The sequence below is a fragment of the Ranitomeya imitator genome, chromosome 2, assembly GCF_032444005.1.
Source record: "Ranitomeya imitator isolate aRanImi1 chromosome 2, aRanImi1.pri, whole genome shotgun sequence".
Classification (NCBI taxonomy): Eukaryota; Metazoa; Chordata; class Amphibia; order Anura; family Dendrobatidae; genus Ranitomeya; species Ranitomeya imitator.
The window spans coordinates 278,144,008-278,216,096 of NC_091283.1; the positions used below are offsets into that span (position 1 = coordinate 278,144,008).

General features: G+C 44.7%; 1 protein-coding gene across 1 annotated transcript; it reads left to right on the top strand.

Moving 5' to 3' along the window:
• Positions 1 to 9,489: 9,489 nt before the first annotated feature.
• On the top strand, positions 9,490 to 59,590 carry LOC138666915 (zinc finger protein 665-like). Its single transcript, XM_069755100.1, has 7 exons — positions 9,490 to 9,692; positions 18,115 to 18,249; positions 18,379 to 18,555; positions 18,631 to 18,754; positions 18,838 to 18,935; positions 19,131 to 19,221; positions 57,659 to 59,590. The coding sequence occupies exons 2-7, from the start codon at positions 18,172 to 18,174 to the stop codon at positions 59,536 to 59,538; spliced, it is 2,448 nt and encodes an 815-aa protein (XP_069611201.1). The 5' UTR covers positions 9,490 to 9,692; positions 18,115 to 18,171; the 3' UTR covers positions 59,539 to 59,590.
• The last annotated feature ends 12,499 nt before the right edge of the window (positions 59,591 to 72,089 follow it).

Here is a 72,089-nt window from a genome sequence, read left to right on the forward strand (position 1 = left end):
CCCTTCTGAGGTTCCAGAGTTCTTGTCTGATTACCGGGATGTATTTGATGAGCCCAAGTCCGATGCCCTACCTCCGCATAGGGATTGTGATTGTGCTATCAATTTGATTCCTGGTGGTAAATTCCCAAAAGGTTGACTGTTTAATTTATCCGTGCCTGAGCACACCGCTATGCGCAGTTATGTGAAGGAATCCCTGGAGAAGGGGCATATTCGCCCGTCATCGTCGCCATTAGGAGCAGGGTTCTTTTTTGTAGCCAAAAAGGATGGTTCGCTGAGACCTTGTATAGATTATCGCCTTCTTAATAAGATCACTGTTAAATTTCAGTACCCCTTGCCTTTGTTATCTGATTTGTTTGCTCGGATTAAGGGGGCTAGTTGGTTCACCAAGATTGATCTTCGTGGTGCGTATAATCTGGTGCGAATCAGGCGAGGCGATGAATGGAAAACTGCATTTAATACGCCCGAGGGTCATTTTGAGTATCTAGTGATGCCATTCGGACTTGCCAATGCTCCATCAGTGTTTCAGTCCTTTATGCATGACATCTTCCGAGAGTACCTGGATAAATTCCTGATTGTGTACTTGGATGACATTTTGATCTTCTCGGATGATTGGGAGTCTCATGTGAAACAGGTCAGAACGGTTTTTCAGGTCCTGCGTGCTAATTCTTTGTTTGTGAAGGGATCAAAGTGTCTCTTTGGTGTGCAGAAGGTTTCATTTTTGGGGTTCATCTTTTCCCCTTCTACTATCGAGATGGATCCTGTTAAGGTCCAAGCCATCCATGATTGGACTCAGCCGACATCTCTGAAAAGTCTGCAAAAGTTCCTGGGCTTTGCTAATTTTTATTGTCGCTTCATCTGCAATTTTTCTAGTATTGCCAAACCGTTGACGGATTTGACCAAGAAGGGTGCTGATTTGGTCAATTGGTCTTCTGCTGCTGTGGAAGCTTTTCAAGAGTTGAAGCGTCGTTTTTCTTCTGTCCCTGTGTTGTGTCAACCAGATGTTTCTCTTCCGTTCCAGGTCGAGGTTGATGCTTCTGAGATTGGAGCAGGGGCTGTTTTGTCGCAGAGAGGTTCTGATTGTTCAGTGATGAAACCATGCGCTTTTTTTTCCAGGAAGTTTTCGCCTGCTGAGCGGAATTATGATGTCGGCAACCGAGAGTTGCTGGCCATGAAGTGGGCATTCGAGGAGTGGCGTCATTGGCTTGAAGGAGCTAAGCATCGCGTGCTGGTATTGACTGATCATAAGAACTTTACTTATCTCGAGTCTGCTAAGCGTTTGAATCCTAGACAGGCTCGTTGGTCGCTGTTTTTCGCCCGTTTTGACTTTGTGATTTCGTACCTTCCGGGCTCTAAAAATGTGAAGGCGGATGCTCTGTCTAGGAGTTTTGTGCCCGACTCTCCGGGTTTATCTGAGCCGGCGGGTATCCTCAAGGAAGGAGTAATTGTGTCTGCCATCTCCCCTGATTTGCGGCGGGTGCTGGAAAAATTTCAGGCTAATAAACCTGATCGTTGTCCAGCGGAGAAACTGTTTGTCCCGGATAGGTGGACAAATAAAGTGATCTCTGAGGTTCATTGTTCGGTGTTGGCTGGTCATCCTGGAATCTTTGGTACCAGAGAGTTAGTGGCTAGATCCTTTTGGTGGCCATCTCTGTCGCGGGATGTGCGTACTTTTGTGCAGTCCTGTGGGATTTGTGCTCAGGCTAAGCCCTGCTGTTCTCGTGCCAGTGGGTTGCTTTTGCCCTTGCCGGTCCCGAAGAGACCTTGGACACATATCTCTATGGATTTTATTTCAGATCTTCCCGTCTCTCAAAAGATGTCAGTCATTTGGGTGGTCTGTGATCGCTTTTCTAAGATGGTCCATCTGGTACCCTTGTCCAAGTTGCCTTCCTCCTCTGATTTGGTGCCATTGTTCTTCCAGCATGTGGTTCATGGCATTCCAGAGAATATCGTTTCTGACAGAGGTTCCCAGTTTGTTTCGAGGTTTTGGCGAGCCTTTTGTGGTAGGATGGGCATTGACTTGTCTTTTTCCTCGGCTTTTCATCCTCAGACTAATGGCCAGACCGAACGAACCAATCAGACCTTGGAAACCTATCTGAGATGCTTTGTTTCTGCCGATCAGGATGACTGGGTGTCCTTTTTGCCTTTGGCTGAGTTCGCCCTTAATAATCGGGCCAGCTTGGCTACCTTGGTTTCGCCATTTTTCTGCAATTCTGGGTTCCATCCTCGTTTCTCTTCAGGACAGGTTGAGTCTTCGGACTGTCCTGGTGTGGATACTGTGGTGGACAGGTTGCAGCAGATTTGGACTCATGTAGTGGACAATTTGACCTTGTCCCAGGAGAAGGCTCAACGTTTCGCTAATCGCAGACGCCGTGTGGGTCCCCGACTTCGTGTTGGGGATCTGGTTTGGTTATCTTCTCGTCATATTCCTATGAAGGTTTCCTCTCCGAAGTTTAAACCTCGTTTCATTGGTCCTTATAGGATTTCTGAGGTTATTAATCCTGTGTCTTTTCGTCTGACCCTCCCAGATTCTTTTTTCATACATATCGTCTTCCATAGGTCATTGTTGCGGAGATACGTGGCACCTATGGTTCCATCTGTTGACCCTCCTGCCCCGGTTTTGGTGGAGGGGGAATTGGAGTATATTGTGGAGAAGATTTTGGATTCTCGTGTTTCAAGACGGAAACTCCAGTATCTGGTTAAATGGAAGGGTTATGCTCAGGAGGATAATTCCTGGGTTTTTGCCTCTGATGTCCATGCTCCCGATCTTGTTCGTGCCTTTCATGTGGCTCATCCTGGTCGGCCTGGGGGCTCTGGTGAGGGTTCGGTGACCCCTCCTCATGGGGGGGGGGTACTGTTGTGAATTCTGTGGCAGAGCTCCCTCCTGTGGTCACAAGTGGTACTTCGGCTGATTCTCTCTGGGAGCTTCCGTTTGTGGAGGAAACTGGTACTGCTGCTTCTGAGTTTCCTCCCTCAGGTGATCTGGTGAGGTCATTAGGTGCTTCTCTACTTAACCCCACCTAATGCTTTGATTCATGCTTCCTGTCAATGTTCCAGTGTTGGACTTGTGTTTCTCTGGATCATTCCTGTGGCCTGCTGCTCTGCATAGCTAAGTGCTTCTTTGCTATTTGTTGCTATTTTTTCTGTCCAGCTTGTCTATTTGTTTTGCTGGAAGCTCTGGGACGCAAAGGTTGTACCTCCGTGCCGTTAGTTCGATATTTGCAGATGATACAAAACTATGTAAAGCAGTTAATACAAGAGAAGATAGTATTCTGCTACAGATGGATCTGGATAAGTTGGAAACTTGGGCTGAAAGGTGGCAGATGAGGTTTAACAATGATAAATGTAAGGTTATACACATGGGAAGAAGGAATCAATGTCACCATTACACACTGAATGGGAAACCACTGGGTAAATCTGACAGGGAGAAGGACTTGGGGATCCTAGTTAATGATAAACTTACCTGGAGCAGCCAGTGCCAGGCAGCAGCTGCCAAGGCAAACAGGATCATGGGGTGCATTAAAAGAGGTCTGGATACACATGATGAGAGCATTATACTGCCTCTGTACAAATCCCTAGTTAGACCGCACATGGAGTACTGTGTCCAGTTTTGGGCACCGGTGCTCAGGAAGGATATAATGGAACTAGAGAGAGTACAAAGGAGGGCAACAAAATTAATAAAGGTGATGGGAGAACTACAATACCCAGATAGATTAGCGAAATTAGGATTATTTAGTCTAGAAAAAAGACGACTGAGGGGCGATCTAATAACCATGTATAAGTATATAAGGGGACAATACAAATATCTCGCTGAGGATCTGTTTATACCAAGGAAGGTGACGGGCACAAGGGGGCATTCTTTGCGTCTGGAGGAGAGAAGGTTTTTCCACCAACATAGAAGAGGATTCTTTACTGTTAGGGCAGTGAGAATCTGGAATATACCCACAAGGTATAAACCGCTTACACTGCCTATTTAGGATGTTCTTAAACATTTCCCATTTATTATCTGTATTCTCATTTCTGAGGATATTGTCCCAGTCTACCAGATTAAGGGCATCTCTAAGCTGTTCAAACTTTGCCTTCCTAAAGTTCAATGTTTTTGTGACTCCCTGACAAGTCCCCCTAGTGAAAGACAGGTGAAACTGCACAATATTGTGGTCGCTATTTCCTAAATGCCCAACCACCTGCAGATTTGTTATTCTGTCAGGTCTATTACATAGTATTAGGTCTAAAAGTGCTGCTCCTCTGGTTGGATTCTGCACCAATTGTGAAAGATAATTTTTCTTGGTTATTAGCAGAAACCTGTTGCCTTTATGGGTTTCACAGGTTTCTGTTTCCCAGTTAATATCCGGGTAGTTAAAGTCCCCCATAACCAGGACCTCATTATGGGTTGCAGCTTCATCTATCTGCTTTAGAAGTAGACTTTCCATGCTTTCTGTTATATTTGGGGGTTTGTAACAGACCCCAATGAGAATTTTGTTACCATTTTTCCCTCCATGAATTTCGACCCATATGGACTCGACATCCTCATTCCCTTCGCTAATATCCTCCCTTAAAGTGGATTTTAGACAAGACTTTACATAGAGACAAACCCCTCCTCCTCTCCGATTTTTACGATCCTTTCTAAACAGACTGTAACCCTGTAAGTTAACTGCCCAGTCATAGCTTTCATCTAACCATGTCTCGGTTATTCCCACTATGTCAAAGTTACCTGTAGATATTTCTGCTTCTAGTTCTTCCATCTTGTTTGTCAGGCTTCTGGCGTTTGCGAGCATGCAGTTTAGAGGATTTTGTTTTGTTCCAATCTCCTCACTGTGGATTGTTTTAGAAATGTTCTTACCTCCCTTCTGAGTATGTTTTCCTGGGTCGTCTTTGTTCGAGTCTAATGTTTTTCTTCCCGTCCCTTCTTCTAGTTTAACGCCCTCCTGATGAGTGTAGCGAGTCTTCTGGCGAATGTGTGTTTCCCAGGTTTGTTGAGGTGTAGTCCGTCTCTGGCGAGGAGTCCATCATACCAGTAATTCACACCGTGGTCCAGGAATCCAAATCCTTGTTGTCTGCACCATCGTCTTAGCCAGTTGTTTGCATCAAGGATCCTGTTCCATCTCCTGGTGCCATGCCCGTCTACTGGAAGGATAGAAGAAAAAACTACCTGTGCATCCAGTTCCTTTACTTTCTTCCCCAACTCTTCAAAGTCCTTGCAGGTGGTGATGGCGAACTCAGTCGAGGGGTTCAAGAGAGGCCTGGATGTCTTCCTGGAGCAGAACAATATTGTATCATACAATTAGGTTCTGTAGAAGGACGTAGATCTGGGAATTTATTATGATGGAATATAGGCTGAACTGGATGGACAAATTTTTTCGGCTTTACTAACTATGTTACTATGTTACTATGTTTTTGCCCCTTTGCGTGGTTTTCTTTAGGGTTTTGTGTAGACCGCAAAGTTATCTTTCCTATCCTCGTTCTGTCTAGAATATCGGGCCTCACTTTGCTGAATCTATTTCATCCCTACGTTTGTCTTTTCATCTTACTCACAGTCATTACATGTGGGGGGCTGCCTTTTCCTTTGGGGTATTTCTCTGAGGCAAGGTAGGCTTATTTTTCTATCTTCAGGCTAGTTAGTTTCTCAGGCTGTGCCGAGTTGCATAGGGAGCGTTAGGCGCAATCCACGGCTGCCTCTAGTTGTGTTTGGAGAGGATCAGGGATTGCGGTCTGCAGAGTTCCCACGTCCCAGAGCTCGTTCTGTTATTTTGGGTTATTGTCAGATCACTGTGTGTGCTCTGACCTCCATGTCCATTGTGATACTGAATTGCCTTTCATAACAGAGGACCACGTACAAGCACTCCACCCATTCCGTCCTGACTCTACACTTACTCCTCCCCCCACCATGAGCCATGGCGGGGAAGACGCAGCTCAAACTGCAAGCCATACCACAATATCTTCTTCATGCACAGAAGTCTGCGAAGAAGACCTCTGGGACAAGTCCTGTGCGAAGATTTGCCTGGTGAACGTATATCCCAACGGTCACCCAGAGAAAGCCGTGAAGGTGTATGTCCTTCTGGATGATCAGAGCAACCGATCACTTGCAAGGTCAGAACTCTTTGATATGTTTAACTTAAAGGGAAATGCTTACCCTTACACCTTAGGTACCTGCAGTGGTAAACTAGTAACATAGTAACATAGTTAGTAAGGCCGAAAAAAGACATTTGTCCATCCAGTTCAGCCTATATTCCATCATAATAAATCCCCAGATCTACGTCCTTCTACAGAACCTAATTGTATGATACAATATTGTTCTGCTCCAGGAAGACATCCAGGCCTCTCTTGAACCCCTCGACTGAGTTCGCCATCACCACCTCCTCAGGCAAGCAATTCCAGATTCTCACTGCCCTAACAGTAAAGAATCCTCTTCTATGTTGGTGGAAAAACCTTCTCTCCTCCAGACGCAAAGAATGCCCCCTTGTGCCCGTCACCTTCCTTGGTATAAACAGATCCTGTGGTGGTGGTGGTGTTACAGAGGTTTCTGGGAGAAGGGCCAGTGGTCTTACAGCGACATCTCTCGAGAACACCGTCGAGATATCGTTACCTACACTGGTCGAGTGCAACCAGATTCCATCCAATCGAGAAGAGATCCCAACGCCAGAGGCTGCTCTTCATCATCAACATCTCAAGAGGATAGCAAACAAGATACCAGCCCTCAACAACAATGCAGATATCCTGATTCTGCTGGGCAGAGACATTCTCCGGCTGCACAAGGTACGTCAGCAAATTAACGGACCACACGATGCACCATTTGCCCAACGCTTAGATCTAGGCTGGGTAATCGTAGGCAATGTTTGCATACACAAGATGAAGAGACCTAACAACATCTCCTCTTACAAAACACACATCTTGTCAAATGGTCGCAGCACCCATTTCCAACCATGCCCACACCACTACTGGGTGAAAGAGAAAGTGAGCAACACCAAGTGACAACAGGAATCCTTCAACAACATGAACACGCACCAGCCCTGGGATGAAAACCTCGGGTCATCGGTGTTCGACTCTACAAGCAATGACAACAAGTTGGCACCCACAAGGGAAGATAAAGAATTCATAAAGGTTATGGATAAAGAATTTGCTCAAGATGACTCCAACAGTTGGGTAGCTCCTTTACCCTTTCGTTTCCCAAGAGTGAGGTTGCTGAACAACCTGCAGCAAGCAACTGCAAGGTTCTCATCCTTAAAGCGTACCCTAAAGAGGAAACCAGAGATGGAGAAGCATTTCATTGACTTTATGCAGAACATCTTTGACAGGGATCATGCTGAACCTGCGCCACCACTGAGGGAGGGAGAAGAATGTTGGTATCTTCCATCCTTTGGTGTCTATCACCCTCGCAAGCCCAATCAGATCAGAGTGGTGTTTGACTCCAGTGCTCAGTTTGAAGGCCTCTCTCTCAATAACCTGCTCCTAACTGGGCCCAACCTGAACAACAGCCTCCTTGGAGTATTGATCCGTTTCAGACAAGAACCCGTCGCCATAATGGCCGACATTCAGCAGATGTTTCATTGCTTCATCGTGAAAGAAGACAACAGAAACTATCTTAGGTTCCTATGGCACAAAGACAACAATGTCAACAATCAGGTCATAGACTACCGGATGAAGGTCCATGTCTTCGGCAACAGTCCCTCACCTGCTGTGGCGATCTATGGTCTGAGACGGACAGCCCAGGAAGGTGAGAGAGAGTACGGATCCGATGCTCGGCAATTTGTAGAGAAGAACTTCTACGTGGACGATGGACTCAAGTCCTTGGCCACAAGTGAAGATGCTATTGACCTACTCTCCAGGACACAGGAAATGCTATCCACATCAAACCTCAGACTCCACAAGATTATCTCTAACAGTCAAGAGGTAATGAACGCGTTTCCATCTGAGGACCATGCCACAAACCTAAAGGACCTCGACTTGGGTTCTGATGTTCCTCCAACACAGCGCAGCCTTGGTCTACTGTGGGATATCAAACGGGACACCTTCACCTTCCAAGTGTCACCCTATGACAAACCCTTTACCAAACGAGGAGTCCTATCTGTCATAAATAGCATCTATGATCCTCTCGGGTTTGTAGCACCCATCACTATTCAAGGCAAGATACTGTTAAGACAGCTTACGGCCGAGAACACGGATTGGGACACCCCGCTGCCAACTCAGAAACAGCAAAGGTGGGAAGCATGGAAGAAGTCTCTGGAGTTCTTACAGCAACTCCAAGTCCCACGTTGTTATTCTCCAAGATCACCTTTGACTGCAATCAGAGGAGAAGTCCATATTTTCTCTGATGCATCTACAGAAGCCATAGCCGCAGTAGCTTATCTGATGACCTTAGGAGCCAATAAGGTACATTGTGGTTTCATCCTGGGTAAGACCAAATTAACTCCAAACCCTCCACACTCTTCACACATGGGTGGATCTTAGGAACGCATGATTGGTGTCGCACGAAGGATCCTTGACTCCATGTTGCTGGACCATAAACTTCCCCTTACTCATGAAGTTCTGGTCACTTTCCTCGCAGAAGTGTCAGCCATAATAAATGCTAGACCTTTGGTTCCAGTATCATCCGACCCCGATGCTCCAACGATCCTTACTCCAGCTACACTTCTTACACAGAAGACTGGAGCTGCTACAGTTCCGCCTGGGAATTTCGATAACAAGGACATTTACAAACGTCAGTGGAGGCAAGTACAACATCTGGCTAACGTGTTTTGGCATCGTTGTAAGACTGAATATTTGCACTTGCTTCAAAACCGTCACAAATGGCAGACGCCCAGTCCCAATCTTCAAGAAGGAGACCTTGTTCTCTTAAAGGACAAAGAGGCTCATCCTAATGAATGGCCAATGGGACTTATCGCCAAGGTCCTACCCAGTGAGGACGGAAAGACTCGTAAGGTAGAAGTTAAGGTGACAAAAGGGGGCTCTACCCGAACCTTCTTCCGCCCGGTCACTGAACTCGTGCTGCTTCTACGAAAGGAGGACATCACATGAACTGAACATGCTCCTGGACGTTGCTCACGGCGGGGAGCATTCCTCCTCGTCCCCCAGTTTTATTGAATATTGACATTTTCCATTGGATTGAACTGTTAACATTCCCATTGGATTCTGGGTTGGTGGAAGAGTTGGCATGTTTGCGGCTTCCCCAATCTGAAGATGGGTTTAATATATTTGGACTTATCTTTCGGTGTGATCTACGGGTCGACAACAACGAGTTTGGACTTTAAAATCTTTGATGTTTATTATTGCATGCATGTTTTCTTTCCTCTTGTTTTTTCAGGTTCGAACGACTTCGAAGAATTACGGACATCGTGAAATCCAAGGATTTCAGACGGGGAGTGTCATGTCTCACGACTTGGGAAATCATTTAATATTTGCATAGCTTGTGTTCGATCCTTCTTTCTAGGCAGAAGTTTGCCTTTCTCTGTATTTTGTCCCAACTCCCTCACTGTAGTCTGTGATGTATGTTTGTTCTCGCCCTTATTCTCCATTTTGTCATCATTCCTCCATCTGTATGCATCCTACTACATGTCCTCTGTTGAATATTCCTTTTTACCTGCTACTTTCATCATAATACAAGAATTTCAGTTAAACCAGCCCTCTTTTCCTGGAGTCTTCTTACATGAGATCGTGGCTGAGTTAAGCTGTCTGATTAATCGGTATGAACGTGAGTACAGGTGAATACGGAAGCGCCTAAAAAGAAGGGTCTATCCAGACACCACTACGTTCTACATAGCCATGAGTCAGAATACACACATATACAGTACTTCCCCTCATTCAGCACCATGACAACCAGCAGAGTCCTGCATACACTGAGGCCCCTGATCATGTGACCCCTGACTCCTCCCCTCCTGTGACCTCATCACAGGTCCTGTGCGGCTCTGCGGGTGGAGGTAGGTGCTGGAGGCTCCATTATTCTCTGTGGAGTGCGGCTCTGCGGGTGGAGGTCGGTGCTGGAGGCTCCATTATTCTCTATGTGGAGTGCGGCTCTGCGGGTGGAGGTCGGTGCTGGAGGCTCCATTGTTCTCTATGTGGAGTTTGGCTCTGCGGGTGGAGGTCGGTGCTGGAGGCTCCATTATTCTCTATGTGGAGGTCGGTACTGGAGGCTCCATTGTTCTCTATGTGGAGTTTGGCTCTGCGGGTGGAGGTCGGTGCTGGAGGCTCCATTATTCTCTATGTGGAGTGCGGCTCTGCGGGTGGAGGTCGGTGCTGGAGGCTCCATTGTTCTCTATGTGGAGTTTGGCTCTGCGGGTGGAGGTCGGTGCTGGAGGCCCCATTATTCTCTATGTGGAGTGCGGCTCTGCGGGTGGAGGTCGGTGCTGGAGGCTCCATTATTCTCTATGTGGAGGTCGGTGCTGGAGGCTCCATTGTTCTCTATGTGGAGTTTGGCTCTGCGGGTGGAGGTCGGTGCTGGAGGCTCCATTATTCTCTATGTGGAGGTCGGTGCTGGAGGCTCCATTATTCTCTATGTGGAGTTTGGCTCTGCGGGTGGAGGTCGGTGCTGGAGGCTCCATTATTCCCTATGTGGAGTGCGGCTCTGCGGTTGGAGGTCGGTGCTGGAGGCTCCATTATTCTCTATGTGGAGTGCGGCTCTGCGGGTGGAGGTCGGTCCTGGAGGCTCCATTATTCTCTGTGAGGAGTGCGGCTTTGCGGGTGGAGGTCAGTGCTGGAGGCTCCATTATTCTCTATGTGGAGTGCGGCTCTGCGGTGGAGGTAGGTGCTGGAGGCTCCATTATTCTCTATGTGGAGTGCGGCTCTGCGGTGGAGGTAGGTGCTGGAGGCTCCATTATTCTCTATGTGGAGTGCGGCTCTGCGGGTGGAGGTCGGTGCTGGAGGCTCCATTATTCTCTATGTGGAGTGCGGCTCTGCGGGTGAAGGTCGGTGCTGGAGGCTCCATTATTCTCTATGTGGAGTGCGGCTCTGCGGGTGGAGGTAGGTGCTGGAGGCTCCATTATTCTCTATGTGGAGTGCGGCTCTGCGGGTGGAGGTCAGTGCTGGAGGCTCCATTATTCTCTATGTGGAGTGCGGCTCTGCGGATGGAGGTCGGTGCTGGAGGCTCCATTATTCTCTATGTGGAGTGCGGCTCTGCGGGTGGAGGTCAGTGCTGGAGGCTCCATTATTCTCTATGAGGAGTACTGCTCTGCGGGTGGAGGTCGGTGCTGGAGGCTCCATTATTCTCTATGTGGAGTGCGGCTCTGCGGTGGAGGTAGGTGCTGGAGGCTCCATTATTCTCTATGTGGAGTGCGGCTCTGCGGTGGAGGTAGGTGCTGGAGGCTTCATTATTCTCTGTGGACTGTGGCTCTGCGGGTGGAGGTGGGTGCTGGAGGCTCCATAATTCTCTGTGTGGAGTGCGGCCCTGCGGGTGGAGGTCGGTGCTGGAGGCTCCATTATTCTCTATGTGGAGTGCGGCTCTGCGGGTGGGCGGGTGGAGGTCTGTGCTGGAGGCTCCATTGTTCTCTATGTGGAGTGCGGTTCTGCGGGTGGAGGTCGGTGCTGGAGGCTCCATTATTCTCTATGTGGAGTGCGGCTCTGTGGGTGGAGGTCGGTGCTGGAGGCTCCATTATTCCCTATGTGGAGTGCGGCTCTGCGGTTGGAGGTCGGTGCTGGAGGCTCCATTATTCTCTATGTGGACTGCGGCTCTGCGGGTGGAGGTCAGTGCTGGAGGCTCCATTATTCTCTATGTGGAGTGCGGCTCTGCGGGTGGAGGTTGGTGGTGGAGGCTCCATTTTTCTCTATGTGGAGTGCGGCTCTGCTGGTGGAGGTCGGTGCTGGAGGCCCCATTATTCTCTATGTGGAGTGCGGCTCTGCTGGTGGAGGTCGGTGCTGGAGGCTCCATTATTCTCTATGTGGAGTGCAGCTCTGCGGGTGGAGGTCGGTGCTGGAGGCTCCATTATTCTCTATGTGGAGTGCGGCTCTGCTCGTGGAGGTCGGTGCTGGAGGCTCCATTATTCTCTATGTAGAGTGCGGCTCTGCGGGTGGAAGTATGTGGTTATTCTCCATTACTGGGTGTGGGGGACATTAACCTTTTCAGCAGACTCTTTTGGGGTCTCTGTGTGGTGTGAACAGTGATGTAGCAGCTGTGGACAGAATGCGGCTTCGCTGGTACCCAAGTCCACATTAGATCCATTCAGACAACTGCAGGATGAGAGGACAGAAGCCCAAACAAGTTCTCACAGAATGCCATTATATTTCTCCTTGTTTAATAACCTGCCAAGGTACATCCGACATCTGGGAGCTGATATCAGGCTGGCAAGTTCCCTGGATATTGGCCCCTTCCCAGCCTAAAAATATCAGCTTTCAGCCATCCCAGAAGTGGTGCATTACATTAGATGCGCCAATTCGGCCACTTTGCCTGGCTCTTCTCTATTGCATTAGTGCGTTGGCAATCGGAGTAATTCTTTGGGGGAATTTGTCAGCTGGCATCAATCCTAGGGGTTAGTGTGGGAGATACATCTGTCAGACACCCCCATTACTAATCCAGTAAGCTGAAAGACAAAAACACTCAGAAAAATATTTCCTTTTTTAAATAACAACTCCCCTACCCCCTAGTTCACCAAATTATTGAAATAATTAAAAAAAAAAATCCATGCTGGTTTTCAGGAGTCCACGAAATCCAACCTTGTCCAAAAATGGCAAGCTGAAAAACCTGAAAAGAGAGAGTTAAATGAATTTAGACAAGAGACAATCTTTCGTTCACCATCATAGTACAACGTATGGAGCCTTGTTCTGAGATCAAAGCATCATAGGTCACTATGGTTCTCACAGTACAGCCATTCCCCCACACACTATAATGTTCCAACAATACCGCCATCCCCCATACACTGTATATGTGTGATGCTAGTCACTCCTCATGGACAACCCGCAAGGCTGGTTAATCAAAAGTTCCAAGGTCAGGAGAGTACGTCATAGGTGATAATAGAAAATCATCAGTTAAATGTCCAGGGATCAAAATACCAGTAAGGCTACGTTCAGACTAGCGTTGTGCGCCGCTGTGTCGGCGACGCAACGCACAATGCACGCAAAAACGCGGCAAAACGCACGCAAAAACGCTGCGTTTTGCGACGCGTGCGTCGTTTTTTGCTGAAAATCGGACGCAAGAAAAATGCAACTTGTTGCGTTTTTCTTGGTCCGACGCTTGCGGCAAAAAAGACGCATGCGTCGCAAAACGCAACAAACAAAAACGCATGCGTCCCCCATGTTAAACATAGGGGCGCATGACTAGCACAACGCTAGTCTGAACGTAGCCGAAGATAGTGGGTCACACAGCACGGTCCTAGGTCAGGCAGCAGTAGAACAAAGCACAGTGAAACAAGGCAAACATACACCAGTGAACAAAATACCAGGTAATTGTCTGAACCACCATCAGTACATGAATACATGAACGGACCCACCATCAGTACTTGACTACACCACGAGAACCATCAGCATTAAATTGATACATCACCAGAACCTCTATCAGTACTTGACTACGTCACCAGAACCACCACAAGTATATGAATACATGACCAGAACCAAGAGTACTTGAATATAAGAACGAAGCTTGGTACAATAATTGTAATATCAATTCAGTCCCATAAACCAATGTATTGCATGAATTTACCCTACAACTTCCATTATGTCCTTAACCCCTTAGTGACAGAGCCAATTTGGTACTTAATGACCATGCCAATTTTTGCAATTCTGACCACTGTCACCTTATGAGGTTATAACTCTGGAACGCTTCAACTGATCCCGCTGATTCTAAGATTGTTTTTTCGTGACATATTGTACTTTATGTTAGTGGTAACATTTCTTCGATATTAGTTGCGATTATTTATGAAAAAAACGGAAATATGGCGAAAATTTTTAAAATTTTGCAATTTTCAAACTTTGTATTTTTATGCCCTTAAATCAGAGAGATATGCCATGAAAAATAGTTAATAAATAACATTTCCCACATGTCTACTTTACATCAGCACAATTTTGGAAACAAAATTTTTTTTTGTTAGGGAGTTATAAGGGTTAAAAGTTGACCAGCAATTTCTCATTTTTTACAACACCATTTTTTTTTAGGGACCACATCACATTTGAAGTCATTTTGAGGGGTCTATATGATAGAAAATAATGAAGTGTGACACCATTCTAAAAACTACACCCCTCAAGGTTCTCAAAACCATATTCAAGAAGTTTATTAACCCTTTACGTGCTTCACAGGAACTGAAACAATGTGGAAGGAAAAAATGAACATTTCACTTTTTTTTGCAAACATCTTATTTCAGAACCATTTTTTTTATTTTCACAAGTGTAAAAACAGAAATGTAACCATAAATTTTGTTATGCAATTTCTCTTGAATACGCCAATACCCCATATGTGGGGGTAAACCACTTTTTGGGCGCACCGCAGAACTTAGAAGTGAAGGAGCGCCATTTGACTTTATCAATGCAGAATTGGCTGGAATTGAGATCAGACGCCATGTCACGTTTAGAGAGCCCCTGATGTGCCTAAACAGTGGAAACTCACCACAAGTGACACCATTTTGGAAACTAGACCCCTTAAGGAACTTATCTAGATGTGTGGTGAGCACTTTGAACCCCCAAGTGCTTCACAGAAGTTTATAACGTAGAGCCGTGAAAATAAAAAATCGCTTTTGTTTACACAAAAATGATCTTTTTGCCCACAAATTTTTATTTTCACAAGGGTAACAGGAGAAATTGGACCACTAAAGTTGTTGTCCAATTTATCCTGAGTACGCTGATGCCCCATATGTGGGGGTAAACCACTGTTTGGGCGCACGGCAGAGCTCGGAAGGGAAGGAGCGCCGTTTTTGAATGCAGACTTAGATAGAATGGTCTGTGGGCGTTATGTTGCGTTTGCAGAGCCCCTGATGTACCTAAACAGTAGTAACCTCCCACAAGTGACCCCGTTTTGGAAACTAGATCCCCCAAGGAACTTATATAGATGTGTGGTGAGAACTTTGAATGCCCAAGTGCTTCACAGAAGTTTATAATGCAGAGTCATAAAAAAATATATATATATATTTTTCCACAAAAAAGATTTTGTAGCCCCCAAGTTTTTATTTTCACAAGGGTAACAAGAGAAATTGGACCCCAGAAGTTGTTGTCCAATTTATCCCGAGTACGCTGATGCCCCATATGTGGGGGTAATCCACTGTTTGGGTGCACGGCAGAGCTCAGAAGGGAGGGAGCACCATTTGACTTTTTGAGCGCAAAATTGGCTGTCGTGTTTGGAGACCCCCTGATGTACCTAAACAGTGGAAACCCCCCAATTCTAGCTCCAACCCTAACCCCAACACACCCCTAACCCTAATCCCAACCTGATCCATAATCCTAATCACTAACCCTAACCATAATCACAACCCTTACCCCAAAACAACCCTAACCATAACCCTAATCAAAACCCTAAATCCAACACACCCCTAATCCTAATCTCAACCCTAACCTCAAACCTAACCCTAATCCCAATACACCCCTAATCACAACCCTAACCCTAATCCCAAACCTAACCCTAATCCCAAGCGTAACCCTAATGCCAACCCTAACCCTAATACCAACCCTAATCCAAACCCTAACCCTAATCCCAACTCTAACCCTAACTTTAGCCCCAACCCTAACCCTAGCCCTAAGGCTACTTTCACACTTGCGTCGTTTGGCATTCCGTCGCAATCCGTCGTTTTGGACAAGAAACGGATCCTGCAAATGTGCCCGCAGGATGCGTTTTTTGCCCATAGACTTGTATTGCCGACGGATCGTGACGGATGGCCACTGGATCAGTTGTGTTTTGGCGGACCGTCGGCACAAAAAAAGTTCAATGAAACGTTTTTTTTGTACGTCGCATCCGCCATTTCTGACCGCACATGCATGGCCGTAACTCCGCCCCCTCCTCCCCAGGACATAGACTGGGCAGCGGATGCGTTGAAAAACTACAGCTGCTGCCCATGTTGTGCACAATTTTCACAACGTGCGTCGGTATGTCGGGCCGACGCTTTGCGACGGCCCCGTACCGACGTAAGTGTGAAAGAAGCCTAACCCTAAATTTAGCCCCAACCCTAACCCTAAATTTAGCCCCAACCCTAACCCTAAATTTAGCCCCAACCCTAGCCCTAACCCTAGCCCTACCCCTAGCCCTACCCCTAGCCCTAACCCTAGCCCTAACCCTAGCCCTAACCCTAGCCCTAACCTTAGCCCTAACCCTACCCCTAATTTTAGCCCCAACTGCTGTTCTCCTGCCGGCCGGCAGATGGAGACAGATGGCGGGCGCACTGCGCATGCGCCCGCCATTTTCTTCTGCCGGCGGCCAGGAGGAGCAGCAGGAGGATCCAGGGACACAGGTGAGTATGATAGGGTCCCCGAATCCCCCTATTTCTCTGTCCTCTGATGTGCGATCACATCAGAGGACAGAGAATTACACTTTACTTTTTTTTTTTTTTGCGGTCGCCGGTAAACAGTTAATTACCGGCGATCGCAAAACAGGGGTCGGTTTTACCGACCCCGATCATGCTCTTTGGGGTCTTGGCTACCCCCGGCAGCCGAGACCCCAAAGATTCTCGCGGGGCCTGCCGGCGGGCGCAGTGCGCATGCGCCCACCATTTTGAAGATGGCGGCGCCCACCGGGACCCACGAGGAGCACCGGGGGAGACAGGTAGGTATTGGGGGGCTACCTGGGACCCCTTTTCTCTGTCACATCGGAGGACAGAGAAATTAAAAAGAGATCGCGTGTTTTTTTTTTTTTTTTGCGATCGCCGGTAAACGGTTAATTACCGGCGATCGCAAATGCGGGGTGGGTAAAAAACCCCCCGAATCATGTTCTCTGGGGTCTCGGCTACCCCCGGCAGCCGAGACCCCGGAGAAAATCCGACTCTGGGGGGCGCTATTCACTTTTTCCACAGCGCCGTTAATTAACGGCGCTGTGGTTTAAGTACCCTTAGCGGCCGCCGTTAAAAGGCGTATCGGCGGTCGCTAAGGGGTTAAAACTGGTAAGAAGATACATTATTATTATTTATTTATATAGTACCATTAATTCCATGGTGCTGTACATGAGAAAAGAGGTTACATACAGGGTTATAGATATCGTTAACAATAAACAAATTTACAATGACAGACTGGTACAGAGGGAAGAGGACACTGTCCTTGTGGACTTACATTCTTCGAGATAATGGGGAAGAGACAGGATGTCGGGGTGCTGCAGCACTGATGGTGGTCAGGCGGCAGCTCGGATGGTTGGTGAGGCGGCAGCTCGGGTGATTAGTGAGGCAGCAGAATGGTTATTGCAGGCTGTAGGCTTTCCTGAAGGTTCCGTCTCAGGGATCCGAGGGTGGTGGGTAATCGGACGTGTTGAGGCGCGGAATTCAAGAGGATGGGAGACATTCGGGAGAAATCTTGGAGGCGGTTGTGTGAGGAACGAATAAGTGTGGTGGAGAGTAGGAGGTCTTGGGAGGATCAAAGATTACGTGAGGGAAGATAGTGGGAGTTTAGTTCAGAGATATAGGGAGGGGACAGGTTGCGGACGGCTTTGTAGATCAGTGTTAGTAGTTTGAACTGGATTCGTTGGGGAATTGGGTGCCAGTGGAGGGATTTGCAGAGGGGAGAAGCAGGGGAGTAGCGAGGAGAGAGGTGGATTAGCCGAGCAGCAGAGTTAAGGACAGACTGGAGTGGTGCAAGGGAGTTAGCGGGGAGGCCACAGAGGAGGGTGTTGCAGTAATCGAGGCGGGAGTACATCATTTGCATCCAGGTGTCTTATGGTTTACATCTTCTCTGGAGGTCGTCTTTCTTTCGATCTAGATGACATGATGACTTTTCACAGTCACAGCTGGTCTCAGCAGACCTCCATCTTCTCCGCTCTTTTGCAGCACATCCTGCTCAGTCTCAACAAACTTGTGATTCCTACAGCCAATAAGTTGCTGATGCAATGGCCAACTTAGCCAGTGATTGGGAGCATGGAGGACATGTCTTAGTCAGTATTACAACTTGTGTTCCAGTCCGTATAAGACTAGAGAATACAACATCTACACGTTCTATCTCCTGATATGTTTCCCCTTGTTGTCATCCTTTATGATGTTACATTGGCTCACTTTCTTCCTATTTATTTCCCTGCAATATCAGATCCTCTCAGTGGACATCTTGTATATTGAGAGAAATTTTCTGACTTAATCATCAAGGATGGATATGGACAGGGACCAGATGGCGGAGAGAATATTACACCTCACCCTAGAGATCCTCTTCCGTCTTACTGGAGAGGTGAGAGATTCTGATAGCGTCACATTACATCATTCTTATCTATGGGAATAACAGATGGACAGAACTGGAGAGGTGAGGAGTCTGGAAATGTCTGTACTGAGATTTATTAATGTGTCTCTCCATAACCAGGATTACACAGTAGTGAAGAAGACCTCTAGTGAGCGCTGTCAGGACCTGGTGTCTGATGGATGGGGAAGACCCCTGAAACCAATCACAAGGCCTCTACCTCACCTGATACATGAGAACTTCAATGACCGGAAGATCCTAGAACTCGCCTACAAGATGATTGAGCTGCTGACTAGAGAGGTGGGAATGCTGGGACATTATACAGTAACTCTATGAAGGAATCGGGGGGGATGACGGTATCATTGTATGTGTCAGGTTCCTATAAGGTGTCAGGATGTCTCCGTCTATTTCTCCATGGAGGAGTGGGAGTATTTAGAAGGACACAAAGATCTGTACAAGGACGTCATGATGGAGGTTCCCCAGACCCTCACATCACCAGGTAATAGACAGGACTAAATACACACAGCCTATAATTATCTGTATGTAAAGAATGAATTCAGTGCCTGTATGTGTTTCCTCCAGATCTGTCCAGTAAGAGGACAACACCAGAGAGATGTCCTCATCCACTTCTTCCAGAGGACTGTAAGCAAGAAGATCCCATTGTTCCTCAGGATCATCAGGTAGATGGAGAGGGGTCATGAGATCTCCCCTATGATGTGCAGATGTCTGTGAAGGTCTTGTGCTCAGTCTTGTTTTATCCCCCAGTATTATATGTTTTATAGTTGTGTAATGAGAACGGTGGAGATGGCAGGATTAGAGCTGAACATGGATGTGACTTCTCCATCTGTTGGTGACTTTTACAACATTTGTTTCAGGGTGAAGATCTGACCCATATTAATACTACAGAGACATATGTGAGGGGTGATGAACGGTATAAAGAGGAGATTCCTACATATGGCTACCCAGGTGAGTAGTGACCACTAAATACAGAGTAGTCACAGATTCTTCTCAGTCACCGGCTGTGGCTGCTTTATCAGTCGTGTAGTTCTTTTAAATCACATAGTTTTTATTAACAAGGATATCAGAAGGAGATATAAAAGGGGAGACAAGGGGCGCAGAGTCTAAGTGTAGGTGTATATTCACAGCAAGAAATATATATTGTTGCGCTCACCCTTTAGATGTCTTGTATGTACATTCAATTGATCCGTATGATGGATCCACGCCTTATAATATTCCGGTATGCAGCACTATTGCAGGAACTATGCCAGCCTTGATCCAAGGATTGCATGTGAATACAATGGTTAGAGAAAAAAAAAAAAATTCCTTTCTTGGCGCTTCCGGAAGACAAGGTGTGTGCTATGTGTTAGGAGTCACCAGTCTATAAAGAACAATTTTAAAAGCACATATAATACCTGATGAAGGCCGTTGTGGGCTGAAACGTGTTGTTTTGTTCTTATTAAAGTGTCCTAATAAATTTGGTACTGAGCAAATTATCTCAACCTTCAAACTATCCTTGTCTTCCGGAAGCGCCAAGAAAGGAATTATTTTTTTTTCTCTAACCATAGTTTTTATTAAAGCATATGACACGCCAGTAACAGTCTGACACAATTTCCAGACAGGTGCAATGAATACAAAACCTATTAATACATTTTCATTTAATGAAAACAACTCCCTTACCCCTGCCGGGTTCCCCTATATAAATGGAAATCCCCTGACAAGAGCCCATTTACCCGTATCCTGGCTCTTGTAGACACATATAACAATTGCAGCCATCTTATAAATCTCTCGCCAAAACCCATAGCCTTCATGACTGCGCACAAATACCGCCACTCCACAGTATCAAACGCCTTAGCGGCATCTAAAGACACCACAACCCTCCGACCCAAATTGTCTGCCTTTACCTGCATATTAAGAAATAATCGTCTAAGTTTACATGCGGTAGAACTATTGGGCATAAATCCGGATTGGTCCCGATTTATAGTGTCGTTATCACCTTGTTATATCAATAACCAATATCTTGGGCAACATTTTAATATCTGTCGTTAATAACCAAATTGGGCGATAAGAAGCCGGATCCTTACCCTGTTCTTGCAACACTAAAATTATTGCCTCACGCATGGACCGCGGCAACGCCCCCTCCACCAGACCATCACCATACACCTCCAACAAAGCGGGAAGCAATACCTCTTTATATTTTTTTTATACACCTCTCCCTGAATCCCATCCACCCCTGGGGCTTTATCATTGGGCATAGAGGCCAATGCAGCATCAAGCTCCTCAAGAAGACCCCGATCTGCCTCTGAGAGTCTGGGGAGCTGTACCTCTGGCAAGAAACCATCCACCTCCTCCATCGTTGGCTGAACCCGTTATTTATAAAGATCCGAGTAATACTCCATCATCACCTCCAAAATTGCTTTGCAACCAGTATGGTCCTTCCCATCCTTTCTCTTCAAAGAGACTATATGTGTGGGGTCTCTCTGAGCCGCCACTATTCTAGAAACAATACATAAAAAAAATAGGAGAAATACCTGCCTAGTTATGTGGCAATGCTCCAAATTAATATGCACATCCGAAAAAGCAAAAGAGAAGCAATATAGCCATAAAATAATGAAATTTTATTACAAATAAATAAATACAAAATATTCAAATTCATAAAAAATGGGACAGAAAAATATGCACAAGAAATAGTAGCCACCAAAAGGCAAAAAATATATACCATGTAGAAGCAATACATCTACAGAAGTGCGGTAATCAACGCACAATATGGCACAGTGCAAGACATAAATGTGACGTACATTGCGCATGAAAAAAATAACGCACAGGCATGCTAAATATATTTACCAGATGTAATCCTCATAGAGCATATAGATTGCAATATAAAAGTATAAAGATCCTCCAAAGTAGAAAAAAGTTAAATGTGTAAAATGTTGCAGACATAACTCTAAGTGCTAGGAAAATAATCCCATACAAAGTGAAACCAGCCTAATTGCAAATAGTATTGTACTAATTTATCCTGCAACATAAGTCATGTCTGCAACATGATACATGCATTGCCAGAACCATGCTCATAATGAGGCCAAAGTAGCAGGGGCGTGCATGGTTAAACAAAAATAAGAGGGGATCATATAAGGTGCAAAATATAACAAATGCGAGGATAGCAGCCAAGGGATTTACCTAATGGTGGTGACAGCAACCCTATTCTAGAAAGAAGGTGACCCGCCCTGTCCCCCTCCTCAAAATATTTAGCAGTTTGAAACATTCTCCTACATTCCGCCTTTTTCATTGCCATCTGACATACTCTATTCTGCGCTACCTTCAACCTTCCCTGTGCTTCTGGGGACTGATCGTTGATTAATGCCTCCTCCACCTTCTCCAACTCTCTATCAACATCTGATCCTTCCTGCCAGTTTCTACCTTGACTCAGGATATCTCTTTAATGCAGAGCCCTCTGAAATAGGCCTTCATAGCTTCCCATACCGTCAATACCGAAGGCGACCCAGCATTAATTTTAAAATATTCCTTAATGTCCCCCCTATGTATCCATCTAAGTCAATGAGGTGTAGCCAAAACGGATTCAGCCTCCACATGCAACCCCTAGCAGGTACAGATCCCACTCCCTCAAGTATCACACTCATGGGGGAATCATCCGAAATTGTTCCCCGGTGTCTCCTCCATTATCTCCAGAACTGTCGATCACCTTTCCACAATATGGTGGTGGAAAATAAATTGAAACCAACCACATCAGACATCCGTACAATTTACAAATTAAACACATGAATCTACCCGACTGATCTATAACCACTTTGTGATACTCGAAAGGAACCCCAACACAGATGAGGATGCTGGCCCCCCTATAATATGCTGAATATGTGACATGGTATCCCACCTGTACCCATCCTTTAGTCAGAAAATGCGTTCTCTCCTTCACCTTGTGAGTCTCCTACAGACAGATCACTGACGTCTTAGCATCATTCAGAAATTTAAACACATCTTGCCGCTTCACTCCAGACGCCAAACCCCTAACGTTCCAACTCACAACTCTCATTCTTCCAGACATTTTCCCTCCACAGAACATTTTATCCCGCATTCTTTCATCCAGTTGTAGCTGAAGTCACAACCACAGTAACCATGGCGGTGTACATTATGCAAATATTTCCCCAAACCCATCCCCCCTCCCCCCCACACAACAGTGAAACACCCCCAACAAATCCCCATCCCATCCTTCCATCCTCTCCTAACACGGAGGAGAGCGCACTTGATCCGGAACAGTCTGTTAACTCCGTCCAGTAGTCCCTCAACTTGTCCCAAACTATTGGGACTCTCCCATGACTTGTGGATAGCAGCCTATTTAGATTTTCAAAAAGTAGTTGTGTAGTTCGGTCGTATCACGATCGTGTGATCACCATTTTACCTCTAGAGTAGATCCTTCTCCTCCATCTGAAAATGTTGAAATGATTTTGTGAATTTGTGAAAGCCCTTTCCTATTGAACTTACAACCTGGAGGATCCACCTACTTCCTGGGATGAGGAGACGTTGACCATTACCTGCCCAGATCTGTAAACTACAAAGCCAAATTGTAAATGTAAGGTTATACACATGGGAAGAAGGAATCAATATCACCATTACACACTGAATGGGAAACCACTGGGTAAATCTGACAGGGAGAAGGACTTGGGGATCCTAGTTAATGATAAACTTACCTGGAGCAGCCAGTGCCAGCCAGCAGCGGCCAAGGCAAACAGGATCATGGGGTGCATTAAAAGAGGTCTGGATACACATGATGAGAGCATTATACTGCCTCTGTACAAATCCCTAGTTAGACCGCACATGGAGTACTGTGTCCAGTTTTGGGCACCGGTGCTAAGGAAGGATATAATGGAACTAGAGAGAGTACAAAGGAGGGCAACAAAATTAATAAAGGGGATGGGAGAACTACAATACCCAGATAGATTAGCGAAATTAGGATTATTTAGTCTAGAAAAAAGACGACTGAGGGGCGATCTAATAACCATGTATAAGTATATAAGGGGACAATACAAATATCTCGCTGAGGATCTGTTTATACCAAGGAAGGTGACTGGCACAAGGGGGCATTCTTTGCGTCTGGAGGAGAGAAGGTTTTTCCACCAACATAGAAGAGAATTCTTTACTGTTAGGGCAGTGAGAATCTGGAATTGCTTGCCTGAGGAGGTGGTGATGGCGAACTCAGTCGAGGGGTTCAAGAGAGGCCTGGATGTCTTCCTGGAGCAGAACAATATTGTATCATACAATTATTAGGTTCTGTAGAAGGACGTAGATCTGGGGATTTATTATGATGGAATATAGGCTGAACTGGATGGACAAATGTCTTTTTTCGGCCTTACTAACTATGTTACTAAATAACAGTGTACATAGAACGTGCTGACAAGCTAGAAAATCATTTGAAGAAAAATATTATGATGGTCCTCTAAAAGAAAGCGGAGGGTAATGATGCTGTTGGCTTCCTAGAATCCCGATTAGGGATGAGCGAATGTGCTCAATGATACTCGGATATCACTTGATTATCTGGGTGCTCGGATGTGCTCGCTACTCGGCAAACATTAGCCGGTGCTCGATTTTGAGTCCCCACTCCGCTTGTGTGGTGACTGTTACACAGCCAAAAAACATGCGGGGATTGCCTGCAGGTCACTGTAATGCTGTAGCCATCTTGGTAGTGGCATTACTCTCATTCCTGGCTGTGTAACATCATCAGGGGCTTGTTAAAATGGTAGGCGGCGTTAGTTTCGGCACAGTGACACCATTGCAGAGCTCTGTGACCGTTATTGGAGGGAGAGAGTGCTTGTCCAGGCGTGTGTGCGCAGTACAACATCTCAGAGTCCTGTAGTGTAGATACTGGTGCTGAAGCTGAACCATCATACTAACAGCCCTTCTAATCTTGTGCTTTGAAGTTTGTATCAGATACAGCTCTGGCAAAAATTGAGACCACTTCAAAATTTTCAGTTTGTCTGATTTTTCTCTTTCTAGGTATATTTTTGAGTTAAAATTATTATTACTTATAATAGCGCCATTTATTTCATGGCGCTTTACATGTGAGGATGGGTATACATAATAAAAATAAGTACTATAATCTTAAACAATACAAGTCCTAATTGGTACAGGAGGAGAGAGGACCCTGCCTGCGAGGGCTCACAATCTACAAGGGATGGGTGAGGATACAGTAGGCGAGGGTAGAGCTGATCGTGCAGCAGTTTGGTCGATCGGTGGTTACTGCAGGTTGTACGCTTGTCAGAAGAGGTGGGTCTTCAGGCTCTTTTTGAAGGTTTCGATGGTAGGTGAGAGTCTGATATTTTGTGGTAGAGGGTTCCAGAGTAGGGGTGATGTGCGAGAGAAATCTTGTATACGATTATGGAAAGAGGGGAGTAGAGAAGCACATCTTGTGAGGATCGGAGGTTGCATGCAGGTAAGTACCGGGAGACGAGGTCACAAATTTAAGGGAGGAGACAGGTTGTGGATGGCTTTGTATGTCATGGTTAGGGTTTTGTACTGGAGTCTCTGGGCAATGGGGAGCCAGTGAAGGGATTGACAGAGGGGAGAGGCCGGGGAATAGCGGGGGACAGGTGGATTAGTCAGGCAGCAGAGTTTAGAATAGATTGTAGGGGTGCGAGAGTGTTCGAGGGGAGGCCACAGAGCAGGAGGTTGCAGTAGTCAAGGCAAGAGATGATGAGGGCATGGACTAGGGTTTTTCCAGATTCTTGGTTTAGGAATGTACAGATCCATGAAATATTTTTGAGTTGAAGACGGCAGGAAGTGGAAAGGGCTTGGATATGTGGTTTGAAGGAGAGATCCGTGTCGAGGATTACCCCGAGGCAGCGAGCTTGTGGGACTGGGGAGAGTGGGGCAGCCGTTTACTGTAATGGATAGGTTCGCTGGGGGATGGGGTCATGTGAGATGGGGAAAAGATGATGAATTCTGTTTTGTCCATGCAGGGCCGGTTTTAGACAAAGTGTTCATAGGCAGAATTTTTGCAGCTTTTTCTTATGCAAATAATAAATTTACAGCAGTTTACAACACAAGCAAAAACTGAGATTTTCAGAAATCTCCTGCACACCCTTTTATTTTCCGTTGACTGAATTTCACAACTGCGTCTCTCCAGACCTCAGCATGTCAATTTATCTTGCGCAGACGCGAGTCTCCGCAAGAGAAATCTCACCCCTGCAATGTATAGGACGCAGGGATTCCACACGGTTCAATGAACACACGCTGAATCACCTGTGTTCAAAAGATGGCAGCACTTTGGACGCAGCACATGTCCACTGCATTTAAATGGCTGCCATTTCCGGATCCTCTGCACATACCCTAAAAAATGGGTGTTTTGAAAGCAGTGTTTTTACTGCCAAGAGAGCAGGCTTTGGCTTCAACAAAAAAAAAAAATGCACCAAAAACGCTGATTCCTATGCACACCTGTACTATATATGTGTATAGTTTATCCTTATTATTTCACGTGGGAATTCATTTATTTCTGAATAATAAATGCCCTGATTCAGCAGACAATATTCCTGTCTTGTGTCATCCAGACAGTAGTGACAGGACATTGTCCTATCAGATTACAAGCAATGATTTAGTGACTGGTCAGAGCCCATGCTGATCCCTGCTGTATGTGACTGTGAAACCTGATCCTACAGCAATCATCACAGAGCTCCGGGACCAAATGAGTAAATCACAGCACTGAGGGGGTCTCAAGGGGGGTTTGGGAGACACGTTCTGGGACTGCTGCTTCACTGCTGTACACCCTCTGGGCACTTCATACAGGGGCTGCAGAGGCAGGGGGCCCCCTTTCTAGGTGGGGGCCCCAGGCGACTGCCTGGTCTGCCTGTGCCAAACGCCGGCCCTGTGTCCATGTTACGTTTCAGAAATCTAGCGGAGAAGGATGACATAGCAGACAGACGTTGAGGGATTCTGGTTAGTAGGGTGGTGATATCTGGTCCAGACATGTAGATCTGTGTGTCGTGGGCATAGATGTGATACTGAAAGCCGTGAGATTTTGTGAGCTGTCCCAGGCCAAAGGTGTAAATGGAGAAGAGCAGGGGCCCTAGGACTGAACCTTGCGGGACATTTGTTGTTTTATTCTATAAACTACTGACAACCTGTCTCTGAAATTCAAAGCTAAAAGTTTTGTATTTATTTGCAGCAAATGAGAAATCGTCAAAATAATAAAAAAGAAACAGTGATTTCAGACCTCAAATGATACAAAGACAACGAGTTCTTATTCATTTGGAAACAACAATACTAATGTTTTAACTCGCAAAGAGTTCAGAAATCAATATTTGGTGGAATAACCATGATGTTTACTCACAGCTTTCATGCGTCTTGGCATCCTTTCCACCAGTCTTTCACACTGCTTTTGGATGACCTAATGCCACTCCTGGCACAAAATTTTAAGCAGTTCTAATTTGTTTGATGGCTTGTGACTATCCATCTTCCTCTTGATTACATTCCAGAGGTTTTCAATGGGGTTAAGGTCTGGAGTTTGGGCTGGCCATGACAGGGTCTTGATGTGGTGCTCCTTCATCCACACATTAATTGACCTTGCTGTGTGGCAAGGGGCATTGTCTTGCTGGAAAAACCAGTTCTCAGAGTTGGGAAACAATGCCTGAGCTGAAGGAAGCAAGTGTTTTTCAAGGATAACCTTGTATGCGGCTTGAATCATACGTCCTTCGCAAAGATTAACCTGCCTAATTCCAGCCTTGCAGAAGCATCCCCAGATCATCACCGATCCTCCACCAAATGTCACAGTGGGTGCAAGACTCTGTGGCTTGTCTGCCTCTCTCAAGGTCTCCGTCTAACCATTAGACGACCAGGTGTTGGGCAAAGCTGAAAATTAGAATCATCAGAGAAGATTACCTTACTCCAGTCCTCTATGGTCCAATACTTATGGTCTTTGGCAAACTTCAGCCTGGCTCTCCTTTTGCTTCTCATTGATGAAAGGCTTTTTTCTAACTTTACATGACTTGAGGCCTGCCTTTAGAAGCCTGTTACGAAATTACTTTAGGCCATTCCTAGCACTTGTTTTGCCATTCAACTTGTCCTCTTGCAAGAGGATTGTGAAGACCACAGCAGGGTTTTTTATACTTTCCCTCATTAAATAAGATTTGGTTCAGGTGATCACCTAATCAGATGCACATTAAGTAGAATGAGATGTACTTTGGTTGGAATTCAACTGACACTGGAATGGAATGGCTGTCAGACATGTAGAGATGGTAATTTTTAGAAAACTGCAGTGGTTTCTTAATTTTAGCAGAGCTGTACAAATTGCATTTAGGCTAGGGCTGAAGAGAGAGTTGCAGGAGCAGGGAGAGTGGATGAATGCAGTCTGTAGGCAGTGTTTAGGGCTTTGTAGTCAGTTGCTCAGTATATATAGCTGTGTTAGTTGTTTTTTTTTTTTGTTAGAAAAATTGTTATATATGGTGATCCATAGTGTATTACTTGCTTTGTTGTACATTTCTCCTTCGCCTCACTTTGGGACACAGACCGTGGGTGTATGCTGCTGCCACAAGAGGCTGACACTAAGTGATACAAAGAAAGTTAGCTCCTCCCCTGCAGTATACACCCTCCTGCTGGCTCTCAGCTAACCAGTTCTTGCTTAGTGTCTGTAGGAGACCCCAACGTTTTTATTTTATTTTTTACTTTTCTGTAAATGTTTATTTTTGAATTAACGGAGTGAAGGGGGCGACGGATCCTTTCAAGGTTCCGATCTCCCCCGAATCATCAACAGGCGAGCATGGCGAGTATACCTCCCTGTACCCTCTCCTGCGACGTGGTAAGCCATGCCTGAGCTATCTTCAGGGCGACGGTTCCCTTCAGGGCGCCGATCTCCCCACACCAGCAACAGACGGAAACCCGGAGTGTCGCCTCCATGTACCCCCTTCTGAGCCAGGCTACACCTGGACACAGCCCTTTGAAATCCTACGGGAGCGATCCCTTAGGATACACAGAGGCCCCTATGGCGTCCGTGCTGCTCCCGCTGCACCACCACTGATAAAACAGCGGTGCTGCAAGGAGCTGGACGGTCCCTCTCCTCCTCCCTTCTAAAAGGGGATAGTGGATGGAGGGTTCCTGCCCCCTCTACAACCCTCACCTGCAAGCAGAGTGCCGGCTCTGCCTTCTCTCCAGCTCAGGCGGTAAATTTGGGATCCCGGGGGGCTCCTGCAGCGCAATCCTCTGGACTTTCTGGCCAGCATCCCTTCCCCGCTATCGTGCTTCTAATTTAGTCCCCGGCTTCGGCCCACACTAGGCCGCAAGCCGGTTACTGTTTCGGCAGGGGAACCGAGGTCGCACGCTAACAAATTTAGCCCCCGGCTCGCAGCCTGTGTCAGGCCGCAAGCCGGTATCTCTGCCTGTTTTCCGGCGGCAAAAAACGTTAGCCCCGGCTTTTGGCCTGCGCTAGGCCCCAAGCCGGTAACTGTTCTAGCAGGCACCGAAAAATTTAGTCCCCGGCTTGCGGCTGTTTAGGCTTCAATCCAGAGGCGCTGCCCACGCTATGGCGCGTTATGGCAGCCCCTCCCACGATTCTGGCGCTTCTCGTCCAAAACGAGAGGCGCTTGTTGTGTTCTTGGGGGCCATCTTCCTACCCCCCCTCTCATTTCCTCTGGAAATGGATCCTGTATTTGGGCTCTGAGATCAGTGCTACTCTGCAACAGGAACCAATTCAGCGTTGACCACAGGAGCAGGATCTGGGACATATCTGCTCAGGGTAAGGGACGCAACCCCCCCTTCCCTCAGTGGTATCCCCTTCTACCATTTTCTGTAAGTAGCCCTGTAAAAGGGCTCAAGAAAGCATACTTTAGGACTTATAGTATGCAGGCTTATAAACGGAGAGCTTTAAGTTCAAATCTCAGCAAAGCCTTACAACAACTCTAATATGACTTTTTCAGTCTCTTCTATTTCACCGCATGTAAATCCTGCCAGCCTGCTTTTATCCCAAAGCGCAGAACTCGACACTCTGCAAGCCGGCGATCTCTAATACGCTCAGGAACCCCCCCACTGTCACAGAGTCCAGGGTACTTAGTCCCTCTAAGCGGGTATCATCGCTGTTGAACTCTCCAAAGCCATTGGATCCCTCTATGGATCGCTGATCCCATCACTGAGGTGGATGGATCCTCTCATACCATGGGGCCGTCGGCTAGCAGGAGCCGCATGCATTCCAGATACCTGCAGGCATCTGGAAAACGGACATGTAGTACAGCTATCATGTCTTGGCATCCGCGACCACCGCTCCTCGCTCTAGCAAACAGGATTTACTTATTGAACCCGTCTCCCGCACTCCGTAGGTTGGCGAGGAGTCCGGTTCTGCTCACACTGTTCTTCAAAGGATGCTCTACATAGGGATGCCTGGGCTGATTTTTAGAGGTGACGGGTCCCTTAAAGGGCACCAATCTCGCCTCACCACCAATATTCAAGATCATGGAGTGGTGCCCCCGTATCCTCTCCTGCGATGTAGGATGCAATTCCTGGACTATTTTTTAAAGGCGACAGGTCCCTTAAAGGGCACCGATCTCCTCACACTGGCAACAGACGAGCACATGGAGTGTCACCTCCATGTATTCTCTTCTGCAGCCAAGCCAAAGCTGGACAACGAGCCCTGTCCACCTAGAGACCTGAACTCTGTGGATGTACAGAAGCACCCTTTTTGGCATCCGAGCACCCCCCTCTGCATCGCCACTATTTATAGCAGAAGGCGGACGATCCCTTTCCACTCCCCTGTTAAGAGGATGGTGGATCAAGGGTTCATCATTTCAACTCTGCATGACTTGTCAGTCACCCGCACAGGGGTGTCCGGATAAGTGACCATCAAAGAAAGTGTCGCTAGCAAGAGATGGCTTTTTTCCTGACCTACTGGATGCAGCCGCGCATTCTGCCACTTGGCAGATTAACCTGGGTAGAATCTCCTGTGGTATACCTACCGGTATCCTTGCTCGATGGGTCATCCATTAAAAAGACAACAGACTGTCAGATAGCAATCTGGTTCGTTTCCGCCTTGCGGCCTCCGGTTCAGCGCTCTACCCTTCCTTAGCCGCCGCGTGTGTGTTGCCAGGGCAATGGTTTCCTGATCAGAAGCCTTCAATATTTTCTTTTCCAACAGTAACCTTTTCCCAAAGACGGTACAGCTGGTCAGTTGGGCAAGCAGACTTACTGCTTCGCGCCTCTTGAATGCATATACCTGATATACCATATCAGTAGCAAATGCCATTACACTCAGAAGGACATTAAAGCTCTGAGAATGGAAACGTACTCTACGTTCAAAAGGCCTCTGACATCACTCCCTTGCCAGAGTGATCGGTTATTCGGTGAGAAGTTGGGAGTGTTCCTTATGCAGGAACAAAAGTTTGCATGTTTCCTATAGACCAATCAGCAGTGGATCAGTTGTCCAGGACGGTCTAGATCTAAGGGATCTTGGTTCCAAAAAGGGGACCGATAAGTAAAACCGACCCTGAACCTCAAACTTCTACCAAGCTTGACAAGGTCCTCCTTCTTCGGATGGCGTTCCTCCGCTCAGCCATTACTTCAATGGAAAAATGTGGAGTTTCTCACATCCACCGACATTTGGGATGCTTACATTCACATTCCTATGTCTTCCCCTCTTCAACAATTCCTTTGCTTTCCCTTTCGTGGACAGCATTTTCAAATCACGTCCTTGTCCTTCGGCCTTGCTACCACACCCAGAGTGTTCACAAGGGTTATGGCGGCCGTTATGTTCCTCTTGCACCCTAGAGGCGTGGTCGTCCTCCCTTATTTGGTCGACTTTCTAGCCGCTCTTCCAGCCCAGCGCTTAGTCGTCTATATAAATTGCAATACCCTCTCTCTCCTGGGCTGGCAGCTAAACATAGACAAGTTTTTCCCTCATTTCCAGCCCAGCAAATATCCTTTTCGAGGATGATCCTGGAATCTTGCAGAAGGTCGGTGATTCTCCCTTGAGACAAGGCCGTTGCCCTTCAATAGGGAGCTCGCGCATTTGTCCTCTCTCCCCTCTTTCCATTCGCCTTGATAGGTGGGTTCTGGGGGAAATTGGTGACGACAATGGAAGCGGTTTCCTTCGCTCCTCTCTTTTCCTGCAGGTCAATCATGCTTTCAGGGGGTAGCCTCTGAGCTCCTTCCTCATCCAGGGGAGATCCTTTCTTCTGGGTTCAGAGGTTATTAGTGACTACTCATTGCTCTAGGGATCCGAACGATGCGGCTAATTCTACAGCAGGTGCACTGCCTTTTGGCGGGTCACCCCATCGGATTCAAACCAACAATCCCACGTCTGTGCCATACGTCAATCATCTAGCACATGCCCACGGTCAGGAGGTACCTCACATTCTCTGTCGGGCCACGATCTTTCATTCGGTGATCTCGGCACTACACATCTCAAGAGTAGAACTCTGGGCGGCAGACACCGTCAGGGTCCCGCCTCATGTGAGTGGGAACTTCACTCGGAAGTCTTCCATCAGATCTGTCTTCTCCAGAGCACTCCAGATGTAGGTCAGATAGCGTCCAGACTGAATGCCAATGTACGCTACGTTCATGGTTCAGCCTCCAGATCTAAAAGCCATCGTAGTACATGCTCTTGTTCTTCCATGGTTCCATTTTCCATAACCCCTCTTCCACTTCTTCCGAGATCTTCTCGGAAGCAGGAATCCTGGGAGATCCTCACTAACCATGTCAGGTTTTCTCAATTGCGGAACTAGCATTTTTCCGTCTTATTGCAACAAACTGCAAATATGGACTTCCTCGCAGGGAGTCTTCACCTGTGGTTCTCCCCTATCGCATACCACTAGACCTTTGGGACCTTAATGTTTCTAGGAGTCTTACAGTAGACTCCTTTTTTGATCCGAACAGACTTTACTATCAGGAAGGTCGCCACCTTTTTTTCTCTGATCTCCTCATCCTGAGGAGTATTCAGAGCTAGCCTCTTTGTTCTTTTAGACTTTTTTTTCCCTTATTACCATCAAGGCAAGGTTGCCCTCAGGCTATCCCCGTCCCTTGCTACCAAGGTTGTATGGTATTCCCACAGTTAGGAGGGGATCGTTTTTCCCTCATCTCTTTCCACAGTAGTCCACAAAACGGAATGGGTTCCCCATATCTGGACGTGGTGCATGCTCTATGTAGGTTTCTTGGTTTCTAAGCACCAGGCATCAGCAGTGCACGCCTGCAACCTTGCCGGTTCGTCCATTCTGCACGCATTCCTTAAGAAGTATAATTTCCAACCCTCCACATATGTGAAACTGAGCAGGCGGACCCTGAAGGCCGCGGTGGCGCACTTGTAAGTACCAGTTTCACAAGGCCTGATCTGATGTTCTTCCCACCCAGGGACTGCTTTGGAATGTCCCACGGTCTGTGTCCCTCAATGAATGGCTCGGAGAAAAGAATTTTACAGTGAGTACACAAAAATTTCTATTTTGTTGTTATATAACATTCCAAAAAAGTTGAAAATTTTTGTGTATTCACTTACTCATCCATGGAGAATTCCATGCTCTTGGGCACTTTGCTGTGCTATATAAAACTCCAAAAAAGTGTTCAAACATTTTCCAGATTCAATTAGTCATGAGGGAGTGACCGGAGGAATGTTGGAGCCAGAGAAACGTGCACAACAGCAGTAGTGGCAGGAGCCAAATTGTTTCCTGAAATCACCAATGACTAACCAAGGCTGCACCCTTTACTGGTGAGGTTCTTGTGGACTGCGGTTGGGAGAGTCAGGATCCAGGAAGTGGTGAGCAGACTGTGGGACCTAGAGTGGTCAGAAGAGACAAGGAGGCGAGCCAGGACCAGGGCTGGAGAAATGCTATTGGGCCCACTAGCCACAAGGTGCCTACAGTTGGCATCTCCGGTGAGGTGTGTTGTGAGTTCTGTTTTTGGGCTCCCTCTGGTGGTTACTGATGGTACTGGGTGATTTGTGTTCTGCTGTCTCTGGTGTCCACCTGTTCTATTAGGATTTGGGAGTTTCCTATTTAACCGGGCTTTCTTGTCATTTCCCCGCCGGCTATCAAGGTTATCAGAGTGTTTTGTTACCTCAGCTTCTGGCTTCAGTAATCTTCAGGACAAGCTAAGTTTTTGATTTTCTTGTTCCACGTTTTGCTTTATTTTTGTCTTGTCCAGCTTGCATGTAATTGTTTCTTTGCTGCTGGTTGCTCTAGTGGGCTGTAATTGCTCCTCATGTTCCATGAGTTGGAACATGAGTTCAAGTAATTACAGGATGGTTTTTTGAAGGGTTTTTTGCTGACCGCGCAGTTTACTTTTGTATCCTCTGCTATCTAGATTTAGCGGGCCTCATTTTGCTGAATCTGTTTTCATACTGTGTATGTGCCTTCCTCTCATTTCACCGTCATTATATGTGGGGGGCTGCTATTTCTGTGGGGGATTTCTCTGGAGGCAAGAGAGGTCTGTGTTTCTTCTGATAGGGGAAGTTAGATCTTCGGCTGGTGCGAGACGTCTAGGATCAACGTAGGCACGTTCCCCGGCTATTGTTATTTGTGTGTTCAGGTTTAGGGTCGCGGTCAGCTCAGGTTCCATCACCCTAGAGCTCGCTGGTGCTTGTCCTTTTGTGATTCCCTGCCATTGGAATCATGACAGTATAGCCGGGCCAAAAATGTTTGGGCTGAAGTAGGAGGAAAAGTAGTCTGAGGAAGTTGTTTTTTTTTCCTCTCCTCTGAGGTTGCTTCCTAGCCTTAATTGCAGCCTTGCTGATTTTTTTTTTCTCCTCCTCTTAATCCTTGAATGGCTCTGACCTTAGCTGTTTATCATGGACGTCCAGAGTTTAGCTTCCAGCTTGAATAATCTTGCTGCTAAGGTTCAAAATATACAAGATTTTGTTGTACATGCTCCTATGTCTGAACCTAGAATTCCTATTCCAGAGTTCTTTGCTGGAGATAGATCTAGTTTTCTGAATTTTAGGAACAATTGCAAGCTGTTCCTTTCTTTGAAATCTCGCTCTTCTGGAGACCCTGCTCAGCAGGTTAAGATTATTATATCTTTCCTGCGGGGTGACCCTCAAAATTGGGCATTTGCATTGGCACCAGGGGATCCTGCGTTGCTCAATGTGGATGCGTTTTTTCTGGCATTGGGTTTGCTCTATGAGGAACCTAACCAGGAGATTCAGGCTGAAAAAGCTTTATTAGCTCTCTCTCAGGGGCAAGATGAAGCAGAAATATATTGTCAAATATTTCGGAAATGGTCAGTGCTTACTCAGTGGAATGAGTGCGCCCTGGCTGCAAAGTTCAGAGATGGCCTTTCTGAGGCCATTAAAGATGTTATGGTGGGGTTCCCTGCGCCTACGGGTCTGAATGAGTCTATGACTATGGCTATTCAGATTGATCGGCGTTTACGGGAGCGCAAACCTGTGCACCATTTGGCGGTGTCTTCTGAACAGGCACTTGAGACAATGCAATGTGATAGAGTTCAGTCTAGAAGTGAACGGCAAAACTATAGGCGGAAAAATGGGTTGTGCTTTTATTGTGGTGATTCAGCTCATGTTATATCAGCATGCTCTAAACGCACAAAGAAGGTTGATAAGTCTGTTGCCATTAGTACGTTACAGTCTAAGTTCATTCTGTCTGTGACTCTGATTTGCTCATTATCATCCATTTCCGTCGATGCCTATGTAGATTCAGGCGCTGCCCTGAGTTTTATGGATTGGTCATTTGCCAAGCGATGTGGGTTTAGTCTTGAGCCTCTGGAAGTCCCTATTCCTTTGAAGGGAATTGACTCTACACCTTTGGCTATGAATAAACCTCAGTACTGGACACAAGTGACCATGCATATGACTCCCGTTCATCAGGAGGTGATTCGCTTCCTGGTATTGTATAATTTACATGATGTTCTAGTACTTGGTCTGCCATGGTTACAAACTCATAATCCAGTCCTTGACTGGAAAACAATGTCTGTGTTAAGCTGGGGATGTCAGGGGGTTCATGATGATGCACCTCCGATTTCTATCGCTTCATCTACTCCTTCTGAGGTTCCTGTATTTTTATCTGATTATCGGGATGTTTTTGAGGAGCCTAAGCTCAGTTCGCTTCCTCCTCACAGGGATTGCGATTGTGCTATAGATTTAATTCCTGGTAGTAAATTTCCTAAAGGTCGTTTGTTCAATCTGTCAGTGCCAGAGCATACTGCTATGCGGGATTATGTTAAGGAGTCCTTGGAAAAGGGACATATCCGTCCATCTTCGTCCCCTTTTGGAGCAGGTTTTTTTTTCGTGGCCAAAAAAGATGGGTCCTTGAGGCCTTGTATAGATTATCGTCTTTTGAATAAGATTACCGTAAAATATCAGTATCCTTTGCCTTTGTTGACTGATTTGTTTGCTCGCATTAAGGGGGCTAAATGGTTCACTAAGATTGATCTTCGGGGTGCGTATAATCTTATACGAATAAAGCAAGGTGATGAGTGGAAAACCGCATTTAATACGCCCGAGGGCCATTTTGAGTATTTCGGACTTTCTAATGCTCCTTCAGTCTTCCAGTCCTTTATGCACGATATTTTCCGTGAATATCTGGATAAATTTATGATTGTGTATTTGGATGATATTTTGTTTTTTTCTGATAACTGGGAGTCTCATGTTCAGCAGGTCAGGAAGGTGTTTCAGGTCCTGCGGGCTAATTCCTTGTTTGTAAAGGGCTCAAAGTGTCTCTTTGGAGTCCAGAAGATTTCTTTCTTGGGGTATATTTTTTCCCCTTCTACTATTGAGATGGATCCCGTCAAGGTTCGGGCTATTTGTGACTGGACGCAGCCTGCATCTCTTAAGAGTCTGCAGAAGTTCTTGGGCTTTGCTAATTTCTATCGTCGTTTTATAACTAATTTTTCTAGTGTTGTTAAGCCTTTGACGGATTTGACTAAGAAGGGTGCTGATGTTGCTGATTGGTCTCCTGCGGCTGTGGAGGCCTTTCAGGAACTTAAACGCCGGTTTTCTTCTGCTCCTGTGTTGCGTCAGCCTGATGTTTCGCTTCCTTTCCAAGTTGAGGTTGATGCTTCCGAGATTGGAGCGGGGGCGGTTTTGTCACAGAGAAGCTCCGATTGCTCGGTGATGAAGCCATGTGCGTTCTTTTCTAGAAAATTTTCGCCCGCTGAGCGGAATTATGATGTGGGTAATCGGGAACTTTTGGCCATGAAGTGGGCATTTGAGGAGTGGCGTCATTGGCTGGAGGGTGCTAGACATCGTGTGGTGGTCTTGACTGATCACAAAAATCTGATTTACCTTGAGTCTGCCAGGCGTCTGAATCCTAGACAGGACTGTTTTTCTCTCGTTTCAATTTTGTGGTTTCATACCTGCCAGGTTCAAAGAATGTGAAGGCGGATGCTCTTTCTAGGAGTTTTGTGCCTGACTCCCCTGCAAATTCTGAGCCCACTGGTATCCTTAGGGATGGGGTGATTTTGTCGGCCGTCTTCCCAGACTTGCGACGTGCTTTGCAGGAGTTTCAGGCGGGTAAACCTGATCGTTGTCCGCCTGAGAGACTGTTTGTTCCGGATAGTTGGACCAGTAGAGTCATCTCCGAGGTCCATTCTTCTGCGTTGGCAGGTCATCCTGGAATATTTGGTACTAGAGACTTGGTGGCCAGGTCTTTTTGGTGGCCTTCCTTGTCGAGGGATGTGCGTTCTTTTGTGCAGTCTTGTGAGGTTTGTGCTCGGGCTAAGCCTTGCTGTTCTCGAGCCAGTGGATTGTTGTCACCTTTGCCTATCCGGAAGAGGCCTTGGACGCACATTTCCATGGACTTTATTTCGGATCTCCCTGTCTCTCAAAAAATGTCCGTCATCTGGGTTGTGTGTGACCGCTTTTCTAAAATGGTTCATCTTGTACCCTTGCCTAAGTTGCCTTCCTCCTCTGAGTTGGTCCCTCTGTTTTTCCAGAACGTGGTTCGTTTGCATGGGATTCCGGAGAACATCGTTTCTGACAGGGGATCCCAGTTTGTGTCTAGATTTTGGCGGACGTTCTGTGCTAAGATGGGCATTGATTTGTCCTTTTCGTCTGCATTCCATCCTCAGACGAATGGCCAGACGGAGCGAACTAATCAGACCTTGGAAACTTATTTGAGGTGTTTTGTTTCTGCTGATCAGGATGACTGGGTTACCTTTTTGCCGCTGGCCGAGTTTGCCCTTAATAATCGGGCTAGTTCTGCTACCTTGGTTTCTCCTTTCTTTTGTAATTCGGGGTTTCATCCTCGTTTTTCCTCTGGTCAGGTGGAGCCTTCTGATTGTCCTGGAGTGGACATGGTGGTGGATGGGTTGCATCGGATTTGGAGTCATGTGGTGGACAATTTGAAGTTGTCCCAGGAGAAGGCTCAGCAGTTTGCTAATCGCCGTCGCCGCGTGGGTCCTCGACTTCGTGTTGGGGACTTGGTGTGGTTGTCTTCTCGTTTTGTTCCTATGAAGGTCTCTTCTCCTAAGTTCAAGCCTCGGTTCATCGGTCCTTATAGGATTTTGGAAATTCTTAACCCTGTGTCGTTTCGTTTGGATCTCCCGGCATCGTTTGCTATTCATAATGTGTTCCATCGGTCGTTGTTGCGGAGGTATGAGGTACCTGTTGTTCCTTCGCTTGAGCCTCCTGCTCCGGTGCTGGTGGAGGGAGAATTGGAGTATGTTGTGGAGAAGATCTTGGATTCTCGTGTTTCCAGACGGAAACTTCAGTATTTGGTCAAGTGGAAGGGTTATGGTCAGGAGGATAATTCTTGGGTGGTTGCCTCTGATGTTCATGCTGATGATTTGGTCCGCGCTTTTCATAGGGCTCATCCTGGTCGCCCTGGTGGTTCTCGTGAGGGTTCGGTGACCCCTCCTCAGGGAGGGGGTACTGTTGTGAGTTCTGTTTTTGGGCTCCCTCTGGTGGTTACTGATGGTACTGGGTGATTTGTGTTCTGCTGTCTCTGGTGTCCACCTGTTCTATTAGGATTTGGGAGTTTCCTATTTAACCGGGCTTTCTTGTCATTTCCCCGCCGGCTATCAAGGTTATCAGAGTGTTTTGTTACCTCAGCTTCTGGCTTCAGTAATCTTCAGGACAAGCTAAGTTTTTGATTTTCTTGTTCCACGTTTTGCTTTATTTTTGTCTTGTCCAGCTTGCATGTAATTGTTTCTTTGCTGCTGGTTGCTCTAGTGGGCTGTAATTGCTCCTCATGTTCCATGAGTTGGAACATGAGTTCAAGTAATTACAGGATGGTTTTTTGAAGGGTTTTTTGCTGACCGCGCAGTTTACTTTTGTATCCTCTGCTATCTAGTTTTAGCGGGCCTCATTTTGCTGAATCTGTTTTCATACTGTGTATGTGCCTTCCTCTCATTTCACCGTCATTATATGTGGGGGGCTGCTATTTCTGTGGGGGATTTCTCTGGAGGCAAGAGAGGTCTGTGTTTCTTCTGATAGGGGAAGTTAGATCTTCGGCTGGTGCGAGACGTCTGTGATCAACGTAGGCACGTTCCCCGGCTATTGTTATTTGTGTGTTCAGGTTTAGGGTCGCGGTCAGCTCAGGTTCCATCACCCTAGAGCTCGTTGGTGCTTGTCCTTTTGTGATTCCCTGCCATTGGAATTATGACAGAGGTCCCTGCGTACAAGTGGCAGCGGAGATGGGAGTCCATAGAAGGTTTTAGGAATCATTATCACATCTAATTCAACCAGTGGGCAGTAGAGGAGGAACACTTGCCTTGAAGGCTGCAATTAGTTGTCTTGTTTTTCAAAATGGATGGGCAACATCGCTGGTATGCAAGTGGGTATGATCTGAGAAGGAAGGGAGCAGGATCAACCCTTCTTAAAGAATGAACAAGCCTGGAAAGTCAACATCGCTGGTATGCGGTGGGTGGGATCCCAGAAGGAAGGGAGCATGATGAACCCTTCTTGAGGAATGAACGGGCCTGGGAGAAGCTCCTTGATGCCGCTCGAGATCACTCCCAAGAGATCGTACTGTCCTTGGGGTTCTCCACCTCTTATGCGGGAGCAGGCGCTGGTGCATGTGACACAGTTCTGTTGCCCATTTCTATATGTCAGGAGCTCTGCTACTGCCCATAACCAGGTCACTTACAACTAAGGCACCTGGGAATAGGGCTCCACGTAATGGGTGGAGGCAGTTCTTCAAGCCTCCCGAGGAAGGAGAAGAAGCTCACACCTGAAGAGGATTACTGCATTACCCTCTTTACATTTTTTTTCCTGGCTTTGCACATTTTGTTAAGCTTTTTTTGAGTGTAAGAGTACAGCAATACATTTTAAACATATTTGAATGAGGCTCGCCACTTGTTGTCTTTCAGTGGTCTATGTATTACCTTCCATATGTTTCCTTGCTTTGCACTTTCTGCAAAGCCTTTATGACTGTAGAAGTACATCAACTACACTATCAAAATATTTACTTAAAAAAATAAAAAATAAATTCTGGATTCAATTATTCAAATACATTTGAACGCGGCTTTTATTACATTACGGTGATATATAACTACAGAAAGCGTTGAAAAATATTTCTGGATTTAATTAGTCATCCATATAGTATTTGGTGCATTTGGTGACATGTTGGTGATATATACAACTCTAAAAACACTCTTCATAATTTGTCTGGATTCAATTAGTCATCCATAAAGCATTTGGTGTTTTCTGTTAAATTTCTATGGTATATAAGACTGCAAAGAAAGTTCCAAAACTTTTTGTGGATTCAATGATTCATTTGTAAACTGTAAAACAAGGGTCTTGTAACATTATGTTGGTATGTAACGCTCTAATAAAGTGTTGAATTTGAGGATTCAGTTAGTCCTCCTTACAGTTAAACGTGCTTTGTGTAATACGGTGTTTTAAAATAAAAATAAAGAAATAAAACACTTGGACTGTTGCAGTTCCCCAAATATGTTTTACAAATTTGGTTGTTCTAAAACTGACTATTGTGATATATACTGTAGAATTAGGTTTGTATGAAATTTCCTTAGTTAGAAATATATATATTTTTTTAAATGGCCTGCTATAGGTATACACATTTGGTCCTTTGCTGCCAAGTTCACAGCCGTCACTATTTGTACCCTGATTTGGAGTCCCCGTGTTATACCAGCAAGTGTCCACTGTTCTCACCCGTGACCTTATTAACATGGTGTATTGCCAAGTTTTTAACACTAAGGTTCGGATACGGCTTTAAAGAAGGCTAATAATTGCAATATAACGCAATTTTATTTAAAAATACAAAATTAAAGGAATAACATGATTTGAATAGTATGATTGCATACACATTTGTATATTTTAAGATACAAAGTACATATAAGGATTAAATTCATATAATGATTAAGTACATATACTCACATCATCCATCACCAAGGGGCTTTTAAACATCATCCGTCTTGAAAATCAGAGAAGCAACACCAAGACAGAGAAACCCTGGAAAACTCACAACACTGAACGGGCGTCCCCACTTATGCAGGTTTCACAACACTGTACACGTGTAAGTACAAGTACACCAGTTTATGCTTCTATCTAAGTCATGTTTCTCTGGCCTTATACAGGTCCTTCTCAAAAAATTAGCATATAGTGTTAAATTTCATTATTTACCATAATGTAATGATTACAATTAAACTTTCATATATTATAGATTCATTATCCACCAACTGAAATTTGTCAGGTCTTTTATTGTTTTAATACTGATGATTTTGGCATACAACTCCTGATAACCCAAAAAACCTGTCTCAATAAATTAGCATATTTCACCCATCCAATCAAATAAAAGTGTTTTTTAATAACAAACCAAAAAACCATCAAATAATAATGTTCAGTTATGCACTCAATACTTGGTCGGGAATCCTTTGGCAGAAATGACTGCTTCAATGCGGCGTGGCATGGAGGCAATCAGCCTGTGACACTGCTGAGATGTTATGGAGGCCCAGGATGCTTCAATAGCGGCCTTAAGCTCATCCAGAGTGTTGGGTCTTGCGTCTCTCAACTTTCTCTTCACAATATCCCACAGATTCTCTATGGGGTTCAGGTCAGGAGAGTTGGCAGGCCAATTGAGCACAGTAATACCATGGTCAGTAAACCATTTACCAGTGGTTTTGGCACTGTGAGCAGGTGCCAGGTCGTGCTGAAAAATGAAATCTTCATCTCCATAAAGCATTTCAGCCGATGGAAGCATGAAGTGCTCCAAAATCTCCTGATAGCTAGCTGCATTGACCCTGCCCTTGATGAAACACAGTGGACCAACACCAGCAGCTGACATGGCACCCCACACCATCACTGACTGTGGGTACTTGACACTGGACTTCAGGCATTTTGGCATTTCCTTCTCCCCAGTCTTCCTCCAGACTCTGGCACCTTGATTTCCGAATGACATGCAAAATTTGCTTTCATCAGAAAAAAGTACTTGGGACCACTTAGCAACAGTCCAGTGCTGCTTCTCTGTAGCCCAGGTCAGGCGCCTCTGCCGCTGTTTATGGTTCAAAAGTGGCTTTACCTGGGGAATGCGGCACCTGTAGCCCATTTCCTGCACACGCCTGTGCACGGTGGCTCTGGATGTTTCCACACCAGACTCAGTCCACTGCTTCCTCAGGTTCCCCAAGGTCTGGAATCGGTCCTTCTCCACAATCTTCCTCAGGGTCCGGTCTCCTCTTCTCGTTGTACAGCGTTTTGTGCCACATTGTTTCCTTCCAACAGACTTACCATTGAGGTGCCTTGATACAGCACTCTGGGAACAGCCTATTTGTTGAGAAATTTCTTTCTGGGTCTTACCCTCTTGCTTGAGGGTGTCAGTGATGGCCTTCTTGACATCTGTCAGGTCGCTAGTCTTACCCATGATGGGGGTTTTGAGTAATGAACCAGGCAGGGAGTTTATAAAAGCCTCAGGTATCTTTTGCATGTGTTTAGAGTTAATTAGTTGATTCAGAAGATTAGGGTAATAGGTCGTTTAGAGAACCTTTTCTTGATATGCTAATTTATTGAGACAGGTTTTTTGGGTTATCAGGAGTTGTATGCCAAAATCATCAGTATTAAAACAATAAAAGACCTGACAAATTTCAGTTGGTGGATAATGAATCTATAATATATGAAAGTTTAATTGTAATCATTACATTATGGTAAATAATGAAATTTAACACTATATGCTAATTTTTTGAGAAGGACCTGTATAGTGATTTGCACTATGTATAACTTTGGTTTCACCCTGCCCTTCAAGTGGCCAGCTTTCAAGATAAGATGAGACCAAGATATCAGTCATACATCAGACAATGGGCCATAAACCCATGGATACATAAAAAGCCCACAAGGGTTAGATAAAACCACCACAGACAGAGGTTAAATAAACCTTGTTTTACAATAACAAACAGAAACTTAAAACTGTTTGTGAACTGAAAGTTCTTTAGACAATAAATAAACCGCTCTCAAGATTGTGTCACAATGAGCATTGTCTGTCTGTAAATGTATGACAAGAACTGCTGCTCTGTAATGGTCTGTATGCATTCAGTATATTTCAATATGGACTCAAAATAGCCATTTTTGTATTCACATTACACATGGTTACTGTGATTGTCCACGTGTTGGTCATTAAGTGGACAATCGGTTGTGCTCAGGGATGTTACATTTGCTTGACTGCTTTCTGAGTGAATATTTGAGGCTGAGCCCGAGTCCCACACTGGCATGGTACATGTGCTACCGATACAGAGGATTGCTGGCCCTACTTCTATAAGGATTTCCTCCACTTCCTACTTCAGTTCCTGCAGCCACTACTGCTCATCTATCATCTTTGATTTGCTATCTCCGAGCACGTTATCCACATCAGCCGGAAGCTGGAAGCTCTGCACCGCTGCCTTAACAAAGCGGAAACAGACTCAGCTGAAGCTAATTTGGCTAGGAGACAAACCGCACACCGCTGCAGAGTTATTGAAAAGAAAAACAGACCAGACAGATCTGTGGCTCTATCCGCAGACCCTACAACCTCGTATGGTGGTGTGTGATAATGGGTGTAACCTGGTGGAGATTCTGAAGGTTGGCAAGCTCACACATGTACCATGCTTGTGTAAGGTGACTGAATGAGGTAGTTGTGGGCAAGTTACTGCCTATGCACACTCTGGCACCTTACAGACAAAACGTGTCCCAGCCCCAGAGTTCTGGTGCGTGTGGGGTGCATCACACTTTCTTGTGGCCCAGAGGCCTCCACTGGCTCTATGCTCCCATCTTCCAGAACTTTTGCAGCAAACAATCCAGGGGACACTGAATTTGTTAAATCAGTCAAACTTTTACTTGACCGCTTTTGGTCATTACAATCAGGCATATAGGATAGGGCCTAACGGGTTAAGGTTGTCATGGTTAACTGGGTTCTCGGGTCAGGTAGTTGCAGGGTTAACTCGGATGGCCTCTTTCTGTGTCTGGGAGGCTTTTTATAGCCTCACTATGAGGCCAATCTTTGTCGTTTATACTCTGAACCTTGGCTGAGTGCATCTGACCCTGGTGTGTCTTTGCTTTGTGCATGTACTACTTTCTATTTGTTTGGTTTCTGATCTGGTTCCATCCCTGCTGTGATTCTTGCCTGCCATTTCTGTACCGTCTATTGCCCATTCTGGTTTACTGATCTCTTGCTACGTCCTGACTATTCTTCTGACTGCCCCTGTACACTGCGCCGACCTCTCTGTGTTTGACTTTGGCTTGTGTGACTACGTGTTTTTCTGTCACCCCTTTTTACATCCCTGGGGTGTCTTCTCCCTTTTGCACTTTCCCCCCGAAGCCACTGCAGCCCCGAGCTGTGGGCTCAAACAGCGGTGCTAGGCTCCGCCCACCCCCTCTAACTCACGGTCACGTGACCGCAGGTCCTGTTTCCCTTCTCTTGAGCGTGCCCAGCTCCTACAAGCACCACTGGTACTGCTCTCATGAGTCACAGGCTGTCCCCAGCACCAGCCATCCAGGCCAACCCCCTGTTCAGCTGCCAGTGAGTGCCCGTCGGGTCGCTAGTCCTGACAAAGGTCTTCAGCACCGGTATCGGACTTGACGTTAGCCCTAGTTCTCAGTATGGGCAGAGCATCTCTCTCGCGAACTCTGCTAGCACTAGCAATTTCAGCACAAGCAATGCACCCGAATTCCATCACCTCCTGCCTCTGAGAGTTTGTCCTTCTTTCCCTGTAGTTCTGTAGGCTTAGAGCACCTAAAGGCCCCGATGTCCATCTCGTGGTTCCCAAGCCTACTGATGGATTCGCATGGAAGGATGTTTGACAATAAACTGCCTTGAGTAACATGTTCACTTTGTCCCCACACTTTATCTAACTGAACTTGACACTTAACTTGGCACTAACCCTCAGTTGCTGAAAACCTACACAGAGTTGCCAGAGCTTCTGATCAAGGTGTAACTGGGTCTACCAAGCTGGGGTACCTCTTTCAGTACCACCCTGTGTTTCAGGAGGTCCACTCTGCTTTGGCTGGAGTCTGAATGAAGGACGCTGGCTGGAATTGCTTGGTTACATGGGCGCATATAAAAGATCAATGCTTCTCCACGTACAGTTAGGTCCATATATATTTGGACAGAGACAACATTTTTCTAATTTTGGTTATAGACATTACCACAATGAATTTTAAACAAAACAATTCGGATGCAGTTGAAGTTAAGACTTTCAGCTTTCATTTGAGGGTATCCACATTAAAATTGGATGAAGGGTTTAGGAGTATCAGCTCCTTAACATGTGCCACCCTGTTTTTAAAGGGACCAAAAGTAATTGGACAGATTAAATAATTTTAAATAAAATGTTCGTTTCTAGTACTTGGTTGAAAACCCTTTGTTGGCAATGACTGCCTGAAGTCTTGAACTCATGGACATCACCAGATGCTGTGTTTCCTCCTTTTTGATGCTCTGCCAGGCCTTCACTGCGGTGGTTTTCAGATGTTGTTTGTTTGTGGGCTTTTCTGTCTGAAGTTTAGTCTTTAATGAGTGAAATGCTGCTCAATTGGGTTGAGATCAGGTGACTGACTTGGCCATTCAAGAATATTCCACTTATTTGCTTTAATAAACTCCTGGGTTGCTTTGGCTTCATGTTTTGGGTCATTGTCCATCTGTAGTAAGAAACGACGACCAATCAGTTTGGCTGCATGTGGCTGGATCTGAGCACACAGTATGGCTCTGAATACTTCAGAATTCATTCGGCTGCTTCTGTCCTGTGTCAGATCATCAATAAACACTAGTGACCCAGTGCCACTGGCCGCCATGCATGCCCACGCCATCACATTTCCTCTGCCATGTTTTACAGATGATGTGTTATGCTTTGGATCATGAGCTGGACCACGCCTTCACCATACTTTTCTCTTTCTATCATTCTGGTAGAGGTTGATCTTGGTTTCATCTGTCGCTTTTTTAGATGTTTTTTTTAACAAAGTCCAGTCTAGCCTTTTTACTCTTGATGCTTATGAGTGGCTTGGACCATGCAGTGAACCCTCTGTATTTACTTTTATGCAGTCTTCTCTTTATGGTAGATTTGGATATTGATACGCCAACCTCCTGGAGAGTGTTTGTCACTTGGTTGGCTGTTGTGAAGGGGTTTCTCATCACCATGGAGATTATTCTGCGATCATCCACCACTGTTGTCTTCCGTGGGCGCCCAGGTCTTTTTGCATTGATGAGTTCACCAGTGCTTTCTTTCTTTCTCAGGATGTACTAAACTGTAGATTTTGCCACTCCTAATATTGTAGCAATTTCTCGGATGGGTTTTTTCTGTTTTCGCAGCTTAAGGATGGCTTGTTTCACCTGCATGGAGAGCGCCTTTGACCGCATGTTTACTTCATAGCAAAACCTTCCAAATGCAAGCACCACACCTCAAATCAACTCCAGGCCTTTTATCTGCTTAGGTGAGAATGACATAACGAAGGGATTGCCCACACCTGTCCATGAAATAGCCTTGGAGTCAATTGTCCAATTACTTTTGGTCCCTTTAAAAACAGGGTGGCACATGTTAAGGAGCTGAAATTCCTAAATACTTCATCCAATTTTAATGTGGATACCCTCAAATGAAAGCTGAAAGTCTGAACTTCAACTGCATCTGAATTGTTTTGTTTACAATTCATTGTGGTAATGTCTATAACCAAAATTAGAAAAATGTTGTCTCTGTCCAAATATATATGGACCTAACTGTATTTCCAGTCTGACAACACTTTACTGGTTATGGGGGACTTTAACTACCCGGATATTAACTGGGAAAGTGAAACCTGTGAAACCCATAAAGGCAACAGGTTTCTGCTAATTACCAAGAAAAATTATCTTTCACAATTGGTGCAGAATCCAACCAGAGGAGCAGCACTTTTAGACCTAATACTATCTAATAGACCTGACAGAATAACAAATCTGCAGGTGGTTGGGCATCTAGGAAATAGCGACCACAATATTGTACAGTTTCACCTGTCTTTCACTAGGGGCACTTGTCAGGGAGTCACAAAAACACTGAACTTTAGGAAGGCAAAGTTTGACCAGCTTAGAGATTCCCTTAATCTGGTAGACTGGGACAATATCCTCAGAAATAAGAATACAGATAATAAATGGGAAATGTTTAAGAACATCCTAAATAGGCAGTGTAAGCGGTTTATACCTTGTGGGAATAAAAGGACTAGAAATAGGAAAAACCCAATGTGGCTAAACAAAGAAGTAAGACGGGCAATTAACAGTAAAAAGAAAGCATTTGCACTACTAAAGCAGGATGGCACCATTGGAGCTCTAAAAAACTATAGGGAGAAAAATACTTTATCTAAAAAACTAATTAAAGCTGCCAAAAAGGAAACAGAGAAGCACATTGCTAAGGAGAGTAAAACTAATCCCAAACTGTTCTTCAACTATATCAATAGTAAAAGAATAAAAACTGAAAATGTAGGCCCCTTAAAAAATAGTGAGGAAAGAATGGTTGTAGATGACGAGGAAAAAGCTAACATATTAAACACCTTCTTCTCCACGGTATTCACGGTGGAAAATGAAATGCTAGGTGAAATCCCAAGAAACAATGAAAACCCTATATTAAGGGTCACCAATCTAACCCAAGAAGAGGTGCGAAATCGGCTAAATAAGATTAAAATAGATAAATCTCCGGGTCCGGATGGCATACACCCACGAGTACTAAGGGAACTAAGTAATGTAATAGATAAACCATTATTTCTTATTTTTAGGGACTCTATAGCGACAGGATCTGTTCCGCAGGACTGGCGCATAGCAAATGTGGTGCCAATATTCAAAAAGGGCTCTAAAAGTGAACCTGGAAATTATAGGCCAGTAAGTCTAACCTCTATTGTTGGTAAAATATTTGAAGGGTTTCTGAGGGATGTTATTCTGGATTATCTCAATGAGAATAACTGTTTAACTCCATATCAGCATGGGTTTATGAGAAATCGCTCCTGTCAAACCAATCTAATCAGTTTTTATGAAGAGGTAAGCTATAGGCTGGACCACGGTGAGTCATTGGACGTGGTATATCTCGATTTTTCCAAAGCGTTTGATACCGTGCCGCACAAGAGGTTGGTACACAAAATGAGAATGCTTGGTCTGGGGGAAAATGTGTGTAAATGGGTTAGTAACTGGCTTAGTGATAGAAAGCAGAGGGTGGTTATAAATGGTATAGTCTCTAACTGGGTCGCTGTGACCAGTGGGGTACCGCAGGGGTCAGTATTGGGACCTGTTCTCTTCAACATATTCATTAATGATCTGGTAGAAGGTTTACACAGTAAAATATCGATATTTGCAGATGATACAGAACTATGTAAAGCAGTTAATACAAGAGAAGATAGTATTCTGCTACAGATGGATCTGGATAAGTTGGAAACTTGGGCTGAAAGGTGGCAGATGAGGTTTAACAATGATAAATGTAAGGTTATACACATGGGAAGAGGGAATCAATATCACCATTACACACTGAACGGGAAACCACTGGGTAAATCTGACAGGGAGAAGGACTTGGGGATCCTAGTTAATGATAAACTTACCTGGAGCAGCCAGTGCCAGGCAGCAGCTGCCAAGGCAAACAGGATCATGGGGTGCATGAAAAGAGGTCTGGATACACATGATGAGAGCATTATACTGCCTCTGTACAAATCCCTAGTTAGACCGCACATGGAGTACTGTGTCCAGTTTTGGGCACCGGTGCTCATGAAGGATATAATGGAACTAGAGAGAGTACAAAGGAGGGCAACAAAATTAATAAAGGGGATGGGAGAACTACAATACCCAGATAGATTAGCGAAATTAGGATTATTTAGTCTAGAAAAAAGACGACTGAGGGGCGATCTAATAACCATGTATAAGTATATAAGGGGACAATACAAATATCTCGCTGAGGATCTGTTTATACCAAGGAAGGTGACGGGCACAAGGGGGCATTCTTTGCGTCTGGAGGAGAGAAGGTTTTTCCACCAACATAGAAGAGGATTCTTTACTGTTAGGGCAGTGAGAATCTGGAATTGCTTGCCTGAGGAGGTGGTGATGGCGAACTCAGTCGAGGGGTTCAAGAGAGGCCTGGATGTCTTCCTGGAGCAGAACAATATTGTATCATACAATTATTAGGTTCTGTAGAAGGACGTAGATCTGGGGATTTATTATGATGGAATATAGGCTGAACTGGATGGACAAATGTCTTTTTTCGGCCTTACTAACTATGTTACTATGTTACTCACAGGACCCAGAATATATCACATAGATACAGAGGGCAGGCCAATAGAAAAGCGGCAGGCCAGACATACATTACAATAGCCGCAGGTGGGCGGAACCTGCCGATATTTACTGTGGGAATTACAAAGGTGGGGGGAGGACAAAAAGAAAGGGTGGAGACAGGGAGGTGTTGGCTGTAGGAAACTTGGCACATATGGCAGACTTTATGTACCGCTGCCTTTCCCGTGACCCTCATGTTATTTTCATTTTCGCCAAAAAAGTACTGGCTGTCAGCTGCATAGAGGAACGAGACAGGGGTGTCCACTCTCCCCTCTTGTTTGCTCTGGCCGTGGAACTGTTGGCCGCCACAATTCGACAGTCCACCGAGGTTTTAGGGTTTAAATATGGGTCGATAGAAGAGAAGATAGCGCTTTACGCTGACGATATACTGCTATTTCTGGGAGACCCGCATGACTCATTGAGCAATGCTATGCGGCTCATTGAGGGATTTGGCTCTCTATAAGGACTAAAAATAAACTGGAATAAATCAATTTTATTCATGGTGGATGATGTGGGAGGTGAGCTGGGTGACTAAAATATTGTATGTTCTTCATAACTCACCTATCTGGATACCATGTGGGAAATTCAAACTGATTAACTCATTATTTAGAAGTTTGGTGTGGGGGAGACAGCACCCATGAATTAGGTTGGAGACGCTTCAGCGACCTAAAGACACGGGGGGTCTGGCCTTGCCTAATCCTGAGATATATTTCCTTGTGGCCCAATGTCAACATTTAAAGTGCTGGGAGCAGGTGACGTCCGCCAACGGGGTACAACTCTTAATAGAAAAGATTACCAAAAGTAGTCCGGCGGTACAGTGTTTAGAGGATGGCTCCCTTGGGATGCTTGGCAAAATATATCCAACATTGCTTTTGATATATAAAATATGGGAAGAGTCAATCATGTTCGTGGGGTCACTTGTCTTACCATGTTTTCTCCACTATGGTTTAATAATAATTTACCAGAATTTTTGGCAATGGGATGTATATCAGGATGGCAGGCTAAAGGGATTCGATATGTTTATCAGATTTTAGAGCGACGGGAGTTGAAGTCCTTTTCCCAGCTGCATTCTGAGTATGGCCTCGAGACATCCGGGGGTTATCAACATGCACAAGTTCGACATGCCTTTTTGGCTCAGAATAGGAGGGATAGCCTCAAAATCCAAAGTGACTTCGTATTGGAATATATCTGCGGAGCGGGAACATCGAGGGGTGTTATCTCTTCCTTATATAGGGACTTACTCCATACTTACTTATTTGGATATCCGTTTGGGGTGAGGGCTAAATGGGAATGAGAGTTGGGTCGCTTGGAGGATGAAACATGGGAATCTGTTTTAGAATGGATACCGAAGCTATCAATGAATGAGCTATATAGACTTTCTCAGCTTTATGTTATACATAGAGTATATAGGTCTCCGGATGTCCTATATAGAACTGGGTTGAGACCCGATTCGGAATGCCCTAGGTGTAGGAATGATAATGCTGGAATGTTCCACATGCTCTGGTCGTGTCCGAGGTTGACTGTTTTTTGGTTAGTGGTTCTTAGCCGGATAAAAGGGGCGTATAGATGTGTTATTCCAAGGAAACCAGTAGTGTGCGTGCTGGGATATGTGGATGTGATAATTGTAGATAACACATTGAAAATAGCAATCGCTAGACTGCTATACATGGCTCGAAAGGTCATATCAAGAAATTAGATGAAAGAGGAGCCTCACTTGAGGGGAGAATACATCAAGTACGGTATGTGGGGAAGGTCATAGCCTTAGAAAAGGGAGTATATCAGAAAAGAGGGAAAATGGTCCTGTATGACAAATTTTGGACGCCTTGGTTGGGTTAGGAGGAGATTAAGGGAAAATAGGCCTGAGGAGGTTTTGCCTATAAAATAATGGTATATAAATTCATAGTGAAGGACATTATATTATACTAAAGTATATAATGCTACAAGACATGTTAAAAGAAGGACGTGAGCTGTCTAAGTGGGAACGGGGGGAGGGATGGGGATGAAGGGGGGTGGGATGGGTAAAGGGTGGTTAATGCTGGGGGGCAATTGAAAAACACATGTGTTATTGTTAAATGTTTATTGCATTTTATAAATCAATAAAAATCTATTTGATTAAAAAAAAAAGTACTGTTTGTACACCCTGCTAAACCCACGCTACAAGGAGAACTTTGCATCTCTCCCTTCTGAGGTGGAAATATGACCCCGAGGCTATAGGGTCTAGGAGAGGGGAAAAAGACAAGAAACAGGGCGCAGATCTAAGTGCAGATTATTTCGTTCAACTCCATTTTCAAAGGCTAAATTGCTCACCTTTGGTGTGGCTTGTATCATGGCGTATCGACCTTTGTGGTCTGAATGAGATGCCTTGTCTCCCTGATATGCAGCTATAGTCTGGATACAACGGATCTCTCAGCTAGGAGACACCGTGGTGAGAAGTTCAGAAAAAAAAAGTTCATCCAGTCTGTTCAGCGCTCCCAGGTAACAGGCACCAGGCAGGGGTATTACAAATCTTCAGTAATTTATTTAAAATAAAAAAACAATATATAGAACAACGCGTTTCGGCTATATGCTTATTAAAAATAGCCTTCCTTGGGTATGATATTGCTTTATAGGCTGCTAGAGTTATATAGTCTACACAGGTCCACGTGAATAATCAATTATGTTAATTGATCAAGACTTGGTGGTTCTTCATTAGCTTATTTGCCGCTAAAGGTACCTTCACACTGAACAATTTAACAACGATATCGCTAGCGATCCGTGACGTTGCAGCGTCCTGGATAGCGATATCGTTGTGTTTGACACGCAGCAGCGATCTGGATCCTGCTGTGACATCGTTGGTCGGAGCAGAAAGGCCAGAACTTTATTTCGTCGCTGGATCTTCCGCAGACATCGCTGAATCGGCGTGTGTGATGCCGATTCAGCGATGTCTTCACTGGTAGCTAGGGTAAACATCGGGTTACTAAGCGCAGGGCCGCGCTTAGTAACCCGATGTTTACCTTGGTTACCAGTGTAAATGTAAAAAAAAAAAAAAAACACTACATACTTACATTCCGGTGTCTGTCCCCCGGCGCTCTGCTTCCCTGCATTGTCAGCGCCGGCCGGCCGTAAAGCACAGCAGTGACGTCACCGCTCTGCTTTACGGCCAGCCGGCGCTCACAGTCAGTGCAGGGAAGCAGAACGCCGGGGGACGCGACACCGGAATGTAAGTATGTAGTGTTTTTGTTTTTTTTTTACATTTACACTGGTAACCAGGGTAAACATCGGGTTACTAAGCGCGGTCCTGCGCTTACTAACCCGATGTTTACCCTGGTTACCAGGGGACTTTGCATAGTTGGTCGCTGGAGAGCTGTCTGTGTGACAGCTCTCCAGCGACCACACAGCGACGCTGCAGCGATCGGCATCGTTGTCTAGATCGCTGCAGCGTCGCTAAATGTGACGGTACCTTTAGTGGTTTTCAGTATATAGCCTTTGTTTATCCGTGTATAAGTTTAAACAGTTAAAATATATAATAAAATATAAACACTTAAAACCATTAATTATCATAAATACAATACATGTGGACAAAATTTGTATCTGTCATTATCCATAGATACAATATATATTCAGTGATTTATATCCCAAAAAAAAAAAATTTTCTAAAAAGTATAGCAAATAAGTTTCATACATCTCATCTGTTTATATAAACAAATAAATCTGAAAAGACTATTCATTTATTTGATCATAGTAACAATTCTATATCTTTAATTTATGTAAGAACTCATTACATGCGTTCATTTTTGACCGCCAAGGAGAAAAAAAAAACCCCCACTCACCAAAAACTGGAGATTTAGCCGTATCGCCCAATGAAGACCCTATGGTTTTCTTCATGGTCCTCATGACACTAGCTTCACTAGCAAAAAAGTTTATGAACTAGCCTAAGGATATATCATAGATTGTTATATCCTTACGCTAGTTCATAAACGTTTTTGCTAGTGAAACTAGTGTCATGAGGACCATGAAGAAAACCATAGGGTCTTCATTGGGCGATACGGCTAACTCTCCAGTTTTTGGTGTGTGTGGTTTTTTTTTTCTCCTTGGCGGTCAAAAATGAATGCATGTAATGAGTTCTTACAGAAATTAAAGATATAGAATTAATACTATGATCAAATAAATGAATATAAAGGCACGGATGATTGACCTCGTGGAGACCAAAACATCCAACACCGCGGAGACACCATCACGTGTTTCCCAACGCAGTGATCCAGAACACTGCCCCCAAATACAGTTAGGTCCATATATATTTGGACAGAGACAACATTTTTCTAATTTTGGTTATAGACTTTACCACAATGAATTTTAAACAAAACAATTCAGATGCAGTTGAAGTTCAGACTTTCAGCTTTCATTTGAGGGTATCCACATTAAAATTGGATGAAGGGTTTAGGAGTTTCATCTCTTTAACATGTGCCACCCTGTTTTTAAAGGGACCAAAAGTAATTGGACAGATTCAATAATTTTAAATAAAATGTTCATTTCTAGTACTTGGTTGAAAACCCTTTGATGGCAATGACTGCTGAAGTCTTGAACTCATGGACATCACCAGACGCTGTGTTTCCTCCTTTTTGATGCTCTGCCAGGCCTTCACTGCTGTGGTTTTCAGTTGCTGTTTGTTTGTGGGCCTTTCTGTCTGAAGTTTAGTCTTTAACAAGTGAAATGCATGCTCAATTGGGTTGAGATCAGGTGACTGACTTGGCCATTCAAGAATATTCCACTTCTTTGCTTTAATAAACTCCTGGGTTGCTTTGGCTTTATGTTTTGGGTCATTGTCCATCTGTAGTATGAAACGACGACCAATCAGTTTGGCTGCATTTGGCTGGATCTGAGCACACAGTATGGCTCTGAATACCTCAGAATTCATTTGGCTGCTTCTGTCCTGTGTCACATCATCAATAAACACTAGTGACCCAGTGCCACTGGCAGCCATGCATGCCCGCGCTATCACACTGCCTCCGCCGTGTTTTACAGATGATGTGGTATGCTTTGGATCATGAGCTGTACCACACCTTCGCCATACTTTTCTCTTTCCATCATTCTGGTAGAGGTTGATCTTGGTTTCATCTGTCCAAAGAATGTTCTTCCAGAACTGTGCTGGCTTTTTTAGATGTTTTTTATCAAAGTCCAGTCTAGCCTTTTTATTCTTGATGCTTATGAGTGGCTTGCACTGTGCAGTGACCCCTCTGTATTTACCTTCATGCAGTCTTCTCTTTATGGTAGATTTGGATATTGATACGCCGGACCTCCTGGAGAGTGTTGGTCACTTGGTTGGCTGTTGTGAAGGGGTTTCTCTTCACCATGGAGATTATTCTGCGATCATCCACCACTGTTGCCTTCCGTGGGCGCCCAAGTCTTTTTGCATTGAGGAGTTCACCAGTGCTTTCTTTCTTTCTCAGGATGTACCAAACTATAGATTTTGCCACTCCTAATATTGTAGCAATTTCTCGGATGGGTTTTTTCTGTTTTCGCAGCTTAAGGATGGCTTGTTTCACCTGCATGGAGAGCTCCTTTGACCTCATGTTTACTTCACAGCAAAACCTTCCAAATGCAAGCACCACACCTCAAATCAACTCCAAACCTTTTATCTGCTTAATTGAGAATGAAATAATGAAGGGATTGCGCACACGTGTCCATGAAATAGCCTTGGAATCAATTGTCCAATTACTTTTGGTCCCTTTAAAAACAGTGTGGCACATGTTAAGGAGCTGAAACTCCTAAACCCTTCATCTAATTTTAATGTGGATACCCTCAAATGAAAGCTAAAAGTCTGAACATCAACTGCATCTGAATTGTTTTGTTTAAAATTCATTGTGGTAATGTCTATAACCAAAATTAGAAAAATGTTGTCTCTGTCCAAATATATATGGACCTAACTGTATGCAAATGCAAGTAGAGGAGCTGCGGAGACACCATCACGTGTTTCTCAACGCAGGCAGTGAATAGCCAGGCCTTTCACCGGGAAGGAACAACCAAGGGAAGGGCAGCATCCAATAAAGGAAAACCACCTATGCCAAGCATGGTATCCAGTGTGGAGTAGGAAACTGGCTATATAGCCTTTATAGACTTTCTACTAGGCACTGCTCCTGATAGCCAGTTTCCTACTCCACACTGATGAGGGGCAAAAACCCCGAAACAGCTGTCTGTGGATGGATACCATGCTTGGCATAGGTGGTTTTCCTTTATTGGATGTTTTCCTTTATTGGATGCTGCCCTTCCCTTGGTTGTTCCTTCCCGGTGAAAGGCCTGGCTATTCACTGCCTGCGTTGAGAAACACGTGATGGTGTCTCCGCAGCTCCTCTACTTGCATTTGCATATTTGGGGGCAGTGTTCTGGATCACTGCGTTGAGAAACACGTGATAGTGTCTCCGCGGTGTTGGATGTTTTGGTCTCCACGAGGTCAATCATCCGTGCCTTTATAGACTTTCTACTAGGCACTGCTCCTGATAGCCAGTTTCCTACTCCACACTGATGAGGGGCAAAAACCCCGAAACAGCTGTCTGTGGATGGATACCATGCTTGGCATAGGTGGTTTTCCTTTATTGGATGTTTTCCTTTATTGGATGCTGCCCTTCCCTTCGGTGAAAGGCCTGGCTATTCACTGCCTGCGTTGAGAAACACGTGATGGTGTCTCCGCAGCTCCTCTACTTGCAAATAAATGAATAGTCTTTTCAGATTTATTTGTTTATATAAACAGAAGAGATGTATGAAACTTATTTGTTATACTTTATAGAAAAAACTTTTTTTTGGATATAATCACTGAATATATATTGTATTTATGGATAATGATATAGATACACATTTTGTCCACATGTATTGTATTTATGCTAATTAATGGTTTTAAGTGTTTTTTATATTTTATTATGTATTTTAACTGTTTAAACTTATACACGGATAAGCTAAGGCTATATACTGAAAACCACTAAGCGGCAAATAAGCTAATGAAGAACCACCAGGTCTTGATCAATTAACATTGATTATTTCAGTGGACCTGTGTAGACTATATAACTCTAGCAACCTATAAAGCAATATCATACCTGAGGAAGGCTATTTTTAATAAGCATATAGCTGAAACGCGTTGTTCTATATATTGTTTTTTATTTTAAATAAATGACTGAAGATTTGTAATACCCTGCCTGGTGCCTGTTACCTGGGAGCGCTGAACAGACTGGATGAACTTTTTTTTCTGAACTCCCTTCTGAGGTGGAGAAGAATACTAAAATGGTGCTATACCAGAAGTCCAGAAAGAAAAGATGTTGACAAAATTCCCATCAGACAACGTTAGCAGCAGGGGGCAGTTTGCCCAACCAAGGAGGAAAGGCGAGGGGGACACACACCAGGTACAGCAGATGCAGGGGTACACTGTCAAAGGCCTGGTCTAAGCTCATGACACCCTCCCAAATTCGGTTTACTTTAAATTCTAATTTTTTTAATAAATTTTTTTTAAATTTTGCCTTATATACCAGTTATTATACAGTAAATTGTGTAACATTTTTTCCCTGTAAACTATAATTTCTCTATTCTTGAATGACAAGTTTGAGTCCCTGTGGCCGCATGTTTTGCGACTGTTATACAGCCACAAAACATGTGGGAATTACCAAGACACATACTGTAATTATTCCAGAGAAGTTTCACCATTAGTTACTCATGTTTTACTGATGAATACATTTGAGTTTGATAATTTCAGTAGATATTATTGTCTATACTCAGGTTTTGACTACAATAGTTATTTCCCCAAATACTCTAAATTTAACCACTTCCAGCTGCCAGTTTTATCTTCCTCATCCGGTCCCATATTTCAAATTTGATATGTGTTATTTTATGTGGTGAAAACATTGGAATTCATCAAAAAGTGTAATAAGAAACTAATGGACCTTGCAAATAATTTTCTCACTTCTCTTGAATCCAGCAATACCTATATACGGTTGTATTCCACTGTCTGGGCACATGGCGGGGTTAAAAAGAGAAGGAGTGCCATTTAGCTATTCAAATTTAAATCTTGCTGGAATAGTTTGGTCACCTGGCAGCTCAATAGATGGCTACTACAAACAGGATTGGCGCTATCTACTCCGTTTTCCATATCCCAGGGATTCCCTTGCTCATCATATTCCAGGGAATTTCCTTGCGCATCATCATTTAAAGGATATACATGGATTTGGACCTGCACAAAGAGCCCTAGGCTTGGGCCACATTTTTACCTTCTGTTCTGTTGCATGAGATGGGAAGAAGAATATTCTGGTTGCCGGGTCAGAACCAGGAAGGCAGAGAAAATACCTAATCAGAAGATGCAAGAGTAGTCCGTAAACAAGTCCGAGTCGCAACAGGTAATTAAAACAGAAGCCAGGAGCTGAGCACAGAGGACTGAACCAGAAGAGAACAAGCTTGTGTCTGGCACCATCCAGCAGCGCTGATATTGCTGGATTGGTTTATTAAAGCCATGTTGATTTTCAAAAGACTTTGAGCCATTAATAATGTGGAAACCTGTTTTTCTACTGACCGATGATGGACCTGAGTGGGGACTTAATACCAATAAAAACTTTAGTCATCTGATATTATTTTTGCCTGCAATACAGTTTGGTGGCTTTTAATTCGATATTTGGGACGCAGAGATCTACTCGTGCATTTTATGAGGTTTTCTATTGGCCTGTGAGCTGTTAATGTCTTGGTTAATCAATATTTTACTTAACTTGCTATTTTTACAGACAGTTTAAGTAGAAAAGTTCAAAAATATAAGTCAAGGATATTTTATTTAAAATTTTGTTTGATTTTATTCTTGGCAGATGGCTGTACCAGGAGACAAGAGGAACAGCTGACATCTTCAATTTTTAAATCAGATGATCTTGAGATTCCACAACATACAATTAAAGTAAATGCCATTACTCCAGATATACCATCATCCCTTCACAGCGATGATCTCTCATCTGATCCTTTCAAACAGGTCCTGTCTTCTGATTCATTACAGACTATTAAGGAAAATCAAAGTCACAAAATAAGCATTCAAAAAGTAACTGGTCATAAAGCAAGAAAATCATTTTCAAGTTTAGAATATGGAGAGAGTTTTCGTTTTGAAAAATCTTTTGTAAAACATCAAAAAATTCACACAGTAGAGAATTACTATTCTTGTTCCAAGTGTAGGAAATGTTTTAATAAGAAATCACATCTGGTTCGTCACCAGAGAACTCACACAGGGGAGAAGCCATTTTCATGTTCAGATTGTGGGAAATGTTTTACAGTGAAATCAAGTCTTCTCAAACATCAGAGAATTCACACAGGGGAGAAGCCATTTTCATGTTCAGAATGTGGGAAATGTTTTACAAATAAATCACATCTTCTCACACATCAGAGATTTCACACAGGGGAGAAGCCATTTTCATGTTCAGAATGTGGGAAAGCGTTTACAACTAAATCAGATCTTCTCAATCATCAGAGAATTCACACAGGGGAGAAGCCATTTTCTTGTTCAGAATGTGGGAAATGTTTTACAGCTAAATCAAGTCTTCTCAATCATCAGAGAATTCACATAGGGGAGAAGCCATTTTCATGTTCAGAATGTGGGAAATGTTTTACAAATAAATCACATCTTCTCACACATCAGAGATTTCACACAGGGGAGAAGCCATTTTCATGTTCAGAATGTGGGAAAGCGTTTACAACTAAATCAGATCTTCTCAATCATCAGAGAATTCACACAGGGGAGAAGCCATTTTCTTGTTCAGAATGTGGGAAATGTTTTACAGCTAAATCAAGTCTTCTCAATCATCAGAGAATTCACATAGGGGAGAAGCCATTTTCATGTTCAGAATGTGGGAAATGTTTTACAGCTAAATCAAGTCTTCTCAATCATCAGAGAATTCACACAGGGGAGAAGCCATTTTCATGTTCAGAATGTGGGAAATGTTTTAACTGTAAATCGATTCTTGAAAGTCACCAAAGAACTCACACAGGAGAGAAGCCTTTTTCATGTTCAGAATGTGGGAATTGTTTTAAAACTACAACACATCTTATCAGACATCAGCGAACTCACACAGGGGAGAAGCCATTTTCATGTTCAGAATGTGGGAAATGTTTTACAACTAAATCAGGCATTCTCAAACATCAGAGAACTCACACAGGAGAGAAGCCATTTTCATGTTCAGAATGTGGGAATTGTTTTAACTGTAAATCGATTCTTGAAAGACACCAAAGAACTCACACAGGGGAGAAGCCTTTTTCATGTTCAGAATGTGGGAATTGTTTTAAAACTACAACACATCTTATCAGACATCAGCGAACTCACACAGGGGAGAAGCCTTTTTCATGTTCAGAATGTGGGAAATGTTTTAACCGTAAATCGAATCTTGAAATACACCAAAGAACTCACACAGGGGAGAGGCCTTTTTCATGTTCAGAATGTGGGAAATGTTTTACAGATAAATCAGTTCTTCTCAAACATCAGAGAACTCACACAGGGGAGAAGCCTTTTTTATGTTCAGAATGTGGGAAATGTTTTATCTGTAAATCGCATCTTGATAGACACCAAAGAACTCACACAGGGAAGAAGTCTTTTTCATGTTCAGAATGTGGGAAATGTTTTGTGAAGAAATCATTTCTTATTGGTCACCAAAGCATCCACAAAGGGGAGAATACTTTTTCTGTTCAGAATGTGGGAAATGTTTTGTGAAGAAAACATCTCTTCTCAGTAACAATAAAAGTCTCATAGGGGAGAAGCCTTTTTTATATATCCATGGTAACGAATGGCTCAGTATTTGCTCAGGATTTGACGCAGGTAAAATCTGCACCTGAGGTCACTGGCAGGTCACCTGCATTTTTTTTACATGTGTATTTGATCCGTTTTTTCATTGCATATGTTTTATGTGTCACTTGGAATAAAGCTAATTCACAGCTGGCTTCTGGGAAGGAATTAAAAAGTGATTTCCTGTTTGTAGCTATATTGGGATATGTTCTCACAGTCGGTATACACTGCGGGTTGGGCCCTGCATTCATCCGCAATATCCAACCTGCAGCATCCAGCTGTAACAGCATAGTGGATGGGATTTCAAGAAATCCCATGTCCACTAGGTGTGCACCGACTCTCACAGCTCACCCGCAGAGACGAACATGCAGCACGTCTTTCCAGACCGCAGCATGTCAATTTATGTAGTGGAGACTCTTCATCTCCGCTGGGTAAATTTCCCATTCACTATCATCAGATGTGGTAAAACCACAACATCTTCCTTATCTCATGCGTGTTATTTGCGGGAACGTAGCTTACTTCGCATGTGTACTAATTTATATAATGGTGAATCTTATGACACAGCCAGAAATACATGACACAGGAAGTGAAGCAAAGCACACAGAGGTCCTTTCCTTTTTAATAAATAATTAAAAAAATATGGCCTTGGGTCCTCCTATATTAATTAACCAGCGAGAGTAAGGCCGGCCTCACACTAGCGAGTTTTATGGACGTATGAGCGCATAAAATACGTCCGTAAAACTCGCCTAACAAACGTCCCAATTATTCTCTATGCCCCTGCTCCTATCTGCCGTATTTTACTGATCAGTATTATACGGCTTTCTACGGCCGTAGAAAATCGCAGCATGCTGCGTTTGTCACCATATTGCGCAAAAAAATCGCCAATGAAAGTCTATGGAAGCCCCAAAAATACGGATTACACACGGACCAGCAGTGTGACTTGCGAGAAATACGCAGCACTGTTAGAGAGAAAAGCCGGCAATTCAGTGCGGTGTACAGTAAAATCACACTGACAGCTTACATTAGAATAGGTAGAATAAATGTGTACACATAGAATAGGTGTATATATATATGTATATATATTATTATTTCATACAGCGCTAGATAGTTTTAAAGCTGGTAATTCAATTACCGGCTTTTGCTATCTCCTTCCTAAAACCCGACATGATATGAGACATGGTTTGCATACAGAAAACCATCTCATATCACCATTTTTTTGCATATTCCACACTACTAATGTTAGTAGTGTGTATATGCAAAATTTCGGCTCTGTAGCTATTAAAATAAAGGGTTAAATGGCGGAAAAAATTGGCGTCGGCTCCCGCGCAATTTTCTCCGCCAGAGTAGTAAAGCCAGTGACTGAGGACATATATTAATAGCCTGGAGAGGGTCCATGGTTATTGCCCCCCCCCCCCCCTGGCTAAAAAAATCTGCCCCCAGCCACCCCAGAAAAGGCACATCTGTAAGATGCGCCTATTCTGGCACTTGGCCACTCTCTTCCCATTCCCGTGTAGCGGTGGGATATGGGGTAATGAAGGGTTAATGCCACCTTGCTATTGAAAGGTGACATTAAGCCAAATTAATAATGGAGAGGCGTCAATTATGACACCTATCCATTATTAATCCAATACTAGTAAAGGGTTAAAAAAAACACACACACGTTATTAAAAATTATTTTATTGAAATAAAAACATAGGTTGTTGTAATAATTTATTCTACGCTCAATCCTTCTGAAGACCCTCGCTCTGTAACAAAGTAAAAATAATAAACCAACAATATACATACCTTCCGAAGATCTGTAAGGTCCCACGATGTAAATCCATCTGAAGGGGTTAAAACCTTTTGCAGCTAGAAGCTCTGCTAATGCAGCTGCTCCTGGCTGCAAGACCCCGGGGAATGAAGGTAAAGTAGGTCAATGACCTATATTTACTTTCATTTGCGGAGAGGCGCCCTCTGCTGGCAGTTCCTGGAGCGTGGGAACTTTCCTAGAAAGCTCCCTGGCTCGAGTTCATAAGAGGGCGCCCTCTGCTGGTTGTCCTCATATGAACTCGGTCTTCAGAAGGATTGAGCGTAGAATCAATTATTACAACAACCTATGCTTTTATTTCAATAAAATAATTTTTAATAATGTGTTTTTTTTAACCCTTTACTAGTATTGGATTAATAATGGATAGGTGTCATAATTGACGCCTCTCCATTATTAATTTGGCTTAATGTCACCTTTCAATAGCAAGGTGGCATTAACCCTTCATTACCCCATATCCCACCGCTACACGGGAATGGGAAGAGAGTGGCCAAGTGCCAGAATATGCGCATCTTACAGATGTGCCTTTTCTGGGGTGGCTGGGGGCAGATGTTTTTAGCCGGGGGGGGCAATAACCATGGACCCTCTTCAGGCTATTAATATCTGTCCTCAGTCACTGGCTTTACTACTCTGGCGGAAAAAATTGCGCGGGAGCCCACGCCAATTTTTTCCGCCATTTAACCCTTTATTTTAATAGCTACAGAGCCCAAATTTTGCATATACACACTACTAACATTAGTAGTGTGGAATATGCAAAAAAAATGGTGATACAGTAAACCATCTCGTATGTAAACATGTCTCATCATGTCGGGTTTAGGAAGGAGATAGCAAAAGCCGGTAATTGAATTACCGGCTTTAAAGCTATCTAGCGCTGGATGAAGTAATAATATATATACATATATGTGTCTACTGAGATATATATATATATATATATATATATATATATATATATAGATAGATAGAGAGATATACATATATATAGATAGAGAGATATATAGATATAGATATATATTTTATACACATGGATCCCTTGTATAGCCGTATGTCGGTTTTGCAAGCCTGCGATAAAAACACGCGGTACGGATGCCATACGGATTACATACGGAGGATGCCATGCGCAAAAAACGCTGAAACACCCTGCCTACGGAGGAGCTACGGACCACTATTTTGGGGAGTTTTCAGCGTATTACGGCCGTAAAAAACGGACCGTATTTTCATACGCTGAGTGTGAAGCCGGCCTAAAGTAGACTACTGGGACTGTTATTTCAGTCTGGTAAGGATCCAAGATCCAAGAATCTTACCAGCCTGATATTACCAGGCCGCAGCAGTCTACTTACCTTGGATGGTTAGCAGAAATAGTGGGATCCCCTCAAAAAAAAAAAAAAAACCGCGTGGGGTCCCCCTATTTTTGTTAACCAGGCAAGGAAAAAGGAGACAGCTGCGGCCTGGTATTCTCAGGCTGGTGAGGCCCATGGATTTTGTCCCTCACCAGCTTAAAAATAGCAGCCCCACAACTGGCATATCTAAAGATGCGCTAATTGTGGCACTTTACCCGGCTCTTCCCACTTGCCCTGTAGCGGTGGCAAGTGGGGTAATATTTCTGGGGTTTATGTCACCTTTGTATTGTCAGGTGACATCAAGCCCATGGATTAGTAATGGAGAAGCGTCTATATTACACTTATCCATTACTAATCCTATAGTTACATGGTAAATAAAGACACAGCCAGAATATAATCCTTTATTAATCTTAATTAATCATACTTACTGCATCGCCTAATCCCTGAATCCCTCAATCTCCTGCAAGCAAAATAAAATAAACCAACACAAATACTTCCTGTCCGCCGTAGTCCATTACCGAGTGTCTCACGATGAGTCCAGCTCTGCTACATCTGGATGCCTTTGGCTGAATGGTGACATTATGCTACCATCCAGCCTGACATCCAGACACAGCGGAGCTTGTAGATGACCACCGGAGATAACTCGGTCTACAGCGGTAACCTGCAAGGCATTTCTCGCGGTCAGCTGAGCTCATCGCGAGAACTGCAGTGGATGCGATGTTGCGGCTGAAGCAAGGTAAGACATTATTTATATTAGGACACGTGTAGTAAGCTGCGTTTCCGCACTTACTACGCATGTGACTATAAAGATAACGCTGTTTTACCGCATGTAATGATAGTCTATGGGAAATTTATGCTACGGAGACTGAGCGTCTCCACAACATAATGGACATGCTGCGCTTTGGAAAGACCCTCCGCATGTTCACTTACACAGGGCTGCCGCAGGTGTCTCTGAATGCATAGTGGAGATGGGATTTCTTTAAATCCCACCCATTATGCTGTAACATCTGGACGCTGTGGATGAACGCATCATCAAATCCGCAGCATTTACTCACCGTGGAAACATACCCTCAATGTTGTACATATTTTGCTTGAAAATCAACTCTTAAAAAAAAAAAGCTTCTCCCTTGTGTGACTGCTCTGAAGTTCATTATGTTCAGATGTTGGAAGTGATTTAACCCCCAACAACCCCTTGTCATTCCTCATGTTTGGCCTCATTAAAATAAAAACACTCATCTCTTCTGTGCCGGCGCTGTTCCAGCGGTGTCAGGACCCACATTCCCGAGACTCACTGAGGGTGTTACATCACACGAGCCCTGCTCCCAATCACTGCCGGCTGTACTGTTCCCGCCTTTGGATGTATTGAATATCAACCGGCAGCCAGGGCGGCGGCTGCTCTCTGACTTCCTCCTGATGTTTGATTTGTCCGAAGGTGGGGATGGTGACGCCAGTGCTGATTGGGGGCAGGTTTTACATGATGTAACAACCTCACATGAATCCTGGGAACGCAAGTGCCGACACTGCTGGAAAATGCCACAGAGAGAATCCATTACCATACCTGGAGTGTGAAAAATGAATTATTGGATAATCATATTATATGTTATTGACAAATTGTACAAAAAGATATAACAGACAGTCGTATAATTGAATGAGAACGGGAGATTACTTTACAACTTACCATAGGTTTTTGACTATAAGACACTTATAAAAAACATTAAAATCCATACAGCAATACCTGCCTATAAGCCCCAAATCAGTAGTGGTCAGATCGCTGACTCCAGCCATGTCATGATCACTATCTATATGGAAAGGTAAAATTGCGATAAAAAACATAGCGGCGATCTTGAACTTCTGCGGTCTGCAATGTTGGGAATTTTATAAAATCCTTAAGGGCTGAGAACATCCCACAACACGGCCCACGTGAGGTCATCAATGAGGGGTGTCTGGGTGTAACTTAGGTGCTGATAAAAGGTCAAGGCTAATTATGATCTGGGTTCATGCAGAAAGATATATATCAGCATATGTACGATCCTGTTCACTGGACGTTGCCAATCGCAGTGCTCTCCTTCGCTAAGACAAATCATCTCTGTGATCACCATAGTAAGTTTCCTGTGTTAATCTTGTTTATTTCATGCTCTGCATATGATGTATTGTTTAACCTCTTTGTAAAATCTTTTTTATAAATGAGATACATTTTTCTTGAATTTTTCAACATACAACAAAAGACAACACCCACCCAAACCCCTCCCCCTCCTTGTTCTGGACCACATAGCAATTAGCAAGTATCTTATTATATTAATCAACATATTTAATCTGAATACGGCAATCTGTGCACTCATGTGAAAATAAACATTATGAAAGATAAGTCCCAAGTCTCCAAGTTCTTTAGTTTTCACCTGAAACAGGAAGGACATTATGGGAACCGATTTTATATGCTTCACTCCAAGGACGTTAATCAGACATATCTCTCTCGATACAAGTAATAATATTACCCAGCACCCCCACATAAGGAAATAATATCCATGCCTTGGTGAATTTTCCAATCCTATCAAATTTTACAGAATTAATGCTGGGCTCTCCTCTTTTTATATACTCCTTCCAGACGTAGCAGTTGATTCATTTTTTCCATAAATTCCCTAAACGTAGGTGGCGCCCTGTCCAAGTGTGCTGCTATAATTTTCCTGGCTTGATATAACGTTCTTGTAAGTGCCAACTTTGTTTGCATCTTCAGCAACCCCGTCCACAAAACCCAAGACACAAACCAGAGGATGTGTAGGAATCACAACCCTAAATACCGTGATTATGTGGTCTATGACTTGGTCCAGAAATTCCAGATGAATCCACATGTCCAAAACATATGTAGCAAATCGGCACGGCCTGAACCGCATCTTGGACACAAGTCATCCTCTTACCCCAATTTTATGCCGGAATTTGGGAGTCCTGTGTACCCGATGCAGCACGTACATCTGTGACAGCCTTTGTGCCTCACTAGTGGACAGCTGGGGAATCGAGGATAATATGTCATCCCACTGCTCATTTTCAATTACCCCGTAACGACTGCCGATACGCCTTTTCACGGCGGCAATTAAGGGTACTTAGACAACAGCACCGCTTTTTAACGGCACCTAGGAAAAATTATATAGCGCCCCCCACAGTCGGAATTTCTCCAGGGTCTTGGTTGCCGGGAGTAGCCGAGACCCCAGAGAATATGACCCCAGAGAATATGATCACACATCAGAGGAGAGAGAAATAGGGTCCCCGATTCCACCCACCCCCCGTACCTTCCGGTGTCCCTGGGTCCTCCTTCTCCCCCCCCCCTCCCCACGGCCTTCAGCGTCTTTTTCCGGTAAGACAATGGCAGGTGCATGCGCATTGCGTCCACCGAGATGTGGCGGCCAGCACTCGGCAACAAAAGCAGATTTTTCCTATCGGTTCATTTGATCACTGTGATAGGGTCTATCACAGTAATCAAATGAAATAAATAGTAAATAAAACCCCCCTTTGTCACCCCCTTAGGGAACAATAATGAAATAAAAAATATATATTTATTTCCATTAAGGTTTGAATTGCGCTAAAGTGAGTTGGGCTAAGGTTAGGGTTGGTGCTAAAGTTATGGTTTGGAATATGGTTGGGGTTAGGGGTGTGTCAGGGTTAGGTTTGTAGTTATGGTTAGGGGTGTGGTTAGGGTTGGGATTAGGGATAGGGGTGTGTTGGGGTTAGGGTTGGAGTTAGAATTGGGGGGTTTCCACTGTTTAGGCACATCAGGGGTTCTCCAAACGTGACATGGCGTCCGATCTCAATTCCAGCCAAATCTGCAGTGAAAAAGTCAAACAATGCTCCTTCTCTTCTGAGCTCTGCCATGCACCCAAACAGTGGTTTACCCCACATATGGGGTACCAGCGTATTCAGAACAAATTGGAAAACTTTTGGGGTCCAATTTCTCCTGTCACCCTTGAGAAAATACAAAATTGGGGGCTTAAAAATCTTTTTTTTTCACGGCTCTGCGTTATAAACTTACTTGGGGTTCAAAGTTCTCACAACACATCTAGATAAATTTCTTGGGGGTCTAGTTTTCAAAATGGGGTCATTTGTGGGGGGTTTCTACTGTTTAGGCACATCAGAGGCTCTGCAAACGCAACATGGCGTCCGATCTCAATTCCAGCCAATTCTGCATTGAAAAAGTCAAACGATGCTCCTTCCCTTCCGAGCTCTGCTGTGCGCCCAAACAGTGGTTTACCCCCACATATATCAGGGGTGTCAGAGTACTCAGATGAAATTGCACAACAAATTTTGTGGTTCATTTTCTCTTTTTACATTTGTGAAAATAAAAAAACTGGTTCTGAAATAAATTGTTTGTGAAAAAAAAAGTTAAATGTTCATTTTTTTCCTTCCACAATGCTTCAGTTCCTGTGAAGCACGTAAAGGGTTAATTAACTTCTTGACTGTGGTTTTGAGCACCTTAAGGGGTGCAGTTTTTAGAACAGTGTAATTTTGGGGTATTTTCTGTAATATAGACCCCTCAAAGTCACTTCACTGGTCAACTTTTAACCCTTATAACTTCTTAGCACACAAAAAAAAATTATGTTTCCAAAATTGTGCTGATGTAAAGTAGACATGTTGGAAATGTTATTTATTAACTATTGTGTGACATATCTCTCTGATATAACCCCTGAATGACCCCAACTTTTTTCGGTTTTGCGTTTTTCGCTCCCCTTCTTCCCAGAGCCATAACTTTTATTTTTCCGTCAGTATGGCTGTGTGAGGGCTTATTTTTTTGCAGGACGAGTTGTACTTTTGAACGACACAATTGGTTTTAGCATGTCGTGTACTAGAAAATGGGAAAAAAATTTGAAGTGCGGTGAAATTGCAAAAAAAGTGCAATCCCACACTTGTCCGATTAGGTTCATCCTTTTTTTTTCGTGGTAGATCAGGCGATTCTGAATGCGGTAATACCAAATATGTGTTTGTTTGATTTTTTTTTTTATGTTTTTTATTTTGAATTGGGCAAAAGGGGGGTGATTTGAACATTTATATACAGTACAGACCAAAAGTTTGGTCACACCTTCTCATTTAAAGATTTTTCTGTATTTTCAGGTCTATGAAAATTGCATATTCACACTGAAGGCATCAAAACTATGAATGTGGAATTATCTACACATGTGGAATTATATACTTAACAAAAAAGTGTGAAACAACTGAAAATATGTCTTATATTCTAGGTTCTTCAAAGTAGCCACTGTGACAAAACACTCTGGGATCGCCTTTGCTGGGGTCAAAGGTTACGTGGTTTGTGCATTGAATCTGAGGCGTACAGCAGGTTTCTGACCAGACTGACCTCAGGTCAGATTTATTAACGTGAAAGCAACAAAACAAAACATAAAAATAAATCCTAGCCTGTCCAGCACTAACTAAACAAATACGTTGCCATCTCAACAACTGGGAGGGCTTCTCCCACCCAGCTAACATCAGACAGTTCTTGAGCACAGCTCTCACTCACGTTTGTCTCACACAGGCAGGCAATCTGTGTGCCCCAGGCTGACGCTGGAAACCCCCAGCTGGTCATCCTTTATTCCTGCACTTGTTAACCCATTAGTATCCTGAAGATACTGAGCGGCCTAGTTCACATAGGACAAATACCTGGGCGAAATATACCTGCCCCCAACTACCACACCGACATGACTCTTACATATCCCCCCCCCCTGCTCAGACCACTCCGGTCGAGCAAGAACACTCTTGAAACAGTGCACTCGGGACAGGGCATCGGCGTTCCCCATCTGCACCCCAGGTCGGTGCTCCACCGTAAAAGAGTAAGCCTGCAGGGCAAGGAACCACCGGGTTACCCGACTATTACGGTCCTTGTGGAGGTGCATCCACTTGAGAGGGGCATGGTCCGTGACCAGCCTAAACTTCCTACCGGCCAGGTAATACTTGAGGGAGTCGAGAGCCCATTTAATGGCTAGGCACTCTTTTTCAACCACTGCATACCTCTGCTCATGTACATTCAGTTTCCGGCTGAGGTAGAGGACCGGGTGTTCGACTCCGTCCCTCTCCTGGGAAAGTACAGCTCCGACACCAGTATCAGAGGCATCAGTTTGCACCACAAACTCGCTGCTGAAATCAGGAGTCACTAGTACGGGCTGAGAGCACAAAACCCGTTTCAGGCTGTGGAAGGCCTCTTCAGCAGCTGAGGTCCATTTTACCATGACGGAACCCCTCCCTTTGGTAAGATCCGTCAAGGGGGTAGCCATGGCTGCAAAATTGGGTATGAACCGGCGATAATAGCCGGCAATCCCCAGGAAAGCTTGTACTTGTTTCTTGTTTACTGGTTGTGGCCAGCCCTGGATTGCCTGTATTTTGTCAATCTGGGGTTTAACCACTCCTCTGCCAATCACGTAGCCCAAGTATCGGGCTTCTTCAAGCCCGATGTGACATTTCTTGGGGTTTGCCGTTAAGCCTGCATCTCGCAGGTCATCAATCACCGCTTGTACCTTCCGGAGGTGAGTTTCCCAGTCCATGCTGTAGATTACGATGTCATCCAGGTAGGCAGAAGCGTACTGTCTGTGGGGCCTCAAGACTCGATCCATCAATCTCTGGAACGTTGCTGGAGCTCCGTGAAGTCCAAACGGCATGTAGACATACTGGAACAGACCTTCCGGTGTAGCAAATGCCGTCTTCTCTCTGGCCGCCTCGGCCAGAGGGATCTGCCAGTACCCCTATGTTAGATCCAGGGTCGTAATGTATCGGGCTTTACCAAGCCGGTCGATCAACTCATCGACCCGGGGCATAGGGTACGCATCAAATTTAGAAACCGCATTCAGTTTCCTAAAGTCATTGCAAAACCGTATGGAGCCATCCGGTTTAGGTATCAACACGATTGGACTGGACCAGGCGCTGTGCGACTCCTCAACGTCTCCTATGTCCAACATTGCCTTCACTTCCCGGGAGACGGCTTCACGGCATGCTTCCGGAATCCGGTAGGGCTTCACATGAACTGTGACACCAGGCTCTGTGACAATCTCATGTTTCACTAACTTAGTCCGGCCAGGTTTTTCCGAGAAAAACTGTCGGTTCTGTAACAAAAACTGCTTAACCTCAGATTTTTGTCGTTCCGAGAGAGTCTCGGCAATCTGCACCTCCGGTACGGTAGGTGAACAAACCGGACGGGACAGATCCGCCGTTAGGGCAGAGCGGTCTTTCCAGGGTTTTATCAGATTCACATGATAAATCTGTTCTGGTTTTCTCTTACCAGGCTGGTACACTTTATAGTTCACTTCACCAACACTTTCCAGGACCTCAAAGGGGCCCTGCCACTTCGCCAGAAATTTACTATCCGCCGTAGGGATTAGGACCAACACCCTATCCCCGGATGCAAATGTACGGACCTTAGCTCCTCTATCATAACTTTGCCTCTGGGCTCCCTGGGCCTGTAACATATGGTCCCTAACAATGGGCATGACAGCGGCAATACGGTCCTGCATTTGTGTTACATGGTCGATCACCGTTTTAAAGGGAGTGACTTGACCTTCCCAGGTTTCTTTTGCAACGTCCAACAGTCCCCGGGGACGATGGGCGTACAACAGTTCGAAAGGCGAAAACCCTGTGGAAGACTGGGGAACTTCCCTAATGGCAAACAGCAAATAGGGCAACAAGTAATCCCAGTTCTTCCCATCTTTGTCTATCGCCTTCCGGAGCATCTGTTTTAAGGTTTTGTTGAACCGCTCAACCAGGCCATCTGTTTGAGGGTGATAGACAGACGTACGCAACGGGTCTATTTGTAAGAGTCTGCAGAGCTCCTTCATTACCCTCGACATAAAGGGAGTCCCCTGGTCGGTGAGTATCTGTTTTGGAATTCCCACCCGACTAAACACTTGTACCAATTCCTTGGCGATCGTCTTGGTAGCTGTGTTACGCAAAGGGATGGCTTCCGGGTAACGAGTGGCATAGTCCATGATGACGAGGATATGTTGGTGCCCACGTGCGGATCGGGGAAGGGGCCCAACCAAATCCATTCCAATTCTCTCAAAAGGGACTCCAATGATAGGAAGGGGTACCAAAGGGCTACAGAACCGAGGTTTAGGTGCCGAGATTTGGCATTCTGGACAAGACTCACAATAGTTACGCACATCATTATGTATTCCAGGCCACACAAAACAATGCGATATCCTTTCTGTGGTTTTCTGTACCCCCAGATTTCCCCCCATTATATGTCCATGGGCCAAGTCCAGTACCTTCCGCCGATAAGGTTTGGGTACCACTAACCGTTGCACAGTGTCTTCCCCTTTTTTTTCTACCTGGTAGAGCAAATCATTTTCAAGAACCATATACGGGTACGCTACATTTTTCCTAGCCGGAGTCGGAGTAGGATCTTTCATTTGCTCGCTGTGGAAGTCATCCAACTGGACTCCCAAATCTGGCAGGCAGGGTGCCGGATGGCTGTCTGCCTCCGCCTCTCGCTGAGGTTCCTCAGTTTCCTCAGTTTCCCCCGCCATGACAGAGAAGGGGTACTGAAGGTTAGATTCACTAACCTCCCCAGCAACATCTTCCTGTGGGGTCTCCTCTAGGGACTCGGGACCTCCAGATGGCATGGGAGAAGATTCACGGGTACAGCTACCGTGAAGGAGCAACTGATTCTCCCACAACTGCCAGAAATGGGGAAAATCCCTGCCCAGGATTACATCCTGTAATAATGCGGGAACGAGTCCCACTTTGTGTTGCACCGACCCATAGGGAGTGGAAATCCATATGACCGCTGTTAGGTACGAGCAGGTGGTCAGGACAATATTGGACCTGGTAGTTAAGAGCACACGGAATGACCTGATAGTTGCTGATAATATAGGACGAGCTCTGGAAACTCGGCTGACCGCAATCCCTAATCCTATCACACACACTAGAAGCAGCCGTGGATTGCTCCTAACGCTCCCTATGCAACTCGGCACAGCCTGAGGAACTAGCTAGCCCTGAAGATAGAAAAATAAAGCCTACCTTGCCTCAGAGAAATTCCCCAAAGGAAAAGGCAGCCCCCACATATAATGACTGTGAGTAAAGATGAAAATACAAACACAGAGATGAAATAGATTTAGCAAAGCGAGGCCCGACTTACTGAACAGACTGAGGATAGGAAAGGTAGCTTTGCGGTCAGCACAAAAACCTACAAAAAGACCACGCAGAGGGCGCAAAAAGACCCTCCGCACCGACTCACGGTGCGGAGGTGCTCCCTCTGCGTCCCAGAACTTCCAGCAAGCAAGACAACAATCAAAAAAGCAAGCTGGACAGAAAAATAGCAAACCAGAGAAAAACAAGCATGCCCTTAGCTTCTGCTGGGAAAACAGGACACAAGA

Coding starts and splice junctions, on each gene's coding strand:
- LOC138666915 (XM_069755100.1), top strand. CDS start 18,172: ATGGATATGGACAGGGACCAGATGGCGGAGAGAATATTACACCTCACC. Junction 18,556..18,630: donor TTGAGCTGCTGACTAGAGAG/GTGGGAATGCTG, acceptor TGTATGTGTCAG/GTTCCTATAAGGTGTCAGGA. Junction 19,222..57,658: donor TCCTACATATGGCTACCCAG/GTGAGTAGTGAC, acceptor TATTCTTGGCAG/ATGGCTGTACCAGGAGACAA.